Raw genomic sequence first — 63,310 nt, 5'->3', positions numbered from 1 at the left:
CCCCAGGAGGTTGCCGTGAAGATCAAATGAGACAAGACAAAAAGTGTAAAAGTGGTAGAACTGGGCCCAGCCGATAGTGAGCCCTCAAAAAATGGTAGCTATTCATAGACTTTTCACATAAATGGAGATGTCACACTACTACACAGAGATCTACCTTGTTCTTTTAAACACCTTCAGCGTATTCTTACGTGCACTCATTCATTTGCCAAACACGTGTCTAGTGGGCAGCTTCTATATGCAGGCAGTGACACACAGCACATTAAGTCCTTGCCCTCAGTTCTACCAGGAAAGACAATTAACAAGTACACAAATAAATAAGCAAGATAATTTCACCTGGTGATAATTGCTGTAAAGGAAGGAATAAGGTGGGGCACGGTGAAGGGGAGATATGGGAGAGGGAGAGAAAAGAGTTTAGATTCAGTGTTCTGCCCCATGAGGAGAAGGCATCACACTGCCACTAGAAGGAAGAGAAGGCACCAGGCGAGGGCTAAGGTAGTGAGGCTGGACCAAGTCCGGTGGGAGCTGACTAGAGCTAGAGAATGAGGGCAGAGAGCATTTTTGAGATGATGTTGGAAAGACAGGCCAGGACCTGCAAGAGAGAGCCTAGCAGGCCACAGTTAGGATGATATCCCAAGAGAAATGGGAAACCACTGGAAGGCTGTTTCTTTGTTTAATGGTTTATTTTGAAATAACTTCAAACTTACAGGAAAGTTGCAAAATAATGTAAAACCCATACAGAGAACTCCCACATACTCCCCACCCAGACACCCAGAGCCACCAACTTTTAACATTTGGCCATGTTTGCGGTATCATTCTATTAATTTATCTATCCATCCATCCATCTACCTACCATCTATTTGTTTATCTATCTTTTTATTTTCTAAACTGTGAGAGCAGGTTGTACACATCATGTTCAGTGGAGGATTTTAAGCAGAGGAGAGCCCTGCTCTGACATGCTTTTTACTAACTACTCTGGCCACCATGTAGAAATGGATTGGAGGGGTACAATGGAGGAACGAAGGAAGTTCCAGAGGCTGCAGGATTCCGAGGGACGTGCCTCAGTGGCAGAGCCCACAGGATCAGCTGGAGGAAAGAAAGAACAAGTTACCACTGACAGATGTCATCATCATAATATAATTAGCCAATTACCTATTGATGGAGATTTGGGCTGTTTCTATTTTATCCCTACTTTGCAACAATTTCACAAGAAGCCTCATTGCACACAAATTACTAGACATGGGTGGGTTGGTTTGGAGGCATGATTATTTTTTACCATGTCCCAGTGCCAACTTGCTTTCCATTACACTCCTGCCTAACATGCACAGGAGATCCATTCTCCACTTTGAGCTTTCTGCATCTGCTCTGCTCCTAGGAACACTTTCCCCACCCTTCCGTGCCCATCCACCCCTGGCAGACAACTCATGAGTCTCAAATGCATTTGTATTGCTTGTCGCAATCTAGAATTATAAGTTATCAAGAAGAAAACCTCAGAACCAAGTATAAGTGACTAAAATGACCACCCAGGGGCCCCATTTACCAGCATGAGCTAAAGAGGGGCTTCTGGCACCTTGAAGAGGGCCAATTTACCCCAATCTTCCAACGGCAGAGAAAACAAGGGGCAATGAATGAAAACAGGCCCTGCAGTTCCAGATGCTGAAGGGCCCACTCCCTGAACACCAAAAAAGGTGGGAGTCTTCTGCCTTCCACCCCTCTGGAGCCCCAGCCGCCTCCCCATCTCTCACCTCATCTGTGTTCCCAGGTTGTGGAGAATGTCCTGGCCTGCCTCCCGGCTTCCATTCCATGCCCACGCTGCTGCCAGAGCTTTCCTTCTATAAGTGGCCTTTCTAAAAGAAAGTTTTTCCTTCTCATCAGCAGCGTCTGCAACAGTGTTTAAACATTCTTTTATTATTTTCCTATCACTTAAGGCCTTTTTTTGTTTCTTTTAGTTTTATTTGGGGGCAGGGGGTTGCTAAGATTTCAAAGACGAATAACTAGTGCACATGCAGAGTCTGATTTTAATGTTGGCATTTGAAGATGCTTTTGAAGATGGTTCTCTTTGTCTTTCTGTGACCGACCCGGTGGGCATCCTAATTGAAAGAGGATGTTGCAACACACTGCCTTGCAATAATATTTTATCCTTTAGGACAAGTGACATTTTTTCTTCCATAGCAAAATAGATGAATAACGAAGTCTTTGACGCAAATAGTAACTGTTATTAATTAACCGCTTATGAGGCACCAGGTGCCAAGGTGGGTTCACCGTCTCGTTTTGTCCTTTCAGCAGACTGTGTCAGGGAGGTCTGAATTTTGTACACATTTCACAGATGAGGAACCTGGGGATCCAGATGTTCTACCAGTACCTGCCTAAGGTTCCAGAGCCAGTTGCAGACAGAGTTGAGTTGCAAACCCAGTACTCCCACGAATCTTTACTTTGTAACGATGGGTTTCATCCGCCACTTTTCTTTCCCTTGGCAACATCATAGCTGGGGTTAGGGGCTTTGCAATGTGTCAAACTAGCAAAGCTAGGACTGCATTTTACCGGAGTTCTTTACCCTGGACTGAAGATTCCAAAGGCACAAGTGAAGAAGACCCCATAGATTGGTACTCAGAAGGTAGGTGCCAGGTGCCAGGCAGCATGGCCACCTGTGCACATCGGGGCAGCACCCAGACCACAGCTCCTCCAGCTCCACCAGATTCTCCTTCAGCTTCTCTGAGCCCTGGGCCAGGTGTGGGCCAGCTCCGCGGGGAAGGGCGCCCATTCTCCTGCAGGTCACCGCAGCATTGACGTTGCGGGTGGTGAGAGATAGCCATGGGTTCCAGTTTGTCCTGGCTCTTGTTCCCAGGCAGCTCTCCCTTCTGACCACTAGTCAGGCTGATCCATAAAGACTCTGCTCAATGTCAACGCAGATGCAACAGCCTGCACAGACTGCTCCGCTGGACTCCACGCAGGAGTTCAACCCCCCATGAAGAATTCCTTCTTCTCTATTGCTCATGAAAGATCAGCTACTCTGCCGGAACCCTGACGGATACACAGGCATTTGCATTTTATTTGGAAAGTGGCCTGTTCCCCTACACCAGGGATTGCCAGATTTAGCAAATAAAAACACAGGATGAACAATGTTTCAGTATGAGTATATCCCATGCAATATTCAGGACATACTTATACTAAAAAGTTATTCATTGTTTATCTGAAATTCAGATTTAACTTGATGTGGCTGTCCTTATTTTATAGGACAACCCTATCTCAGTTCCCATGGGCCTCTCATCCTAGAAGTATCTGAGCATAACTTTAGACTTTAAAGATGAACAATTTTAAAACTAGCAGTGAAGTGGTTGAGAGTGAGGGATTTGACATATCAGATTTGCCTGACTTAGATTCTAGCTCTGCTGCTTACTAGTTGGGTGACCTTGAGCAAGTTTCCCCTGTGCCTCAGCTTCTGATCTGTAAAATGGGCATAAGAAGAGTACCTGCCTCATAAGTCTACTGAGAGGATAAAATAAGTTTGAACCAACTGAAGTGTTTACAACAGCACGTCAACAAGCATATTAACATTAGGTCATTATCATAATACACACAGGCCAGAGTGGGCTCTGGGGCTCCGTGGGAGGAGGGGCAGCCAGCCCCAGGGCTGCAGAAAAACCCTGCTGTGCTCGATGCGTTCGGAGACCATATATCAGCCTCCACCCCGGTGTCTCCTAAGGATGTGTCAAGTGTAATTTTTATTATACTTGGTTATGCTTTCCAAGCTGACTCCACTGAGTAGCACCCTCAGAGGAATCTAACTGTCAGAGAGTCCCAGGATTAAAAATCTCCATTTCACCATTTCTAGTTGCATGACCTTGAGCAAGTCACTTCAGCCTTCCTCCCTTCATGTGAGGTGTTAATAGCTGAGCTAACGCAAGGCACCTGGTAGACACTCGGCACCTGGCTGAATGAATGATTTTACTATCATTCAGCTGTTATCACACTGGGTTCTTGTGTTCAGTTTACATGTCGTTCTCCTCCACAGCCTGGGACCCGCAAGGACAAGGATTATCTCAAGTTGTCCCAGGTTCCCAAAGCCAAGACCGGACCCAGAACCAAGAAGGCATCCAGATATGTGGAAGGAAAGGAGAGAGAGAGAGGGAGGAGGAGGGAGGGAGAAGGAAGGGAGGTGGGAGGGAGGGAAGGGGCAGAGTGGGGGGCGCTGGGAGGGGAAGGGTGGTGGGGAGTGAGGGGGAGGGACGGGGGAGGTGGGGGTGGAGGAGGAAAGTGTTGGGAGGGAAGAGGAGTGTGGCTCAGTCAATCCTTTTCTCCTCTGGCCCCATTTTTATCTGCCAAGAAGGGTCTGGTCAGAGGAATGGATCAAGAACATCCATTTATTCTCATATCTCTTTCCGGAATCACAACTTAGGTTTGAAGCTGTCTAATTTATTATTATGTGCAGTGCAGGGTAATTATACACTGTGGTATAATTTGTTATAACTTGGGCTAAGGCCTATAACTGTATAATTTATTATTATATAGTACAGTGCTGAATAATATGAAGAGTATATAATTTATTTCAGGCTTACGAGCCTAACCTGTAATCCAAATGCAGCACGCGGGCAATGTGGATGAGTTCATGTTTCTACGGAAATCTCGACTTAGAGATTTCTTCATTTCTAACTTCTTTCCTTGGGCTTCTCAGAACACTACCTGGCCAGGTATCCCCAGGTTACTGTACTGGGGTACAAGATTTGAGCCAGGCTGCAATCTCAGGCTGAGCAGGGCAGGGAATTAAGATGTCAAGGGAAAGGAGGTCCCTACACAGCCGTCTGTCCAGTTAGCACCTTCGTCACAGGGAGGCCACAGCCTGCCCAGCGGGTGCCAGCGGCAGATGCTACACCACGAGCAGAACCTGTTTCCTGGGTCCCCAGCAGGATGCCCTGGCTTGCAGCATCTCCATTCATTTGTTCAATAATTATTCTCTCTGTTCTGTTCCCAGCACTAGGAATACGACATCGAACCAGAAAATGTCCCTGCCCGCCCTGGAGCTTGCATTCGGGGAGTCGAGAGTTTGCTTCTCTCTGGTTTCTTGTTACTCACAGTGTGGTCCCCGGACCAACAGTGTCAGCACCAGCTGGGAGCTGGTTAGAGACGCAGGATCTCAGCCACCCTGACCTGTGAATCCGAATCTGCATTTAACAAGACTCCCTGGTGATTCTCACACTCAAGAAGCCCTGCTTGGGTTTCTATAGGTTTTAGGAAAATGATTTTCTTCTGTACCCCTCACCCCACCCAATATATATACCCATTCACTGATCTTTAAAGCAGAGTTCCTTCTCCTTGGGAACTTTTTTTTTTTAAAGAATAAGTATTGGTTTGGGCTTTTTTTTTTCCAGGTGACAAAAGTTTATAAGTTTATTGTGTAACTTTTGGGGCATACAAAAACCACAAAGAAGAAATAAAAGTCACCCAGAATCCAACCATCTAGAAACAACACTGTTAATATTTTAGTAACTAATCCATGTGCATTTTTGGTACATATATACATTTTTTTTTAAACAAAACTTTAAGAAAAGGTAGAATTCTACAGAGCAGCAGTTCTTAAAATTGAGCTGCAATCCAACAAGGGGACTTGTTAACATGCAGATTGTGGGGCCCCAACCCTAGAGTTTCGCTAAGTAGCTCTGGGATGGGGCCCAGGAGCTAGCATTTCTAACAATGTGATGATGCTGAGCTGCTGGTTTGGGGACCCCACTCTGGGGACCACTGATGTGGAGGTTGAAGGTCTGGACTCTGGGAGCAAGCAGGTTGGAATCCTGGCTTTGCCCCCTGCCATCTGCCTGTGAGAAAGGCAGCTGGACTCTCCGTGCTCCAGCTCCTTCATCTGCAAGGACAGCCCCTGCCTCGTCAGTCTGTTGTAAGGATTACATGGCTGATGGATGTGTAAAACAGAGGAAGCATTCATTAAGATTAGTGTGTGTATAGACTTATAATCGAGGTTTCTTAACAACTATTCATAAACATTTTTCCTGTTGTTGTTCAGGATATTTGTTTTTAAAGGCTGCAGGGTTGTCCTGCAGACTCATGAATTTATCCAGTTCCCAGTTTTGATGAATATAAACGGTGCTTCCGTGAGCCGTCTCGTGGATAAGTCACAGCGCACCTCTCGGATTATTTCCTTAGGATACACTGTTCTAGACGTGAAATCACTGAGCTGATGACAGGAACATATTTAAAGCTTTTGATAAATTTTGCTAGATTGCCTTGCAGAAAATGAATACTGATTTATCAGATCAGCAGCAGCAAATGATGGCATCTTTCCTTACATTCGAGTCAGTGTCTCATGGTATTTTAATTTTTTTTAGTGACACCAGTATTTTGTTTGTTAATTTGAATTTTTTTGATGACCGCTGAAGTCGAAAGTCTACCCCACATCCTGCAATCGGTATCTTAGGACTTAAATTTTAAATAAATCCCACGAAGCTCCTGTTCACATGATGTCGACAGCCCTTTTCCCCTCTGGTGAACCGGCTCTGTCTTGGCATCACTCCCCCGTGGCAGCAGAGACGTCATCCAGCAGGTACCAGCTGCCTGATTTAAATCCCTCCTGTGCTGCTGGTAACATACCTCCCACTTAACAGATGGGTGTGGATTAGGGAAGGCGTGAAACACTAAGAGGGAAAACAGAAGGAGCGAAGTCGCTTGTTCAACAAAAATTCCCTCGTCGTCTGCCAAGAGCCAAGCCCTCTGCTAAACTCCAGGATGCAAAGATGAGCAAGAGAGGGCCCCGGGCCTTGACGTGTTCAAAGTCCAGTCAATGCACACAAGACAAGGTGAAATGTGAAGGTGCAGACGAAGAAAAGGGGTAGGAGTTTGTGAAAGAGATGGCTCTGGCTTTGAAGTCAGAGGTGACCCATGTTCAAACCCTGTCTCTTCCAACCGTTAACTTTGGGGAGGTTAACTCATCTCTCTGAATCTTAATTTCTGCACCTGTAAAATGGAAAGACTATCTATTTTGAACTTAAACTAGTTAAAATAACAGTAAAAAAAACGTCTGGAAACAGGTAGAGTATGAGTCTCAAAATGGCAGCCCAAGAGTTGTTTTTGAAAAACTCTTTAAAGAGGAATTAGGACAGCTTGGATCAATAGTTCTCCATTCTAGCTACCCAATGGAAGCAACTTGAGATATATTGATTCCTTAAGAAGACAGCTGGGTTCATTCACTGACTTCTGCTTCTGGCCAAGATGGAGAAACAGCGAAAAGATTTATCTTCTCACCAGAAACAAAACAAAAAAAAAAGGGCAAAATATGTGAATGAATAAACAATGTTCAAGACACTAGACATCTGGCAACAAAGCACAGTGATCTCTGAAAGACGGAAAACAAAAGCGGGGAGACCTACCATTGCCCCCATTTACTCTCTGGAGAGTTTCTGTGCCATGGCACAAGAGGGGATCCAGGGGGAGCCCAGGGGGCTCCCCGAGCTGAGCAGATGCAGCTGGGAGGCCAGGGTGGGTCGAGTTCACAGTGCAGAGAATCAGTGCCTAGAGGTGCACGGGGGGAGCTCGGAGATCTGCAGAGGGGCCTCTCAGTCCTTCATCCGAGGGCGGACGAGCACACGCAGGTGTGGAGAATACCTGAGGCCAGGAGAGAACCATCTGAAAGGATTAGAGGGAACAATCCCAGGAGCCCCTACAGGGCTGGGACTAGTTCCTGTTCCCAGGAGCCGAGCAGTCCCATAACTCACCAGGCAGAGGACTCACGAGCTTTTGCCTCAGTAGTGGGGCAGAATTAGCGCTAAACTAAACATGCTCTGGTCCCATCCAATAAAGCTCAAAGGCAAAGATTAAACTGATTCTAAGTAACATTATCACATCCTAGAAAAAAGCTCAAAACTATTTATAGACATACCAAAAAGAAAGCAAAAAACAATCCAGCATCCAATGAGGTAAAATTCACAATGTCTGAAATCCAATAAAAAATTACCAGGCATGCAAAGCGTCAGGAAACTTCAACCCATTACTGTGGAAAACAATCAGTTATTGGAAACTGACCCAGACATAATACAGATGGTAGAATGGATAACAGAGACATTAAAATTGCTGTTATGGCTGTATTTCATATATTCAAGAAGTTTAAGGAAAGATTGAGCATCTTAAATTGTGGCTTGAAAGATATTAAAAAGATCCAAAGCAAACTTCTAGCAGCAAACACTGCAATGTGTAAAATGAAAAATATACTGGATGGGATTAACAGCAGATCAGACATCACAGAAGAAAAGATCAGTAAATGTAAAGATACAACAATGGAAATGATCCAAAATGAAACACAGATAGAAAAAAAAGATGGAAAAATAATGAACAGTTTATCAGTAAGCTGTGGGACAACTTCAAGCAGATGATGGATAGACAGACAGATATATAGATTACAGATCTACATCTGGATCTATATATATGTGTATGTATAATTGGAGTCTCTGAAGGGGAAATAATGGCTGAAAACTGTCCAAATTGAATGAAAACTATAAACCCACAGACCCAAGAAGCTCAAAGAACCCAAGCACGAGAAACATTAAGAAAAATTACACCAACATCCATCATAATCAAATTGCTCAAAACTAGAGACAAAGAAAAAAATATTAAAAGCAGCCAGAGGAGAAAAGTCATGTTACATATAGAGCAAAAATATTTAAGGATGTTATCCTAGTTCTCAAAATAAACAATGCAAATGAGAAGACAGTGGAATAACATCTTTAAACTGCTGAATGAAAAGAAAATATCCACTTAAAATTCTACATCCAGCAAAAAATATCTTTTAAAAAATGAAGGCAAAACAAAGATGTTTACAGATGTACAAAAGCTGAAAGAATACACCACCAGCAGACCTGCACTTTAAGAATTATTAAAGGAAGTCCTTCTGGCAGAAAGAAAATGATACCGGATAGAATATGAATCTACTCAAAGGAAGGAAGACAACAGAAATGGTAACTACTTGGGTAAATGTAAAAGTCTTTCTTATTTTTTAGATTTCTTTAAAATATATTTGACATTTAAAGCAAAAATAATAACAATGTTCTGTCGTGTTTATAATATATGTAGCAATAAAATGTACAAAAACAAAAGCACAGAGGTTGGGGGGAAGAAATAGAACTAAAATGTCATAGGGTTCTCCTGTTTTACGTACAGGCATTTGAAGGTAGATTGTGATACCTACTAATGTCAACCCTGTTTTATGGCTGAGGGATAAACTGAGGCCCAAGACAAGAGAAGGAACTTGGCAAGGTCAGTGGCCTGACAGTGCCAGCAGCTGTGCTCTAGCAGCTCACTCTGCTGCCTCTTGGACGTGTGGCCCCTTCCCTGTGGGGTCAACACAGAAGCAGGACCAATTGTGCTGGGGGTTGACAATGGAGAGGACTTCCCAGCATTTGCTACAGGAATGTCAGTGCAGAGCAGGGGCAAATTAGCCTCGGGAAGCGGTTGCCAGCACCTCTGGATCTTCACCCACCACCACCTTCTTCTCCAGGGCCTTGGCTCTGATTCCAGAATTCTGCTGACAACCAGCCCAGCAGCTGGGTAACCTCTGGGTGGCCTGGTTTTGTTCCTTCAGATGAGCATTAAGGAAGGTGTCTCTCTGTGAAGACGAACCCTTGGAAACCAGCTTCTTATACCAAGCAACCATATGGTCTTTGCATCCCCTGGTGAGGAGATGTAGACTTTTATCCAAAGTCCATAGAGCTCCTTCCATGGAGGATAAATAGCGAGGCTGGACACACGATTTCAGAGGATCAAGGAAGAGCTACCAGTCTAATCTAGACCCAGGTGTTCATAGAGATATTTCATTCATTCATGGGTCCATAGAGTATTTATTGAGCACCTTCTGTGTGCCAGGCAATGTTCTAGGCACTGAGAATACAGTGAGGTCTGCAAAGAGGCCTCTGCCTCCCAAGGACTCACAGTCTAGGGTAAGGAGACAGACAGAAGATAAGTTCTTGCAATTAGGTGTGAAGACCACTGGAATAGCTGTCTCCCAACTACGGAGGCACCCTGCCACATTTTGAGGGATGAGCAGGAGTCTGCTGGGGAGAAAAGGCCGGGCAAGACATTGTGGGCAGGGGCTGGTAGGTGCAAAGAGGCAGAGGTGGGGAAGAGTGGGAGTGTTGGGGAGCTTCCTGGGGCGTGGCATTCATGGAGGGTACATGTGAGGAGGTGGAGACAGGCAAGCCTGGAGAAATAGAACATTCCAGCCAGTAAAGGACTTTGAATGCCAGGCCAGGGGTTTTGGACCTGACTCCTGGCCTGGAACAAGGAACTGGTGAAAGGTTTCATGCAGGGGGAGGACATGAGGATACTGGAGCTTCAGAGAGGCCACTCCAGAAGCAGAGGAGTGACCAGATGGGGACTGAGGGAATCCTCTAGAAGCAGGGGTTGGTAGAGAGTGCTGACAAGAGGTAATGAGGGTGTGGATTAAATGTCAGTTGGGTTGACAAGGAGGTAGAATGGGCAGGGCCCGAAGACCTGGCAGACATGGGCAAGGAAGCAGAAGCTGGAAAGGGCTGTGTCGAAGGTGATCTAGAAGAGATTTCCGTGGAGCTGCCACCACTCAGCGCATCACCAGAGACAGACAGGAAGGTTAGGTGACTTCACTGCTGGCTCTCACAGTGACCAAGAAGGTGGGCTCTGTCATATAGACACTGGGTGAGTCAGTTTCCAGAAATCCTTGCCGGACTGTTCTCTCAGAGCCAATGAGGGATTGGGATAGAAAGAGCCCCAAACCTGGCCATCCTTACAAAACCAAGAGTCTTAGGAGACAATAACCCAGGGGAGAAATGAGTGTGATCCCAGCAGCCAGACCCACCCTTCACCACCTCCTTGTCCTCCCCACGGTTGTTGCTCTTTTCCAGATCTCCAGTTACCTTGTGCTTGCTCTGCCTCCAAGCAGAGGTACATGCCATTCTCTCTGCCTGAAATCCCCACTGCCTCCATCCTGCTCCACTTGGTTAACTCCTCCTTTAGAACGTGACCTCTACCTCCTCCAGGATTTCCCCAACCCCCAGGTGACTCAGGACCTCTCCTCTGTGCTCCGCCAGCCCCTTGCCATAGTCCTAATGTGGTAGCTTTTTCTCTCATCATCCATTGGTGTCTTGGAGGTTGGAATTGGGTTTTATCCATATCCTAATTTTCAGGGTCAGCATGAGGCCTGAAAGGATGGATGGTGGATGGAAGGGTGGAGGGATAAATGGATGTGCAGATGGAGGGAGGGATGGATTGATGGAGGAAAGGATGGAGAGGAGAAATCAATGAATGGATGGATAGGAGAATGGATGATGCCAGGATGGTGTAGGTATGTATGGATGGAGGGCTGGCTGGCTGGCTAAGGGATGATTGGAGAGATACGTGGAGGAATGGAGGGATGGATGTAGAGATGTACAGATGGTGAGTGTATGGATTTGTGAAGGGACAAATAAAAGAGACTATGATTGATGTAGAAAAAGAATATGCAGATGAATAAGGTGGTAAATAACATAGGTAAGTGAATGATTGTAAGAATGGATGAGCAAGTGAATTGATGGATGAGTAGGTGAATAAGTAAATGAGAAAATAAGTGATTGAATGAATGAATGGATAAATAAATAAATAAACTCTTTGCATTAATAAAATAAAGAACAAATTGTGAATGCATAGGTGTAAGGAAGGATGGATAGATGAATGTGAGGATTGGTGGAGGAATGGATGGATAAGTGGATGAATGAATAAGTGAACAAGAGCAGTAAGTGAGTGAATGCCATGGGTAATCTATGCTACCCAAACAACATTTGAAACCTTAATCTCTTGTGTACACTATTATATTCCCAGTGCTTAGAACTGTGTCTGGTACTTGGTAGGTACTCAATAAACATTTGTTGAATAAATGAGTCTATGAATGAGTGTTGGTAGACCAATTGACCCAGTGCAGTGGCAAGCACTAGGGCTTTTTTTTTAAATTCAGTTTTATTGAGATATAGTCACATACCATGCAATCATCCATGGTGTACAATCAACTGTTCACAGAACCATCTTATACTTGTGCATTCATCATCCCAATCTATTTTTGAACATTTTCCATACGTCAGAAAGAATCAGAATCAGAATAAAAAATAAAAATAAAAAAAGAACATCCAAATCACCCCCCCCATCCCACTCTATTTTTCATTTGGGTTTTGTCCCCATTTTTCTACTCATCCATCTATACACTGGATAAAGGGAGTGCAATCCACAAGGTTTTCACAATCACTTTGTCACCCCTTGTAAGCTATATTGTTATACAATCATCTTCAAGAGTCAAGGCTACTGGGTTGGAGTTTGGTAGATTCAGGTATTTACTTTTAGCTATTCCAATATATTAAAACCTAAAAAGTGTTATCTATAAATAACATAAGAATGTCCACCATAGTGACCTCTAGACTCCATTTGAAATCTCTCAGCCACTGAAGCTTTATTTCGTTTCATGTTGCATCCCCCTTTTTAGTCAAGAAGATGTTCTCAATCCCATGATGCCGGGTCCAGATTCATTCCCGGGAGTCATATCCTGCGCTGCCAGGGAGAATTATGTCCCTGGGAGTCAGCTCCCAGGTAGGGAGGAGGGCAGTGAGATCACCTGCCAAGGTGGCTTAGTTAGAGAGAGAGAGAGGGCCACATCTGAGCAACAAAGAGGCACTCGGGGAGACTCTTAGACACAATTAGAAGCAAGTTTAGCCTCTCCTTTGCAGCAACAAGCTTCATAGGGGCCAGCCCCAAGACAGAGGGCTCAGCACATCAAGCCATCAGTTCCCAATGTTTGTGAGAACATCAGCAACAATCCAGGTGAGGAAGTCCAACACCTCTGCATTCTCCCCCAGCTCTTCAGGGGGGCCACGAATATATATTTTTATTCTCCACCCAAATTACTTTAGGATCAAACACTAGGGCTTTAATATCAGGAGATTTGGGTTCTAATCCCAGCCCTTTCTTTTCAGTTATGTCACTTTGAGCTCATCCCTTTTCTTCTCTGAGCTTCTGTTTCCCCATCTGTAAAATGGGCATAATTATTCTTATTTCTCTAAGTTATTATAAAGATCCAATAATAAGAACCACACAGCAATAATAGGTGCTCAACAAATGCCAGCTCCCTGCAGCCCCTCTCCCCCAACTCTTTTTGTATTACTTGAAATCCCTTATGAATTTTTTTTAATGTTACAAAGCTCCTTATGTCTCCCCTCTCTCAGAAACACACACTTTCTCATTCACACATTTAAGCAGCTGGATTTAACCCATTGCAACTCCTGGGATTCTGGTACCCAGGAAATGCTCCTGCACTCAGGCATCTCAATCTTGTTTGAGAGCCCTCAGCATTTATAGTTCATTATTGTTGCTTTATTATTATCATCATCATTATTATTTAGAATTTCCCCAGAGCTTCAGGCAGGACTAGAAGGACAAATTATCTACTTTAATTTGGGCCTGTTTTTATTTTATTTTCAATAAATTTGTATTTATTTTCAATAAATATATTGATTGGGAAGAGAAAAAAATTGCTTTGTTCTGGAGTCAGACTTAATTTTCTGAAAGCCACCTTCCCAGGCTCTCTCTCCATTGGCACAGATGAGAGCTATGGCAAACCTTATTTCCTTTTCTCTACAGCAAGGAAATTGCTTAATCATTTGCAGCCAAAGAGAAAAGACAGTCCAGGAGTCAGCCTCTTTTAAAAGGAAGCACCGTTGTTAATGCTAACAACTGCATGTTTATATTAAATAGGCACCTGAGCTCCTTCCTTAATCCCTTCATTTTCTTTTTGTCTCCTGTAAGTGGAACCACAAGACCACCGAGATAGTGGGGGAAACCTCCCACCACATGTATTGCTCTGTCTCGCCACGAGGGGGCGCGCCCAGATCAGACACAGGTGGCTGCAGGCAACTCCCTCGCCGCTGCCACCTGCGTGGATGCAGCCTGTTTCAGATCTGCCCGAGAGTGCTGGGCCAGGGACCTCCTGCCACCTTAAGGTCTCTGGGTATCCCAGATGCAGCACTGAAGGCTGGAGCAAGCCCTCTGCAAAGGGGCAGGGCATTCCTTGAGACTTCCCTGGATCACTGTAAAACAGGGTGGCCCCCTAGGGAGGCCCTACTATGTGCCAGGGCTTTCCACAGCTCATGCCATTCACTCCACAAGCACCGAGGGCCTGAGGTGGTGAAGGGCCCTGGGCTCGCCTCTGGGATATGTCTGCACATGAGACTTGGTGGCCTCCTGGTACAACCTGTCCAGTAAGGGGAGCGGCTGCCAGCACCTCTGGGGAGGAAGCTGAGGGCTGAGGGGGAAAGCTTGGCTCTCAGATGAGTTTTGTTGGCAGCCAGCACAGTGATCTACAACGTTTTGCTAAGCAAGAAAGTGCTCTCTGCCAGGGACTAGCTTCAACCTGATCCCAAGTGAGCTCTGGATTGTGAATTGCTGCACCATGAGGTGAGGAGCTGGTCTCTTCTATGCCCAGATATGGAGTGGGGAGGGGGGAATTTTCAGAAGGGGGCAGTGATGAGTCTTTAACAACCAACATTCAAAGCAATGGGAGAGGAGAAGAGGGGATCTGGGCATGGCTCCCGCAGCTCCAACTTCAGAAGTCAGCCATGAACTCCCAGGGGGTAAATCTCCCTGACAATGTGGGATATGGCTCCCAGGGATGGGCCTGGACCCAGCAAGAAAGCCTTCTTGACCAAAAGTGGGAAGGGAAATTAAACAAAGTAAAGTTTCGGTGGCTGAGAGATTTCAAATGGAGTCGAGAGGTCACTCTGGAGGGCATTCTTATGCTCTATATAGATATTCCTTTTTAGTTTTTACTGCATTGGACTCGCTAGAAGGAAATACCTGAAACTGTGGAAATGCAACCCAGTAGCCTTGATTCTTGAAGACAATTGTATAACTATATAGCTTATATAGTGTGACTGTGTGATTGTGAAAACCTTGTGGCTCACACTCCCTTTATCTAGTATATGGACAGATGAGTAGAAAAATGGGGACAAAAATTAAATGAATAATAAGTGGGATAAATTAAATGAATAATGGGGGGTGGGCGATGGGATGTTTTGGGTGTTCTCTTTTGCTTTTATTTTTATTTTTGGACTTACATGAAATTGTTCAAAAATTGCACAACTATATGATGGAACTGTGAACAATTGCTTGAACAACGGAATTTTTTTTTAAAAAGTCAGCCTTGAGTTTTATCAGATTATTATTAGGTCCAGGATCTGCAGAGACGCCTCCCGGAGGGGCCCTCTAGAGCTTCCCTTTAGCAACCAACATTCAAAGCAATGGGGGAGGAGAAGACTTTACTTTGTTTCATTTCTCTTCCCACTTTTGGTCAAGAAGGCTTTCTTGCTGGGTCCAGGCTCATCCCTGGGAGTCATATCCCACATTGTCAGGGAGATTTACCCCCTGGGAGTTCATGGCTGACTTTTGAAGTTGGAGCTGCAGGAGCCATGCCCAGCGCTCAGCCCGGACCTCACTCCTCTCTCCAAAGGAAAGCCTTCAATGAAGAGCACTTCATACCCTCGGGAGGTGGGGTGTCCTCCTGGGGCTCCCGAAGCCTGTGAGGACGCTCCGAGCACACACCTTGCCCGACCTGTGAGCAGCTCATTCTGATGCCTCTTCTCCACACACCCCCCAACCCCCACCCCACAGTGAGCCATGTCCAGCCAATTCCATCCCCTTCACGCTCCCACGAGGGCTACCAGCCACTGTGTGGCCAGGGGAACAAGCAGAGACTTTAGGGCCACCCAGGGACCCCAGCTTAGCTCCTGAGGGAGTTTGGGAATGGCCGTGTGAAGGAAACTTTGTATACAGAAAAGTCTCCTTGCAAGTGTTTGTTATTTAACTAATATTCAGTGTATTACAGTAGCAATTAAAAAAGAAAAATCTAGTGATTCTGAAGCCTGTAAGTTCAATTTACAAAACGTATTATTCCATTTCTATGCAGTCACTTTCAAGGGGCTTTTGATTAACGGTCAATCTATTCCTACTCAATCCATTTGCAAACTTGGTTAATTAAATTATCTTCAACATTTTACACAGGACTTACTAATTTAATGCATTCAATTTCCTTTTTTTAAACACTTCCATTGCCTGACCTGATGAGCAAAATTTTCAAAGCACCTAAACCATTTTGGAAAATCTAATTTAAAAACTTTCACATATAGTGAATTCCAAGATCTCGTATACATTTTGACATCATAAATTTAGTAGATTTTCATATGCCTTAACCAAAGAATCACAAGTCTAAAATCAATTGCAAATCTTAAATAGGAGTCACAAGGCTAATTTGTTCATACTCTAAAATAGAAAAAAGTACTCTCTTCAACATTTATGAATAGTTTAGATACACAATAATGCAGGCTTAATTTCTAAACCTTTGCAAGGCAAAAAGGAATTTACCCAGTAAGGGAAAAGTTCTCCATCCCAAGGAAAATGGGGTGATCTCCTTTAGCACATTGTGCAATCTCGGAGACAGAAATTCCATATTGTGGTAGAAGCTACTGGGCCCCCAAAATCCATGCTTCCAAATGCACCTGGAATAAAGACTCTATTTCCCAGCCTCATTTGCTGCTAAGTGTGACCATATGGCCAAGCTCTTGCCAGAGAGAGAGAGAAGCAGAAATGTTTCGTGGCAATTTCCAGAAGCCTTTCTTAAACGACAACTGGTGTGTGTGTCCCCCCTTGGATCTGGAGGACCAAGGCCCTCGTCTGGGGAAGGTGAGCTCGAGGGATGCTGGGATTGCGACGACGTCAGAGAGCAGGACTCCAATTTTAGCCTGCGATGGAGTGTTTGGGAAGATCCCTCTGGCCCCATGTGCCTCTTGGCAACAGGACTAGCTGCTTTTCCCAAGACAGGCAGCCTCTCTCCGTCTCCCTGAACCTGGCCTGCTCCTGACTTGCTTGGATCCTCCGAAGCTGAGCCCTAAGAGGCCGTGCAGTTTACGCGTTGTCCTCTTGGAAAGCCGGCCCGAGACCCCCACGTGCAGAAGCCCCAGTGGAAGATGAAGGTCCCAGCTAGCAGCAGCTCCAGACACGCGTGCGGGGCCGCAGGGGACCTTCCAGCAATCCTTGTTCTCAGTCACTAACTCTGAGGGCGTTTTGTTGATAGAGCAAAGGCTGAATAAAATACAGCCCTGGGCCACTCACCTCTGACTTTTTCATGACAAAGAAAGAAACTCTGATCTTGTTTAAGCCACTGTTGGTTTGGGTCTCAGGCCAACCGAATCCTGACACACCCAAGGACCGGAGATTTTTACGGGGATGTGATACCTCAGTGTCCAGGGTGGATCTCTTGCTGCTGATGGACATGCTGAGCTCATTTTTAAAATTTGTTGCCATGACAACAAGGGATTCCATTTCCTCTGAAGAGGTTGGTCTCTTGGGCAATTAGACTCTGGTCAAACCATTACTAATTCTCCAGTCTGATCTGAGACTACAGCCCTTCCCCCACCCTCCCTGCCTTGCTCACCCTCTGCCCAGGAGGGTGAAGCCGGCTTCCTCTGTTAATCTCCTTACAGCCTAATTGAATTCTGAAGCCTCTTGCCCTTGAGGTCTGCCCGGGCCACAACTCAGATGGATGTTTAGATGCTTCCTCTTGGATTCCGCATCTCTCTCCAGGGTCCTTTCTGAGCTCTGTACTGCAACATCCCTGGCTCCAAGTTAAAGGGGAACGTGAGACTTCTCCTCTGAGCCTCCGTTTTTTCACCTGCTGGGTGGGGACTGTATACAAACCTCCCTGGGCTGTAGGGAGGGTCCCTGATAACGTCTGCAAGGACTTCGTGGTTCTCAAACTATTTCCCTCCCTGCTTAAAGGTCCCAGATGACTCCCCAGAGCATGAAGGAAAAAACCCTCAGGTGTTCTCTGTGACCACAAGGTCCACCTGGCTCTCCACCTCCTCCACCCCTACCAGCCTCACTGGCCCTGGGCTGCTCCTGAGCCCCCAGGATGCCACCCGCCCAGGCCCTTTGGCCCCCACTGTTGCTGTTCCGGCTGCCAGGATGCCCTCCTCTGCCCACAGCCCTTCCATGATTGGCTCCTCCCCGTCCTTCAGTCTTACTTTAACTGTCACCTCCCCAGATTCGCCTTTCCTGACCATGTCTTAAGAGCCAGACCACCCCATCCCACCGCCACCCATGCAAAGGTAGTAAAAAATAATTTTAAATAATAATTAATTTATAACTAATAAAAATGAAAGCTCTTATGGCATTTACGTTGTATAAAGTTAAAGTTCGCTTTTGTTTATCGCTGTCTCTCCCCTAGGGAACAGGAAGCTGGCTGTGCAGTCCCGTTGGTGTATGAATGAGTGACTAAATGAATCCCTGAGCGGCACAAGGCATGGCTCAGGACATGCCCATCACAGGGTCGCTGGGTATTGCCACGCCTTGCTCAGCTTTAAAACCCTTCTGGGGGGTTCCAAACTCATGCCCACTGTGCACAGAGCTGCCACGATCTGAAGCCACCCCAGTCCTGGAGGCATTTAATTCCCTCGGGTAATGCTGGACCCAGCTCTGCCACCTGGAACCCAGGGGGAGAAAGTTTTCAGTGCTCTTTGAAACCTTCCAATTCTAATAAAGAGGAAAGCCTGATGTTAGAGGGCTGTTAACACACCTTTAAGGATTGTAAAATAGCACCAGGTATGTCCCTTGAATTCATGATTATGCCACTTCTATTTAGGGATTACAGTACTGGCTTTCCATTTACGGGAGTCCCATAAAGTTTTCTTCTTAAATCAACTCATTCCCAGAAGTTTTTGAAATGTGAGTTGAATTAAAGAAAAGCTTAAGCAAAGGATAGTGTGGGTGGTGGGCAGCAGGTGGCACGCGGATATCTGAAATTTGAGAAACACAACAACGGGAATCCTGAGAATTCTTTTAGCAGTGGCTGGTTGTGATTAAATGATTCGTTTATGCTGATTGGCTGCAAAATATTCACCGCAGAGTTATTTACAACAGCAACAACAGACAACAACAGTTACAATTACCACGTAAGCAACTCAAGCATTTATTCCCCGGGAAGGGCGGCCACAGCAGTTTTCATCCAAACCAGGACCCTTTTAAAAGTGAAGGGGCAGTCAACAGCTACTCCAGGGCAGAGACACAACCTCGAGACAATCCTGGGTAAACTGGGATGTTCAGTCCCCCAATCCATCAGGAAATGCTTAAATAAATTACGATATATCCAATTCATGAACTATGATGGCACCATGAAGAGAGCATAAAAATGCTTATTATGTATGATGTTCAGTGAGAAGCAGAGAAACAAAATGGGCAGGTAATGTATGAAAATGTTCATCATGGTTGCCTCTGTGAGGTGGGGTCAAGAGTGATCTTCATCTTCTCGGTTGGAGGTTTATATTTATAAATATTTTTGCCCCATCTTTTTCCAGAAAACTCCAATTTGACACCCCTAATCCAGTCATTCCTTTGCTTGAAATCCTCTCTTGCTTCTCTCGTCTTTGAAATAATGCGGCCTGCAGGTCGTGCTTGCTCAGGCTCCCCTCCTCCTCCACTGCCCTGCCCCAAAACCCCCAGATTCTCTTACACAGAACTGCCCCTTCCACCTCTGCACCCTGCCCTGTGCTGGTGCTTCTGCCCTGTGCTCACCCACACTCTCTTTTGGCCAAACGACCGCCCTAATTAAGCTCTCAGCTACCCTCACTTCCTCAGGGAAGCCTCAGCACCCCAGCAGGCCAGACCCCTGTCACCTGCACCTGCAGTTCCCGGGGATTGCACGTGTATCTCAATTTAGACTTTTTAGTGATTTGCTCTATGAGTCTTCCCCTCTGCAGTGTAAACTCCTCAAGGGCAAGGGTTCTGCAGCCTTTGATTCCTACAGTGCCTGGATCCAGGGCAGGGGCTCATGAACATTTATCTCAACCCCTACTACTCCTGAATTTCTCAGGTGCCTTTTTGATGCCCTTCTGGGTATTTTAGATGTTCCTAAATGGGCAAGAGTCACTGTTTACAAGCTGTAGAAAATCAATAAGGAAATCGACTAGCAATATACCCTGGTGCCTTAAAATACAATTGAATTTGCAAAAATTTGATGTATACACTTTGCAATTATGCAAAACAAGTCCCAATTCAGGGACTTTTCTCCTCTTAAAACTCAAAGCTCCCCCAGATTACATTCTAGAAGGCTGAGATGGAGGGGGTGGGGCAGGGCAGGACCCAGAGCCAGCTCCTGCAGACTTTCCTTCAGTGCCCCTCCATCCTCCCCTCTGTCTGTCCATGGTCTTCTCAGCCGTCGCCTCCTACTAAGGAGAAAACAGTGGTTTGGGACCTTGAGCCTCCAGAAGAAAACCACTCATGTCCTCCCTGGTGCCCTCCGCCTCTGCTGCTCACTTTGGAGGCTGCTGTTGGCTGGCAGGACTGCAGGACATTCCCGCAAGCTCTGGGTAGCCTGGTCACTGTGCCACAGCCAGCGTGATCCCTTTAAATATGCATCCATGTCCGACAGTGTCCTCCTGCCCCCAGCTCACCCAGAGTCCAATCCAAGCCAAAGTCCTCTCCATGGCCCAAAAGTTGGGTGACAATATTATAAATTGTCCCTCTGAGAGTAAAAGAGAGCTCTATCAATCACCCATCCAGCCATGTAATGGGCACCGTGTCTGCACACTGAAATACATAAGACCCTGCCCGGCTTGGTCCCTGTCTGCTCCCATGGCCTCATGTCCTCTCTGTCCCCTCACTTGTCCCCTTGGCTTCCTGACTCTTCTTTAACAAACAACCATGAACCATCCCCTGGGCCTTTGCACCTGCTAGCCCCCCACCCCCACATCTACCTGTGAAGCTCCTCCTCCAAACACCCCCAAGGCTCACCCCCCACTTCCTGCAGGCACTGGTCAAACATCCCCCCTCAGAGAGGCCTACTGTGGCCTCCCTAGCAGCCCTGCCCGCCACCACTCACATCCTCTGATCCTTCTATTCTCCTCCATAGCGATCGTCACCACCCAAGTGTTAGAGATCCACTTGCTCATCTGTAGCTGATTGGTCTCCCTGCTAGAAAGTGACCCCAAGAAGATGGGACTCGGCTTCATCATCACTGAAACCCCGTCCCCAGACCCATGTGAGCTACACAAGACATGCTTAGCAATGTTCCTCAAATTATAGGTTGGTTCCTCAAATTATAGGTTAGGGAAGCATTGACACAGACCACGCAACAACTTTGAGCCAGACGCTGCTTCTGTGCCTCTCGTCTGACCTCCCTCTACCCACCAGGGAAGGGGTCACCACCCCCATTTTAACACGAGGAAGCTGAGGTTCCATTTCCTTGTCCACCATTCATTGACTGAGCACCTGACAAGAGCAGGTATTGCATGTCTGCTCTTGAAAGGACCAAAGGCCTTGTAAGGGTGTCCACAACATTTTCTAGAAGGGAAAACTGGGTCCTAGGGAGGTCTGAGGGCATGTCCCACCTCCCACAGCCGGTTAGCAGAGTTGGGACCACACTCAGGTCTCCAGGTATCTGGACTCTCAGCCCAGTGCTCCTTCTCCAAGCCCAGACACTGCAAGGATCTTACCAGTAACAGGAAAACGCTCCCTGATCTCCCAAACGCCAGGACACATCCTTTGTGAGCGAAGCTCGTGAGCTAATGAGGTGTTTAGGAATGAGACAGGTATGCATTTTCAGATGGCAAACTTCATGTCAAGGGTGATAAAGGATGATGGGGAGCCATAAGGACAAAGAATAATGGGGCTTATGTTAGACAGAGATAAGACGAATAGGGCCGGAGTGCAGCTAATGTACAAATTTCACATTAGGGATTTAATTATACATCTTCGTTATAAATCTTCACAGTTATTGGGAGGTGACATGGACCCAGTGTGTGAATCAAGAATGCGGAGATGACATCCATTATGGAGCTACTGTTCCTGACACCGTCGTGGGGACTTTTGTTGTCTTCTCTTTGGGGCCTTTAATTAGTAGACAAGCCCCATGGCCAGGCTCGTTTGTGTAAAGGGCTTGGAGTTTGGGAGGGTGAGGGAGGGGCTGTCTGCATCCCAGGGATCATTATGATTGCCATGGTCATCACAAGACTTTCCTGGCCGGTGCGGGTGTACGGTGTTGCCATGGAAACCACGTGCTTATTAGTAGCATCCTTTTAAGGTTACCATGATGTTGGCATCCCTTAACCAGCACCTGCCCTGCTGGCTGTACAATGGCCTTTGTGATATGGGCAAACAATTGGTACTCTGCGAGGAGGCCTGCAAATTTGGATTCCAATGCTTACTCTTGCTTGCTGTCCGTCCCCATACATAGCTCATAAATATTATCTCCCTGCGTTCTCTGGGTGCCGGAAATGTTCTGTATTGTGATTTAGGTGCGGAGGTCACACAGGTATTTTCGTATATAAACATTCACTGAGTGTCACGCTTAAGGTAAGTACCCTTTACTGCACATAGGTTTCACCTCAGGAAAAAATAAATTAAATGTCTCTCTTTTCTTACCACTAACAGAATATGGTCTCTTCAACAGCTGCACACCTCACTCAGGTGCCATTGAGAATACCTTACTCAGAGGCACCACCCTCTGAAAGGGTGCAGAGCCTGTGCCATCCCTACGCTTTTTGAGTGTTGGGTGCATCGCAGGCTGTATGGTATGGAACCCTCACCTCCATCCTGGGAAGTCAGGGATTTTCTCGCCACTTGCTGGATGTGGGAACGAGGCTCAGCAAAGTGCAGTGGCTTGCCTGGAGACACCCAGGGACTGGGGCTCTGAGCCCAGGTTTCCATAGCCTGTAGGTAGCCCACGCCATGCCCCTCCGTGACTACGTGAAACAGGTTAGGAAAAAGGGAACCCGGTGTGTGTGAGAGGGGGAAGGCGTATGTGGGGACTCGGTGCTTTTTTTGTGAGTTTTGGTAAACCTACAACTATTCTAATTTAAAAAGAAAGAAAGAGAGAGAGAGAGAGAGAGAGAGAGAGAGAGAGAGAGAGAGAGACAGGGGGAGGGAGGGAAAAAAGGAGTGGGAGAGGCCTCCAGGACAGCAGCGTCCTGGAATCCATAGCATAGGGGATTTTTTCTTTTTTTAAAAAAAGGAATGTTTCTCATTAAAAAAAAATAATAATAATAAAGAAAGAAAAGAAAAGAAAAGAAAAGAAAAGAAAAGAAAAGAAAAGAAAAGAAAAGAAAAGATTTAGACAGACATCACACAATCATGGCCAGGGCAATGTGTCTCAACTCAGGCATGTTATTGTCTGTCCTGCCCGGTGCTTTTTTATTTTTATTTTTATTTTTTTTGGTCAATTGTTTGCCTATGTTGAAAACTTGAGAGATTTTACCTGTAAATCCAGATTCCAGGGTGTCTTGAAAGTCCAAAGAACTGGCTGCATTACTTCCCACGTACGCACTCTGTTTGGACTAAGGCCCCACCTTTACTTGGGACAGGGCTGGAGGGACCATCTACCGTTCTGTGGTCTGGCATTCATTCGCTTTTCTACTGGGAAACTTGCCTCAGTTTTCCCCTTGAGAACTACCCCTTTCCTACTCCCAGTCCAGGCATTTGAGGTGGGCTTGAACCCTCCCCAGCTCCAGTGTATCAACGTGGTTCAGACCAATCAGAGTGTCACATGGCCCTGTCCACGACTGGCGTTGACCGGGATTGAACATCTGACCCAGTAGGAGCCAGTGAGATGCTGACGCTCTGATCGGGATTGCAGAGAACGCCACGTGCTGGACTCGCACCTGCTGGGTCCTAGGCCTGGAGCACCTTAAAAGCACCTGGAGCCTGAGAATGGATCCAACAGAAGGAGAAAAGAGCCTAGTGTTGGAGAGATAGTGGGCCCTAGTGCCCTTACTGAGCTCCTTGATCAGGCTTTACCTGAAGCTAGATTTTTCAGTTACATGAGTCAACAAATTATTTGTTTTTTTTTTCTTTCTTTCTTTCTTTCTTTTTTTAAACTCATGTGAAATAATCAAGAGTCATTTAGTTGCAAGTGACAGGAATTTTTCCCTAGAGAAGCTCCCAGGCTAGCAAATAGCAGGATCAAGACTCAGTGAATAAAAGAGACAGATAACCTAAATTTCAACCTAACATAAAGAGGGAAGTTTCCAATACTGAATTGTTAAGGCATAGGAATGCATTGTGAAATCTGAGTAACTGAAGGTGTTCAGGCAGCTTTACAATTATTGCCAATGTGCCCGTGTTGGCACAAGGTAGGCAACTGGAGGAGACGAACCCAAACCTTAGTGACCCCATTCCTGGATATCAAGAATGGAATTCCCTGGAAAAGGGTTTCCTGAATTCCCTGGGGAGATTCCTCCCCTCCTCCCTGTTATCTGTTATCACTCACTACACCTCAATACTTCCTTCCCCCACAATTACAACTATTTTTAATTTTAGAGTTTATTTTGTTTATGTTTCTGTTTGTTTATGTCTCCTCCACTAGATTGTAAGCACAGGGATCTTGTCCACTTTATTTGCCTTCAGCACCTAGTAAAGGCCTACCACAAGTGACACCCTAGATATATACTTTGTTGCATGAGAATGAATGAGACCCTCCCTGACCCTGAGTTTTCTATGACATCCCTCAGAAAGCCAGTGTCCCAATGGAGCCCATAAGATCTGTAGCCACTGGGTCTCTTCCACACTACCCCTATGTAAAACACTTCGTTTCTGCCATTTAATGAAGGATGTCACGTTAGCAAAGGACGTTATGCCACCCAGTCTTGAGAGAGCTCCCCACCCTCAGTGCACCCGCCTGCTCTTGGAGCACCAGCGTCTCACTCTGCTGCCCTGGTCACCCCGCACGGGAGGAGCCTGGGACTTGGGTGAACTCTGACTTCCTCTGCAGCACCGCTGCCTGCTCTCCCCGCTGTGCAGGTGACACTGGAGCTTCACCGCCCTCCCCTAAGGCAACATAGGAAAGGAAACCCTCACTCACCGAGCAGCTGCTCCATACCAGACGCTCTGCGTAGATGCTCTCATCTAATCCTCACAACCACCCGGTGAGGTCAGCACCATTAGTTTTTATTTTAGGGGGGGGGGGGTTCTAAGTCTCAGAGAGGTCAAATGACCTACCCAAGGTCACACAGATCCACTTTTCAAACTTAAGGCAGTGGGGCTTTAAAGTTTTTGCTCCTTCTGTTATCCCACACATAGTTTCATAACACGAATAAGAAATATGTATATATTCGTTCCCTGGCGCTCTTTTCTGCAAATAGTCTTCTTGGGATAGAGGCTCTTACACACATGCACACACACACACCAAGTCGTCAGCATCTTTCATTTATTGTACTGGAGAAGGGAATGACACAGGCCTATTCAGGACTAAGCAAATTCCAAGTAAATTTTTAAAAAGCACACAAATTAACCCCAAAGCAATGTATACATTTCAAAACATCATGAGAGACTTGGAGGCTACAAATGAAGAGATGGGTTCAGTAGCATTTTATGCAAACTATCCAAACTCAAGCTTTCCTCTCCTCTCCAGCCCAGCCTCCTAGACCTGCAAACCAAACCACAGCGCCTGGGGATGAGCCAGCAAGCAAGGGGCGGGGACAGAGAAGGAGACATCTGTCATTGAAGCCAAGGCGTCGGGAGATTTCCCGCCTCTGATTCCGGGTTATTTGAATCAAGGGAGCTCATTTGGCCTTAAGCACTTAATCATTTCACTCTTCTTTCTCATTTTATTTTGAGACATTAAGAGGAAAGAATTATCATGGGGGTTAAAGAGAGCCTTTTTCTCTGACTCGCTGCTGCTTCCGGATTCCGTAAGTCAATGCCCGATGCATATGTCGGACCAGATGGCCTGGGCTCTCGGCGGCCGATTCAGCTGCTCAAGAATATGGCTGCACTTAACCTCATCCCCTTGACTCGGCTTCAGTTCATCCTGGGGTGGGAGTGTGATACTGATCAGTTTAATTAGTTTAATGAGGGCTGAGGGAACTGGTCCACATTTTGAGATTGTTGCACAGAACAAATTGGTTTGCCTGGCTCCCTCCTTGATCATTTCAGCATAAGGAGGACAGCTCTCAATTAACCATTTAGGAAAGGGCTTTTCACTTCTTAATCTTCCGAGAGGAGTTGGGCACTGTTTGGGATTCCAAAATGGATAGGAATTGGGGAACTCGGGGCTTCAAGTTTCCAAACAATGAGAATTCAAAGTACACTGACTGCCTGCTCGAGAAAAGGGCAGTGTTTGAGCGTTTGATCTAAAGCATGATCTCTAAAGTGGGGTGCACAAGGAGATCCTGGGAGGTTTGGGAATAAAATATTAGGATATTTATTTGTGCATATCTATCTTATTTTAAATTTCTACTGTTTGTATGCTTTATGATTCCTGTATCTAATATATAAATGAATATATCTACATTGGGAGGACTGCTACTTTTTTTTCGGGGGGGGCGGGGGATGTATGTGATCAGTGAAGTTTGGAGATCATAGATTTAGAGGTACCAAGGACAAGTCTTCTCTGGAATCCTGGAACTGGGGAGTCACATGAACTGTGGGTGACATCAAAAGCTGCAGGTGGCGGTAGTTTTAGAGGTCTAGGGGTCTGAGCTAAGCATCCTTCTTTATCACTGGCTCCAGACAAATACTGCACGCCCAGGCAGAAGGGAGGTAGGCTGGGTGTGGATATTTTGTAGACAATGCTGGACTGAGCATGGGGTACATACAGGAGATAAATGAATGCACTCCAATCTGGAAAGGTGCCAGGGTCAGTCCCTGACTCCACTCCATGATGGGAAAGGTGTTCACGCATCAAAAAGCTCCCCAGAGTAGGCACTGGGGTCTTCCTGAGACCGAGTCACCACCTTGAACTGGCGCCGGAGGAAACCGCCATAGCGCTTCTGATTGCTCCACTTGAGCTTGGGGCGGATGCGCCGCAAGAAGCCCCCATAGCGTTTGTACAGGTCCTCGTGGGATGCCCCCTCCCCCTCCCCATCCCCTGCCCCCGTCACCTCTGAGCTCCTCTTGGGGTGCTTGCGCAAGAAGCCCCCATAGCGTTTGACCTGCTCCTTGGGGTTCTCCTCATTTGGACCGAGGGCTCCAGCCTCCAAGGCACCATCGTTGGTCTGGGCATCCTCCGTCAGCTCGGTCTCCGCTCCCTCCCCAAACCTGCCTGGGAGACCCCTGAGCTTCTCCTCCAGGCTCTTCCTCAGAGCATTTTCCCTTGTTGGGGTGCTGGGGAGGAGGAGTTTGTTTTTCTCCCACTTCTCGAGGAAGGGCCCAGAACTCTTGGCCAGCTTGCTGTACAGATCTTCCAAAACCGCCTTGCTCTCCAAGTCTCCCTTGCCATTGAGCCCAAGGGCGAAAAGGGTCAGGAAGTCCTGGCATCTCTCCCACTCCTCAGAGGGCAGCAGGGCGGCCTGGCATTCCAGGGAGCAAATCTGCAAAAGACCCAACAAAACCTTGTGGTAATGTCACCCCAGCAAACGATCAAAGCACACATGTCCTCTTGCCCCAGAGAGCCTCCTCTCCAAAGTCTGAGAATATAAAAGTCAGCTGCTATTGCAAACCACCCAGCTACCCACTTCGCTGCTCCCAGTAGAGCCCACATGGAAGATGAGGATAGAGGCATGGAGTGAACCATTTCCCAACGGCACAGGGCTACATGTGGCAATGCCAGGATGGGAAGTTAGATTGTCCCGTAGTGTTCTGCTGGACTCACACATCATCCCCTTACTTCTGACTCCCAGAGAGAGGAGGTGGATCTCCCAATCTTTCCCAGGTGTGAAGATGCTGCAAACATTTTTTGAAGACAGAAGCATTGCGAGATGGTGGAAAGAACATGTATGGGGACCTTTGAGGGTTCATCCAATCTGGGAAGGTAATCTTATCCACTTCCTAAGAGTGCTGGGAGGATGAAATCATTATGGTGGGGACGGTGACGACACAACAACAGCTTGCAATGGGCCAGGATCATGGATGCATTTATCCTCCCAACAACCTACAAGGCTGCTACTGTTATCAGTCCCATTTTACAGATGTGGAAACTAAGGCACAGTGAGGTTAAGTAGCTTGCCCAAGGTCAGCAGAGCTTGTAAGGGACCATATTAGAACTTGAGCCTGGGTGTCTAATGTCATGGGTCCCCATGCTTAACCACTGTGCCGTCCTGTGAGCAACATCTGACATGTGCATTGTGTACTAAATATTTTCCACCATCATCTCATGGGATCACCCCCATTTTGCAGATGAGGAAACTGAGGCTCAGAGAGGAGGGGTCCGTGGTCATGGAACTAGAAAGTGGCAAAACCAAAGCCTGTAGTCTGTCCACCACACTCTTGGGACTCTTGGGACTCTACTCTCTGCTGTCACGGGAGAGGCATGTCAGGTAGCTTGACTCAAAGCAAAGCCAAAGCATGTTGGGGAGCTTGACTCAAAGCAAAGCCAACAAGGCCAGGAAAGGAGCCAAGTCTTAAGATTCTTTCAGCCAGCACTTCGCATTTGGAGGGGGCAGGGGAGTGCGTGGATTTGGAGCCCAGTGACGAGAAGCCCTGAAAAGTTAGTCTAAGGCCACGGATTCCCGAAGTCTGCACCACCTAATGAATGACCCTCCCTGTTGCCAGACGTCAAGCTCCCTGGAAACCAGAGTCTCTGCCCTGGACCTTAGTGGACAGGCAGTGGTGAGGCCTGGGGTGGGGTTGGCAGCTGGAAAACAGCAACCCCTGCCCCCCAGGCTGTCCACAGGGCAGAACGTGCCCAGCATTGATGGGATGAGTCTTCCAAAGAGGTACCCAGCTTCCCAGGCCGCCGGGCTCTGTGCACAGGTGCTCCCTCGCTTGCACAGGCCGGTTCCTGCCGGCCGCAGGACTTGGACCTCGAGGAACCTACCAGGGGGGTGATGGGTTTGGGCAGATCCTGGGTCTTCACCGCACACAAGGAACACTGGGACAGGCAGTCGGCTGTGGCGCAGGGCAGCACGAGGAGGCAAGCAGCCAGCAGCAGCCCCTGCCACGCCATTCTGTCTCGGCTGTTCCTGCGGGGAGGGAGAGAGAAGATCATGAGACCCGGGACCCCTACCCTGTGGGGTGCGGCCCGAGCCTACAGAAGCCATTCAATAGCTCGTGCCAGCAGCACCGCAAGGCACACCTTGGTGTTCCCATCCTGCAGTCGAGGAAAGAGGCCTGGAGAGAGGAAGTGGTTGCCCAAAGCCAGGGGTCAAGGAAGGGATTAATGGGTGCTGAACGCCCACTATGGCGAGAGGCAGTCCTACGTGTTCACGCTCAATCTGCACAAAAGCTCCCATTTGAAAGGTCGGTTTTGTTATTTGCATTTGACAGATGGGCAAGTGGAGGCTGAGGGCGGGAGGGGTGGCGCATGTGACTGCTCACACAGCTAGCCAGTGGACAAGCCAGGACTTGACAGGGTCTGTCAGACCTCAAAACCCGCTTTGCCCACCAGCCAAGCCAGAGGACACTTTGATTGTATCCTTTTCTGAGTTTGTGAGGCCTCCATTGCCTTCCTTTGTCCCTGTTCCCCTGGCTGTCACCCATCCGGTCCTCTCTCCTTTATCAGGTCTCTGGGATTTGCCTTTTCCTCCCCAGCTCTTCTACCCACCCTGGCCTCCACCCTCGCCTCCTCTCCATGCTGTGCTCCCTGCCCCAGTTCCTCCTCTTATCCCTCCTGCCCACCCTGGAATGCCCTTCTCAGCACATCAGGCCTGTGAACTGACCCTTTGGGCTGCCCAAGATGTCAGGGACACCCTCAATCCCTCCCAGACCCCGTCTTTCCAGCGCTGGGCTCCAAACACATCCAGCTATTGCACTTCCTCTAATGAATGTATCAGGCCCCGCCCCACCTCTGACCCTTTGCACATGATATTCCCTCTGCCTGGAAAACCCTTCCTCTCCTCTTCTGTTAGTCTAATATAATCACTTCAGTCTCTGATTAGATGCCTCCTCCTCCAGGCAGCCAACCCTGATCTCCTAGACTGAGTAGGATGCTCCTCCTTTGTGTTCTCCCAACAACATGTGCTGCCTCCATCAAACTATCCCACTCCTTGATAATTAGCTGTGAGTCCTCACACTTTGGTTCTATGAAGGCAGGAGTGGTGTCTTGCCTTCTTCCCTGAAGTACTAGCTCTGTGTCCCTCAAATAGGCAAAGCCTTCCCTACCTCAGGGCCCCAGAACTTTCTGTTCTCTCTGTCTGCAACACTCTGACCTCCAGTGTTACAGGGCAGGCTCCTTCTCGTAATTAAATGAATTACATGTCATATCACCTCAGAGGCATTTGCTGGCCCCTGTACCTAACAGAGCCCCCTTGGGTCTCTTTCTCTCTTCACTGTCTTATTTCCATCAGAGCTCGCACCCCCTCATCCTATCTTATTTATTGGATGTTTGTTTACTGCTGTGTTGGTTGGTTATCTTCCCTGCTACAAGGATTAGCTCCTTAAGGGCAGAGACCATTTTATTCCCTGCTGTCTCCCAGCACCTAAAACACTGGCCAGCACATAATGGGGGCCTAATAAAAACTCAGCGAATGGATAACTGCTTCATAAAAAGTTTGTTGAAAGTTGTCTCTCTCATAATCAACCCTTTAAAAAGCAAATAACAAAGCTCAAGGCTGTTCAACACAGGAGCACAATGCCATTCTCCCCCCCTGGAAATGTGGACCCCCCTGGGCTGGGCAGGGGGCTCCATGTCCTTCCCAGCCTGGTCTTTGTTGCCTGGCACCCCTGTTGCTGGTTCTGGGGGGGACAGGCCCTTCCCTCTGTCGGACGGCTCTGTTTGCTCAAGTGTTCAGGGCGGTGAGGAGATCCCCACCCCCTCCAGGAGCCTCAGAGCCCCTCGCTGAAGCCTACAGCTGGGTCCCCCTCCTGAGAACACATGGCAGGGTCTCCCACCTGATCATGCTTAACAATGAGCCCAGCCATCATTTATTGAGCACCTACTGTGTACCAGGCCCTGCACTAAGCCTTTATGTCCACCACCTCATTCATTCCTCACCAGTGTGCGGTGAACACTTCGGCTCCAGTGAATTGTCCGTGTCCTACGACGAGTGGTGAGGCTGGGCGGCAAGGCCGGTTCTGTCTGACTCCCTACACTTGTGCCCTTATTCACCACAATTTCTAGAACAACTTCAATTCACCAACAGCAGAACTTGCCGTGATGCCCAGAGGGCATTCAACCTATCCACCCACTGAGAGAGGGCATCAGTATCCCCACTTTATAGATGGGAAAACCAATGTTCAGAGAGGCTCAGCAAATCTCCCGAGGTCACACAGCGATTAACGGTGAGCGCTCAGGTCTGGCCACCTCCCTTGAGGCTGGGCAAGGTCTGCTCCCCTGAGCAGGGAAGCACAGAGCGGAGAACTTAGCAGAGGACCCCTGTCTCTCTCCTGCCTTCCAGTTTCTCTCACGCTCTATCAGCTGCTGAGTGGATTTGGGTTCCAGGTGAGTGAGCTGTGCTGACTGCGTGCAGATACAAAGCAGGTGGCTCAGGCTTTCTCAGGCAGGAGCACATTTATCAGTGCTGGCTGGGGGGGCCTGTTACAAGATTAGCCCTGATTTAACACACTGGGGAGGGGGCACCCACACCACTTCCTACCCCTAGCTCCAGCTGGAGGCTTCCTGCACAGCTTGGGTGCTCTGGTAGGAGGCCCTCCTCAGCCAGCCAATTTGGGATCTCTTTGTCTGAGGCAAAAATAGTTATGACATCCTTTCCTTTCCTCCGTCAACATTATGCTTAAAATAATAGTAATTCTAGCTGATCTGATGGTTATTAAGTATTCATGATGTTCTAAGCAATTCTCGTGGATTAACTCATCTATCCTCACAGCAAATCTGTGGGGTGGGTACTATTCTCCTGCCCAGTTTACAGATAAAGAAACTGAGGCACGGCAAGTTCCAAAAGCTAGTAAGTGGCAGAGCTGGGATTTGTACCCGGGCAGTTTGACTCCAGAGCCCACCTTCTTAGCCACTGTTTATTGCCCAGGCCCCTCCCATCCACTCCCACCCCCAGCTTCTACCTTCTCCTCCAGGGGACCATACAGGCCTCCTCCTGGCTCCCGAGCTGCCTGTAGTCTTCCCCTCCTAGACAGCCTCCACCCCACAGCCAGAGTCAATGCAAGTCTGACCACACCCCTGCCCCGGCTTCAAGTCTTCAGGGGCCCTCCCATGCTTTTGAGAGGAAGTCCAGGCTCCTGGGCTGAGCCCTGCTAGTGGCTTACTGTAAAGAGTCCTCATAACAAATCATAAAGCTGGGCCCAATTTTTTCCCCATTCTACAGTTGAGAAAATGGAGGCATGGACAGATGATGTAATTTGTCTGCCAAGCTTTGGCCTGTGGGATTCCCCCTGCCTGGAACACCTTTCTCACCCCACCCATCCATTCCCATCTCCTTTCAAGGTGGCTTAATCTTAATTATTCTTCAAAACTCAGCTTCAGTTGCCTCTTTCTGGAAGTCTGTCTGGATTAGTTCCCTCCTCTGAGCTCCCACAGATACCTGTGCTGACTCCATCACATAATTGTCTCTTACTTTTCTGATTCCCCCATCAGAGTGTAGAAATGAAAATCCCTGAGGTGAGAGTGTGTGTAGTAGGTTTGAGGAATGGCAAAGCCAGGGTGGTGAAGGGGTATGAGGGAGAGAGACTGGGGTTAAAAAAAAAAAAAGGCAGAGAGGTGGGCAGAGGCCAGATGATATTGACCCTCTAGGCCAGGGTAAAAAGTTTGCATTTCGTTCTAAACGTGATGAGGAAATAAGAAAGGTGGAATGAATGAATGAATGAATGAATGGTATCCCCAGCACCTAAGACAGGGCTGGAAGCAGAACAAGAACTCCACACAAGCATGTTGAGGGAATAAACAAGCGAATACTTGAATGTGGTCCAACTCCTCCACCTCTTGGAGGCCCTGTGTGAATTCTTCTTCATCACACCTTCCTCCTCCCAGAGAAGCCTCCGGGGCCACCAGTTGTCCAAACCAACACCTGCCAAGGAAATGTGAGTGAACCGAGGAGAGGGATGGGGAGGAAAGAGGAGTGAGGGAAGGCTGGGGGGAAGGCTGGGGGGAAGGAGGGGTGAGAGATGTGAGGGAGGGGAAGGCAGACAGAGAGAGAGAACACAGTGGGAAGAGAAGCGGGGAGAGGGAGAGTGGAACGTGAAAACCAAAGAGAGGCAGAGCAGGGAGAACAGAGAGAGGCTAGAAACAGAGGTGGAGAGAGACAGGGAGAGAAAGAAGGAGGGAGGGAGAGAGACTCAAACAGAGACCGAGAGGGAGGCACTGAGGCAGAGAGAAGGAGGGAGGGAGACAGACGAAGAGGGCATTGAGCAGACGTGAGAGGGGGAGTGGGGGGAGACGGAAGGAAGGCAGCAGAGAGGTCACTTCCGGAACACTGGGGCCTTTATTCCGAAGCTTTCATTTTCCTTCCTGATTTGCTCAAGGCAAGGCTCAGCGAGCCGTGGTTACCTTGACACTGGGAGGGCTGCTGCCACTGAGTCACTGGTCTCCCAGCCAAGCACCACCCTCCTCCCTGCAGCCCTGGGCCCCCAAAGGAGCCAGGCTCCCCCATCCCGCCTGGGCTAGGATGGGGCAGAGACTGAGCAAAAGGGCTGCCCAGGGAGGCTCTTCTCGCTGAAGGACGGGATGGAGGGACGGGTGGGGCAGTCGGGTGGGGGCTGGGGCCTCCGGCTCCCCCTTCCCAGCCTGGAGCTCTCTCCCTGCAATTAGCAAACATCCAGAAGTGGCAAACTAGCCACCTGCCTCTGAGCTCAGCAAACGGGCATGGGGAGTTTTGACCTGCACGGGGATTTTTAAAAGTCTTGTCTACATTTCAAAATTGGGACATTTTTGCATTTCAAAAATATACATCAATTTCCAATTTGTCTTGAAATGTCAATTTCCCCTGGAGACACGGAGCCTCACTTCAATACGGCAGCAATCATGGACAGAACACGCTGTCCAGGTCACCTCTGACCCCATGAAGTGGCTTACTCAGGTCCGTCCCTGCTGGGCACGTGATGGACATTTGAGTCTCGCCCCTGAATTGCTTACTCTCCTGCCCCGGAAAAGCAGTGTGGGGGACGGGGAAACAGTTGGTGAGGAAGGAGAGAGGAGACCTCAAATTCCTTCCTGACCCAGAAGCAGGATCATCACATGATTGGGAAAGTGGGCTCAAACCTCCACCCCAGCACTTACCACCACTTTGGGAAAATTACTTAACCTCACTGTGCCTCAGTTTTCTCAGTCATAAAATGGGGCTAATAGTAGTGCTTCAAAGGGTTGGTGTGGGACTTAAATAAAATATCATGTATGGAGCACCTTACATGGAGCCTGGCACACAGTAGGTGCTTTAAATTGGTTAGTATGAGGCTCCATTCTAATGTCACTTGGGCTACAGGAGATGGGAAAAGAGGGAGAAAAGAAGAGATAATGAAGGGCACACAGTGGGAACTAAAAAAAGACGTTAAGTGAATGAACTGGCATGCGGGCCTACTGTGTGCCAGACTGGGCTGCGTGCTACTCAGCCAAGATTCCATCAATCCAATAAGCTGCTGCTTGTCAAGAGCCTACTGTGTGCCAGACTGTGTGGGATCACTTCACACAGGTTATTTCTAATCCTCTCAACAACCCTGCAGCTGGGTGTTTTTATACCCGTTGCCCAGAGGACAAGACTAAGGGTGGGAAAGGTGGCATTCCTTTGCCCACGTTCGCTTGACTTGTCGATGGGAGAGTTAACTTGTGACCAGCTCTCTCTGGGTTAAAAGGGCACTCCACCAGACGCACACCAACCCTGAGATTTTCCTAAACAATACTGTTTCCTTCCTTTAATAAGATAAACAAATTACGGAGCAATGTCAGATGGGTCACAGGGGAGCATTTTTGACTTTCTGAAGGGGATGTGCTGAGGAATAGAGCTGGGAAGCCATGCATCAGGGACACCCCTGCCCGCTTGGCATCTTGGATTTGGGATGAGCCGAGGAGGAGAGGAACTGGACGTGCTGCAGTGTGAAGAGCGGGAAGCAGGGGCTGCTGGGTGTGAGTGAGGGCGGCCCTGGGTTGCGTCCCCCAGTGGAGGGCTTGAGTGGCCACGGTGAAGGCAGGGCCGGCCAGGGGGCCTTGCTAACAGCCCTCGCAAAGGAAGACCCTTGGCCCTTGGCAGTTCTGGTGGCATTTTCCCAGTCACCACCTCCTGGGATTTTGTACCCACCCAGTGGGAGAGGAGGGGTGAGCCTCCTTTAACAGCAAAGGAAACAGAGCTCCAGGAGGTAGGACGTTTTGTCCAGGCACAGGCGGGCCAGCGAGTGGAAGAAGCAGCACATGACGTGCCCCCTATGGAGGGCCCAGCGCCCCTTCCAGGACCCCTGGCTGCCTCCCCAGTGCTCCTAGCAGGCACAGAAGGGCCTGGGGAAACTCACCTGGTGATTTTCCTTATTCCTGGCCTGGGGGGCAGGGAGGAGACATGGGCTCTGGAGTCAGACAGACCCCACAACCCTCTTTCATTCTGTGACCAAGGATGAGTCATTCCCTCTCCAAGCCTCGGTCTCCTCTGTAAGGGGAGCTGGCGTCACCTCCCTGCCATGGCCTGGTGGGGGTGACCTGAGACTGCACATAGTAGGCCCTTTTCACTGGGGCACGGGGGGTGGGTTCAGAGGTCCTTGAGAGGGAGAGTTTGTTTGCCCTTCTCCCTCCTCGATGCTATTTCTATATTGAAGTCAGCGGAGGGCTTGGAGAAGCCACAAGCATTTTTATTTAAAAAGCCAACATGGAATAATAATGGCTTGATTTAACATCGCAATTATCTCTGGGAGCACTTTATAGCATATGATTATCCCTATTTGATAGAAGAGGAAATGGGAAAAGGTAGAAATGAAGTCGCTGTTTAAGGTCACCCCTGAGTCAGGCGGGAAACGGAGCCCGAGCTGGGGCCTCCCCCGCCCGGGCCATGACTCTGACTGAGGAGGGGGGTTGTTTCAATGACCCTACAATGATGATAATCGTAAGAGCCAACAAAACCTGCACCACTGCCCCCCACGCCCAGATGCCTCCCAGGAGCCATTTGCGTTAGGTGGGCTGGGGATCCCGAGAGCTGGGAGATCAGAGAGAGAGGCCCCCGAGGTCACAGTGCAGGCCTAGCATGGTGGGGATTCTCCCAGGCCATGGCGTCCCCCTTTTAAGGCACAGTTATGGGGTCAAGCTCTTTGCCATGCATTTTGCCTCAGTTATTTCATGTTCACCCTCAAGAGAATCCAGTGGGCTGGGTACTATAAGCCCCATTTTCTAGATGGAGAAAACTGAGGCCCCGGGAGGCCAAATGACTGGGCCAGTGCCAAGAGGCAAGGACAGCAGAATCAGGCTTAAAGCTCAGTTGGCAGACCCCCTCCGCTTATGTCCCTGTGGTGTAGGTACACATTAACTGTCCATCAGGTTGTCGCCAGATAACTCACATTCCTGCAGATGAAACCATTTCAGGAGCTTTTATCCCAATTGAAATATATAAACTTCACCTGCATGGGTGTCCAATGGGCTGGCAAAGGAGACCCCAAAAACCAGAGAAACAGCATCCTTGTTAGGCCTTTAAGGTCAATGACAAAGGATGGACTATTGGGGTGGGTGGTGGGGGTGTTCCAGGTTCTGAATGGAAACTGAACGCACCATTCGTCCAGCGAGAATCAGAACACAGAGCATGCGACAAGGGCCCCATGCCAAGGGCAGCTGCTGTCTGGGGCCATTCCCAGAGAGAGTGGAAAGACGGTTTGATGGAAACATCAGCTACACTTTTTAAAGAATGTTTTTCAAGAGCAGACACACCTGTTTTACTACTGGGTGCAGTTAGGGAAGAGCAGAAAGGCAAAAGGAGGATGGACCCAAGAAAGGCAGAGATGGAGAGAAGGGGAAAGAGAGAGAGAGGGAGAGAGAGAGAGGGAGGCCAAAAGGAGTGCCAGAGACGAGACACACACAGAGAAAGAGATAGACACCTGGGAAAACAGAGAGACCATTTAGGAGGAGAAGGTCGAGCTGAGAAAGCATTAGGGAGAGGAAGAAGGGAGAAGGGAATGAGGGGGAAGGAGCCGGGGAGGGGGGGTTACAAAATAAAGGCAAGAGAGAAGCAGGAAAGAGTGACTCACAAATGCCATTCTCTCCTCCTGCAACTCCCTGATCCTGTCCTTTGTCCCTGGTGGCCAGTAGACAGAGACCCAGCCCCATAATAACTGCTCAGTAAGCCCTCAAGTTAAACTGAATTGTCCCGCAGCAGGTCAAGGGGCCAAATGGCAGTTCAAGCCACCGGGTGAACAAATCGCCCCTGGTGAGCATGTCTGCAACGGACCGATCTGGCTGGTGCACTGGGCTCAGGGCAGAGCCTCCCAGACCACGCCGTGTGCCCTGAGGACGGGGGCCGAGGACCCTCCGGCCGGGAGCATTGATCTGGATCCAGGCTGGGAGAGATTTATGAGGTCAAGCTGCAAAGGACATCTCTCCATTCCGAAGGCTGATCCTGGGCTTACCCGGGTGTCGCCTGACAACGTTTACTGCCACCGCCAGGGCCAACTCCCAGTGAAATCGTAGCTCTTTGTCAGAACTCAGTGGGATTGACCAACATTCATCAGCTGAGAAGGGTGAAAACGGTGAAGCAAATCAGCTGGTTCACCACATTTTCTGACACTCTTTAAAATCAAATCACCAACTATTGATCCCTCTTAGAATGATGGAAGAGACCTAATAAAGCACAATTGTACCAGAATGACCCAAAGAGGTGAGGAGCAGGAGGGAGAGTTGGGGAGGTTCAATCAAAAAGAGACTTCATGATCCCCAGGTGGTCAATGAAGAAATAAAGTCTCCCATTGGGAGGGGAGAAGAGTGTCAGCAGCGCAATCAGAAATAGTAGATGTGTGGTCATATTTCCTGGGCAGAGGGTGCAGCATGAGGTGGCATGATCCAGTGCTACTTTGGAACAGTGAAAACTTGAGCAGTCACACTAGCATTTACTGAGTACCTACTAAATGCCAGGCATACTCCAGTATCCCATTGGAACCTCACGGTAACCTCAGGGGAAGAATATTATTATCCTTATTTTACACATGAGGAAATTAAGGCTCAGAGAAGGGCAGGCCCTGTCCCAAAGCCACACAGCAAATGAATGATGGGATCTGAGAATTGAACTCAGCGCTGTGTAGGGTGTTGTGAGACACACATTTAGATGATAAATGGAAAATCCCTGGCTCCTGGCAGTTACCTCCAGAAGCCCTAAACCTCTTCTATGTGTTTTAAGGTGATTGCAAATTTCTCCAACAGTCCCAGAGTTGGTCCTTTCACCTGCTCAGTGAGCACATGCTGGGTTCCTCAGGAATCATGCCACGTCCCACTGCCGGCTGCCGGCAGAGACGCAGGGTTTGCCTGCCACTCATCACACCTCTCGCTCATCTGCAGCAAAGCAGTGGGCTTGAGATCTTGTCAGCAAACGCAAACCTCCCCCCGCAGCAGAACTCAACCCGCTTGGGCTGCTGCAACAGCTCCCCCCACGCAGATCTCAGGGCTTGGAGCTAAATGACCCGCAAAAATAGAACAAAAGCCTAGATGGGGCGAGAATGGGGAGAGAAGGTGAGGCAGTGGAGAGAGCCCTGGCAGCAGTGGGGAGAACCAAGAGAAAAGAATGACATTCTGAAACATCTCTGCAACGGATCCTGACAGAAATGCCCATCAAATTAGAAAGACAAGCTTTGTGTATTTTACCAACCATAGAAAGAAAGATGATAATAAAGACTTGGGATCTGTGGGAGGGGAAGTGAGATCAGATCCAATAACCTGAAGAGCTCGTTTCCCTCGGGAAGCATGGAGGCTTAATTAAGTAATGTTTGTAAATCTTGGAGGGATTCTTGATAAAAGATATAGGAGAAAAGTAAAAGGTCGCAGAATTTATGAGTCAGTCCTGGCATCGCAAGCAGGCTTTTTTCTGAAGCTCACCAGTTTTTTACTCAAGTCAAACTTCGGGATTCTATAATACTTTCTCTGGAAGTGGACGTCTTTACCAGGGAGCAAATGGCTTTCCCATCTGAGCGCCCTCCCTGCCTAGCTCAGAATCCACTGGCTGTAATTTACATAAAAGCAACAAGTCCTTTCAGAGTAAAATTGACAGGAAAAATCCTGCTCTGGCTGTGTCCCCTGACATGTTGTCACTCTCTTCTTTATTCTCTCCCAACAAAACAACCCCAAACTTCATTCTCTGTGAAATTATGTCAGAGGAAGCCACTCAAACCAGCACCCTGTCAGCAATTAAACATGACCCAAGGAGAATGAAGAGGCTGAACTTGGCCGCCCACTGATGTACATGGTGCACGGTAAATGCCAGAGGCCTGAGTCTCATTAATGTCCCCGTGTCCTTGTTCTCTAAGTCCAGCAAGAACGACTGACCTTTAAAATCACCCTGATTAGCTAAAGCAGTCACTTCTCCCACCCAAGGTATCCACAGTCCTCGGCCCCTGGAGACGGCCTGGGAACCGCCGTGCAGCAGACTGCCGGGGAAGACGACTTGGGAGCATCCCTGTGGGAGCTGCCCACCTGTTTCAGCCAGGACTGTACAGAGAGGGAGCTTCGGAAGGACATCCCGGCTCTCCCTGATCCGCCGTTTGTAAACTAGCCTCAGCACTGCAACTACCTTTGCCAGATAATCAAACACAAATTTGAAGCCCCCAGCCTAAATTCCTGTCGTTTCTGGATCCAGAGGACTAGGAATAAACAAATAAAAGTGAGAGAAAGAATCCCAGTGCCCCGTCTGGATATTACCTGGGCTCCTCTTTGTCCCTGGGCAGCTTCTGTTCGAGCTGGTTGGAGGGAGGTGGCAGGCGCTGGCCCAAGGCTCGGGGAGGCTCCCTGACCACGACGCGGATGGAGGTGCCAAGGAGGCAGCTGTGAACGCTACCAGAGCCCCTCAGAATGGCAGTTCTGGTGCCTCGCCCCCCCTTTTATGGACTGGAGCCTCCCCCTGTCGCGCAGCCCTTGCTGAGCACAGGCTGCTCGGAGCCAATGGGAAAGTAGCTCAGAGCAGTCAGAGGCCCAGACCCCCAGGCCTTCCAACTCCAACTCCCTGGGCCCTACACAATAGCCTTCTTTTCGTGACAGAGACAGAGATGTGGAAGAGGAAGGCAGCCATGCCAGGGGAGGGGGGGTGGGGGGGAGCAGATTCTGGGTGTAGTGCCGTTTATCACTTGAAATCCAGCCACTTTAGGTTTCGATGCACTTCCAGGAGAGTGTCACGGAAACAAGGAGAGAGGAGGTAGAGAAAGACAGAACCAAAAAGAGTGAGAGAAAGAGACACAGAAAGAGAGAGGGAATGAGAGAGAGAAAGAGAAAGTCAGACAGATACAGAGACAGATGGAGACAGAGAGTCAGAGAAGCAGAGAGTGAGCCAGAAAGAGTCAGGAGGCTGAGAACCAGGGAAAGACACTGTCAGAGAGCTGGGGAGCGACACACACAAAGCAGGTAGGAGAGAGTCAGGAAAACAAAGGGACACAGAGAGTGAGAGATGGAGATCCCTGGAAAGACAGGTAGAAACAGAGAGTCAGAGGAAGAGACACAAGGAAGATAGAAACCAGCAGAGTAAGAACACATGCGGCTGGAGAGACAAACAGACACTCAGACAGACAGAGAGCCTGGGGGAGTCTCGTGATCCTGGAGGAGAGAGAAAGAGAAGGAGGGAGCGGCAGAGGCAGCCGGCGGAGGCGTGCGTTGCCTTGTGTCGTGTGCTCTGTGTGGCTGGTGCATGCGTGTGCCGGAATGTTTTGGTGTGTACATTTGCCTGCAGCCGACAGCCGATGTGGGGCTATGCTTGCGCTGGTGCCAGGCATGCTAGCCCTGGCAGAGGCACAGCCCTTCCCCGGCTGCCAGGAGCTACCAGTTTACTTTTCTCTGGCTGCAACACAAAAGGCATATCATGGCAAATAGCACTCAGGGAGCAAATCCCCCTCAAAATATGGGCTGTGATGTGCCTTCGCAGGCACCCCGGGTGGGGAGCACACTCCCCACCTGCCTTGTGCCACAGCAGCTTGCACGCTGCACCCTCAGTGCCTACAACTCCCTACCAGAACACGGGAGCTCTCTGCGTTGCAAGAGAACGTGCTTCTCTCCTCGGTCCAAGCAGACAGGCAGTTTGTGGTGAGAGCCAGGAGCAGTCCAGGAGCCTGGCAGGGGCCGCCCATTTCGTGGGCACCTGCACCGCACCAGGCAGCTTGCCAAAGTTGTCAGTTTAGTCCTTACGATCCAGCTAGATCATCAATATTATCCCTGCCTTGCAGATGAGGAAACGGAGCCTTGAGAGCTGAGAAACTTGGCCAAAGTCACACAAGCTAAGCTCCAAACAAACCGAGGTTCATCTGACCCCAAAGTCCCTACCGACTCACTCCTCCACCCCTCCTCAGACGTGAAGCCTGATTCTGCCCACTTAGGAGCTTTCACCTCCGGGACTCAATTTCTCCACCTGTACAATGTAGGGGAGGCCGTACCTAATAATATCTAAGATGTGGATTTGAGTCCCAGCTCTGCCACTTGCCAGGAGAGAGACTCAGACAGGTTACTGACTTCAGCCTAGGTTTGCTCATCTGGAAAATGGGGGTAATGGCACCCCCTCATTGGGCTCTCATGAGGGTGAAACAAGAGGAAGTGGGTCACAGCACTTTACACAGCTGGCACTGGGTGAGTGCTCCATCACCTCCTGTCCTCGTGATCTAATCTCGGCTTTCCAGCTCTGATGCACTCCAGTTCTCTGGGGGCACAGCCCTCTCCCTGCACCTGGCTCGTTACACCCCCACATAATGAGGAAAACTAGAAGGAGCCATGTGCAGGGTGTCTATTATGTTTCAGACACTTCCACGATGTTCCACTGTATCCTCACAGCAAGCAAATTGGTGGCTTGGCTATCACAATCCATCCTCAAACCACTAAGCCACGCAGGGAAGGAGTAGAATTTGAACCCAGATCCTCAGGCTCCAAAACCGCAGCTCCCCCACCCGCCTCTAGTCTTCAGATGAGGTCTCCCTGCACCCTCCTGAAGAGGATCTTCTGGACCCTCAGCCTTGCTTCTCCCCTGTTCCCTTCCCTGAGGTGGCAAACAGCTTCCGGGTGCCCTTGTGGCCTGAGCCTCGGACAGACAGCGCCCTGGCACCCGACAGCCATGCCCAAGTCCAGCAGGTGCTTGGCCACCTCTCAGGCAGACTTCCTACCTGGCACCTCAGAGGACTCGGGTGGAGTCCGTTCACTGACACCCCGGAATCTGGGAACCCAGAACATTCTATCTGAGGGTGGAGCTTCCTCTTTGCTTCGAAGGCCAAAACCTCTTCTACTCTCCCTACGTGCTCCGTATTTTTCACCTCCTCCTGCCAGCCTCCACCCCTCTTGGCTCCTGGTAATGACTCCGGAATAGACAAAGGCTCTGCAAGGTGGGGTGCATGCCTAGAGGTCAGCAGCACTAGGAGAACACAGGAGGAAGGGACCCTTCTATTATTCATCATAAAGAGACAATGAGGTTAGAGACACTGGTGGATAATTCTGTTTTAAACCACAAATGTTTAACATCCTCTACCCTCTGAGTCTGTTGTCAGCATCAAGAGCAAATGGTCCATCTGGTTGCTTTTCCTCTCCTTCTGCAGCATCCTTTACACACATACTCGGGAAAGGGCCAGGAGCCACTTTAACACCAGAGAACCTCGTTGCAAAGCCTCCCACCCACCCACCTCCCGGGGCTCAGCGACGCTCAGGTCACCTTGTAGGCCCCCTGGGCTTGTGGAACGGGAAACCAGGGGTTTGGAGCGGGCTTGCTTGGGCTTGAATCCTGATGCCCCTACTTCCTCACCGTGTGACAACTGATGGATACCTTCCCCACCCACCCCACCCCACCCCCGAGCTCCTGAGTCATCTCCTAAGATAGAAGGACGACACTAGCTTTATGCCATGATCAGAGCTAATTCCTGAGCTCCATCCTGCTCCCTCCTGAATGTCCTCATGATGAGTCTCTAACTGGGATCTTGAAATGGGCAGAAAGCAGAGAATAAAGATAAGGAAAATTGTGAAACCACCAACCCTCAAATCACCTTGTTAGGTAAGAAAAACTTGGTGGAAGACAGAAAAGTAAATAAATAAAGCCAGCATTTCTTGAGGATTCCCTGCCTTCCAGCCCCTGTTCCAGGCCCTTTACATTTTTATTAACATACTGGGTTCTCCCCACGACCCAGAATCAGATGCTATTATGACCCAGCTTTACAGATAAGAAAATGGAAGCTGGGAGAAACTGAGTCACTTGCACAAATCGCACAGCAAGAAAATGGCAGAGCACGGACCAGGCAGGTTGACTCCAGGCCTGTGCCCCAAACTGAGTTTTGTGGCTTCTCAGCTGCTCTCCCTCCTGTTCTGTCCCATTCACAGAGCTCTGTGTACCCTCTGTATCCACCTGTTGCCCTGGAGAGGTAGGGGCAGGTGGCCTGGATCACTTAGGAGGGTGCCAGTGGAATGTGGTGCCCGTTCTCCAATCAGCTTCAAGTCTCCTGGGTCGCTTTTCATGCTGCAATGTGAAGGGCCTGGAAGTCAGAGGACCCTCACCTCAAGCAGGTGCTGCTGGGGGCGTGGCCATGCCGCAGTCCTGCTGCCAGAGCTGTAGGCTGCTGCTGCTCGTGCTCGTGTTTGGCTGCTCGGGAACAGAGCCAGGTGGTCAGAAGCTGTGCTGAAGGGGTAGCAGAGCTCAATCCCTCTCAATCTCTCTCGTAATCTCTTCCCCTCTCCCACCCCACCCTCCACCCCCTTATTGAAAGGCCACCATGTGCCCAGCTCTGCGCATGGCCCTGGGGGTGAGTCAGGCTGCAAACGCTTTTGCCCTGTTTGTGTTCACAAAGAATTCCTGGCTGACCCCAGGAATTCTTAGTTTCCATCCTCCCACCCTCAACACACCCCATATTTTATCTGAGCTGTGACTATCCAAAGATGCTTCTCACCTCTTCATCCTCCAGCCTGAGAACCTCCTCCCAAAGAAATCCTCCGGTTAAACTCCTGACAAGCAGAATGTTAAAGTTGGTGGCTCATGGCATCTGGGTGGGAGGTATGTTGGAATTCTCTGTGTCAGTTTTATATTATTTTTGCAGCTGTCCTGTAAGTTTATGGGGAAAAAAGTTTATGGCAGAACAAGCAACTTGCAGTGGCATCCTGAGCAGTGGGCTGGAAGGAGGTCCAGAATACTGTGGGAACACAGAAGAGGGGCTCCCCACCCAGCCTGATGGGGTGAGGGGTGGGGAAGTGGAGTCAGGGAAGGTTTCCTGGAGAAAGTGAGAGCTAAGCTGAGAACTGATGCCCAAGTAGGTGTTGTCTGGGCAGAGGGACAAGGAAAGGGCAGAGGGAACAGCTTAGACAAAGGCCCAGAGGCAAGAAGCGTTGAGAAGAGTGATGGAGCCGTGCTCCCTGCTCCGTCTCTCTCACCCCCACGTCTGGTTCATCAGTGTGGCTTTGCTGTTTCCGGTGCTCTTGCCTTGTTCCATCCCCCACCACTTCTCTCCTAGGCACCTGCACCAGCCCCGCTGGCTCCTATCCTCCACCTTTGCCCCTACCTGCTGTTGGCTCATACTTCCCTGCTTAAAACACCGCAGTGGTTCTCTGTTCTACTTGGGGGAAAAATTCACGCTGCTTACCTGTGTCTTTAAAATCTCACTCTTTTCACCCAATGATCAGTGTCACACCTGAGGATGCAGGGAATGGAGGCAGAAGGGCATTGGCATTCTCAGAGAGAGAGAGACTCTACCTTGGTAAGACTGCATTTTTCTCACCAGGTGAAGAGCTTTGAGCTGGAAAAAAAACTGCTCCTGCTGAAGCATCAACCCTGGCGGCAAGGCTGAGCTAAACTTCTATGCTTCTGGGGCCTGCTGCTCCCCATAAGCCAAGTCTGACACAGTACTGACTTGTTTCCAGCATAAGTTCATAAAGATGTTTCATTTCCTAGTGAGCAAGCTGCCCATTTTCCTAGGAGAGAAGAGCTCTCTGGTAGGAACGAGAAGGTGGGGAAGCAGTTTTATTCTTCCCCCAGCCAATAGATGCAGACAGATGCCAGTGGCTGATGAACTGGAAATGGAGAGAACTTCTCATTCCAATGGGCAAAACTTCCCCTCTCTCATTCTACTTTGCCTCATCTGGCAGCAGAATTTTATTGCTCCTGACTAATAGTTCTTGTACATCTACTTTGTGCCCATCACTCTGTCTGCTAAGTCCTCTACGTGTATTAGCTCCTATGTATCATCTTATCTAATCCTCATAACAGGCCCTCAAGGTAGATGCTATTTTTGCCTTCATTTGTCAGAGGAAGGAAAACTGAACTTGGAGAGGTTATGCCTCACCTAAGGTCACACAGCTCATAAATGAAATAGCTGACCCCTAAAGTTCACCTAGCTCTAACCCCATGTTCACAGAAGCAAGCTGATACTTGAGAACAGCAGATACATGAAAGATATTAATCATTACAGGTACCCATGCCAGGCACGGGGTATATGGGACCTTTAGTAACCTCTCAGTATCCCTGTGAGTTGGGCACAGTGAGTCCATTATAAATATGAAGAAACTGAGGCCTGGAGAGATGAAATAACTTCCCAAGTAGCAAAGCTGTTAAGTGGAAAAGCCAGAACTTGCCTCAAGGTCTGTGTAATTCCAAAGTCTGAGCCCCTTTTTGCAATATCATGTCATCCCATGGCACCCCTCTCTCCTTCCCGGCCACCTGACATCCTGAGATGGGGTATGGTCGGTGGCCTCAAGTCCTGAAGAAGAATCCAGCCAGCATCTGGTGAGAAAGGACATCTGTTTATTGACCACCTACTATGTGCTGGGTCATGGAGTATGGGCTTTACTTTCAGGGCCACATGGCAGAGCACACTCTTGACCTCTGCCACCAGTTGAACAAGAGGTCAATGGCAGGAGTGGACCCCTGCTCAAACCTCACCAAACAATGTTATGAAATGTTTTTACTCAAATGAAAAAGAGAAAAGCCTAAAATCTCAACTCACCCAAATCAAATCGCAGCCACCATGTGTCAAGCCCCAGGTGCCAGATACCTCTCCTAAACCTCCTCATCTAATTCTCACCACCACCCTATGGAATAGGTACCATTAAGTCACTTTGCAGATGAGGAAACCGAGCTTAGAGCAGTGAAGCCGCTTGGCTGGGCCATGCAGCCAGTGAGTGGTAGAGCTGGGATATAAACCCCAGTCTGCCTGCCTCAGAAGCCAAGGCTCTTTTCACTCTCGAAGCTGCCTCTCCAAAGCCGCCAGCTCTTGAATTCCTTAGGAGAAGCCCGAGCTTCAGCGGGAGGACAGATTCACTGAGGGATCCTTAATGTTTAATCTGAGAGCTGCTCCTCATCCTGTGAGCCCTCAACAATAGCTTTTAACAAGAAGTGAGCTTCTTTTTGCCAAAGGGGAAGATTAAATTGCTTTTTTTCTCAGTCTGTGAATCTTACAGTTTATTCTAAATCCTATTGACCTGACAAGTTGCTGCCTTTTCTATAGTCATTTCACAAAACACTCCCAGAATACCTACTATAGGTCCAGTTCTCTGCTAAACACTCAGACGTGTGGCTGGAAAGACCCAGACCATGCCCTCTGGGGCTCACAGTCTGGTAGGGATGATGAAAAGAAAACAGTTTATTTTAGTACCTTGTGGATAGGTCTGAGATAGAAGGGTACAGAGGGGCTGTAGAATCACAGAGGAGAGGCACTCAAACCAGCCTGACTGATATGGGAAATCATCCTAGAATTGGAGACAGAGGCTGGGTTTTGAAGGATGAGTAGGAGTTTTCCAAGGTGATTTGTCAGGGTTAGGAGCATAAGAAAGAAACCATCTTAGGCTTTTTAACACACACACACACACACACACGTGTGTGTGTATATATATATATGTAGATATATATACACACACACAATATACACACACACATATATGTATATATGTATGATTTAACATAGGGAATTAGGGACTTACAAAAGTGTTGGGGTGGAGGGATAATTCCCAGACACTGCAAGATTGACCAGTCATACAATCAGAAAGTTGGGCAGACAGAAGTCTACTCCTGCAACTAGTGAGTTCGAGAACTTTCTACCATATTATGATCCAGGGATCTGGAAGCTGGGATCAGGAAGCCACCATGTTGCCATCACAACTGCCTCTCGACACCTCTAGAGGTAGCCGCTGGACTCTGAGATGCTGCTAGAGAAAACCCCCTTCGTGCTGAAGGAAACAGCACGGCAGCAGAAAAACCACCATCTTCCAAATCTAGCTAATGGATGGAACTTAATTTGCATCCAGAACTGTACCTGCAAAGGAGTCTGGGAAAAAAAGTTTTCAACTCCCTAGTCTCTGCAGTACAGGAAGGCCCTCTAGAAAGAATTGGGAGAAGGAGGTGGGAATGGATGCTGAGGGCCAAGCAGGATGTCTACTGCATAGGGAAAGGAAAGGGAGGAGTGTCCTAGGCTGAGGTCACTTGCTTTGATTTCCCTTTCTGCCCCCACACAGAACCCTTTTTCCTGGTAAACACTCCTCGGGCACTGTGTGGCCCACCCACAAAACCCCTGCGCCATGACCCACCCATCCAGAGCAAGAACCAATCAGACCAGTGAATCCAAATCCCCATTTTAGTGATGAAGAAATCAAGGTTCAGAGAGAAGATGGCCACACAGCTGCTTTGTGGCCAAGCTGGTCCTAGAACATAGTTCTCTCAGTTCCCAGTTCCAGTCTCTTCCCATTTTATGACACCTCTTCTGCCTGCCATCCTGAGCCCCTCTTCTTCACTTTCTGGGGTTTACTCGACTTGGGTTGGGTCCTGGCTGGAGCTGGGGTGGTGGGGAGGGGGTTGGTGCCATTAAAGCTACTCAGTGTGTTAGAAAAAGTCCTGCTTTCAGGCTTAGAGAGACCTGAGTTCTTCTGGCTCCACTTCTCCTGTGTGACCTTGGGCAAGTTACTTTCCCCCTCTGAGCCCCATTTGCCTCTTCTGTTAAATGGACATAATGGTAGCACAGATTTGAGGTGAAAATGGCAGACAATGAATATAAAAGGGCACACTCTAGGTACACTCTAAATGGCAGCCAGTATGATTAATTCTACAATACTGTTCATTTATAAGCCGCTATTATTACTCATCATAGCTAATCTTCCCCCAATTCAAGACGAAGAATTGTATACTGTTTTATACGCAGTTTAACCTGCTATTCTTTGCTTTTCCCACATCATTAGCAGCATCAAAAGGCCTTCCCCATAACCCTGTCTATCATCTCAGCCTACTTACATTTGTCATTTTCTAACTAAACATCTAGGGTTTCTTCCGTCACAGAAGCCCTTAGTAACATACACCTAGAGATACACAAGTGCCCACAGACCCATACATGGATTCACTCTAAACACACACTGAAACAGAGAGAGAGAGATGTGAAAAGATGCACACAAACATAATCAAATACTTCATCATTGTTCACAGACTCACACACAAACTCCCAGAAACACAACCATGCTCAAACACATGCCCAAACACCCCCCCCCCCACACACACACACGTCAACCACGGCAGTGCACATGCAAACACACCCTTGGGCATGCACACGTCACACCCATCCGGTGCTGTGACACATTCAGGAATATTAAGAGTTTCAGGGAACGGAAGAAGCCACAGAGCCATGTGCCTGACTTTCTTTTAAATAACTGGGCCAGTGACAACTCAGGACTCCTGGTTGAAGGGCTAGGGCCTAAAGCCAAGTCACCACCCTGGGCCCCATCTCAATGATTAATGTGCCATTCTAGCTTCTCCCTCTCTGAGTCATCCTTGCAGGTCCCTAACATAATGGCAATTAAGGAGGGAGCTTTCCGAACACCCCAAATCCCGACAGAAAGGTTCAACTTCCTTGGTGAAGCATTTATGTGCTGGCGGAAGGTGCACAGAGAGACATGGGTTCCACATTTGAGAAAGTAAGTGGGAGGGAAAATCAGACAACTACGCAGTGCACAACTTCATTTAAAAAAAATCCCCACAGGGCTCCTTGGCAGCATTAAAATTGCTCTGGGCTTCTATGGAGGTGTCACAGAACAGGCTCTCTCTCCTCCTGCTTTATCATTGAGAGAGGCAGTGTGGCTTAGGGGGTTGACCCTGGGCATGACACTGGTCCATCATTCCCGGACGGTGTATCACTGGACAAGTTGCTTACCTCTCTGAGTAAGGACACTTTATCAACAGTGTACAGTGATTAAGAGCAAATATTCCAGAGCTATGCTGCCTGGCTTGCCCCTGACTAGCTGTGTGATTTTTGGCAAGTTGCTTTACCTCTCTGGGTCTCAGTTTTCTTGTCTGTGAAATGGGAATAATAATGGCACTTACCTCACAGGTTGTTGTAAGAATGAAATGAATATATGTAAAATGCTTAGAACAAAGTCTACCACCTCCTCAGTGCTTGATAAATGTTAGCTATTATTATTCTCAGTACTGCTACCTCCCAGCACTGTTGGGGAGATTAAGAGAGATTGAGAATGAGATTAAGAATGAGGCTTAGAAGGAGCTGAGATGTCAGGTGCAACCATCACTGAGGTTGGCTCTACATATGCAGAGGATAAATCATTTTTTAAAAAAAAAGTGTCAAATAAATGAACTGCATGCTTCAGATCCAAGAAAATATTAAGACTGCAAATGGCTTTGGGGTCAGATAGATTTAGGACTGAGTCCTATTTCACCTCTCAAGCAGTCTGAACTTGGACAATTCACTTAACCTTCCAAGCTTCAGTTTCTCATTTATCAAATGAGTAAATGCTGCTCCACCAATACCTCAGAGATGTTAGGGATCCTATAACACTAAAGTCAGAGTATATACAATTTGTTTGCAACCTAAGGACTCTTTTTCTTCTTTGGCAGTATTTTGTTCAGGTATTTCAGAGCATCATTCTCTGATGGTGGGATATTGCTCACCCACCTCAGGGAGTTCATGTGAAGACTAAATGAAATTCTCAACAAAGATGCCTGGAATATGAATTCCCTTCCCTGTGTTGTCTGGCAGGAAGTAGCCCACGCTGCTTTAGTCTGGGGACCGGGTCTCCGTGATAGGGCTTCTAGATGTCCTGTTTCTTAAGTTGTAACCTACTCTAGGCCACTGTCATCGCCCTCTCTCAGGATGCCGTATTAGAGAGCAGGTAGGAATCAGAGGCGATGTGGCTCTGCATCAGAGGTTTGCTACCTAGAACTTACTTGCCTTTAGATATTCTGGTTTCACCCAACAATTCATTTCCTCTTTTCCTCATTTTGTAGACCTCAGCTTTGCACTAGACAAGTCTTTGGGCACACAGTAAGTACTAAAAAAATGTTTACTGAATAAATAATACATTGCTATCTACCACTGGCCTCTTGACCCCCATCTGTTAGATCTTTAGACACAGTGAGCTCTACAAAGACAGAAGCTCTGACCTAATTATCCTTACATCCTTGGTGGCATCCAATGATGTGGCATATCCATGGTAAGTACAGCAGTAACTATAATTTTTTAAGTGTTTCTTCTATTAACAGGCCCTTGCTTTGTCTTCCTCAAGACCTCATGTTTCTGTGTATTCATCCAGTCCTTTCGAATGTCCCCTTTGATAAATCTGCTCTGCTTGCACTGGTCTCCTTGTTGTTCCTTGGACATACCCCCACCCCCCCAATCTAGGACTTTTTCACTTGCTGTTCCCTCTAATTAGAAAACTGCCTTCCCCAATTTTTTTACATGACTCACTCTCTTCCTTCTCATCTACACTCAAATGCCACTCCTCAGAGAGGCCTTCACAATCACCCTATCTAAAGAGCATTCCCTGTCATTGTCCATCTCTCTGTCTGGAATTACACTACATATTCATTTGTTTACTTGTTTATTGTTTGTCTCTCCCATTAGAAAGCAAGTTCTAGGAAGCCAGAGGCCTCGTCTTTCTTGTACTTGACTATATCTGGAGCTCCTGTAACAGTGCCAGTCCAGACTAGGTACTCAATAAATATTTACAGAATGAATTAGTGGACATATTACCTCATTAAATACTGATGTAAATGAATCCCATGCCAGTTAGAAAGTTCAACCGGCCATAGCCTGTTAATTCCAAATTCCACCTCTCTCTGGTTTTCTCATAGCCAGTCCTACCTTAGAGCTGTCCACATTCTTGGGTGACAGACATGAATCAGCTGGTAAGGCATCTGTGACTACTGCCTTTTCCTTGTCCATGAAAAAGCTTTATAATAGGTTCCATCACTTTTGCAGAACACTTTCAAACAGGGCTTTAGAGGGTTATGGGCTCCCAGTACCTCCTCCATTGTAGAGATTATGACCCTGTGTTATTAAGAAGAACACCTATCTACCCAGGGTTTCCAGCTAGCAAGAAATGCCAAGTGGGAAGAGCTGAAAAAAGAAATATCAGCTTTGGATTCCAAGGGATGGCAAAATGAAGATGTCACTAATAGCCAGCGGAGAGTTGGCTCATGCTTCCCCCTCTCTGCACACTTCCCCTGGGTTCCATTTTCTGCCTCAGCACCTGCGCTGCCTCATGCCGAGTACCAGGAGTTTGATTTCAGCACCATGGACAACGATCTGCTGGCAGCTGGGAAGGCAGAGAGAGCCAAGAGCATGGGGCATTGGTGCAGCCAAGCAAATATTTACCGAGCACATTCTGGGAGCCAGACACACTGGAGACTACAAAGATTTACGTGGTCTTGAACTTCACATAACTTAACCTCTTCAAGTTATCAACATTCCTAGACTGATAGAGCTGGGGCAAGGCCCCCAGCCTCCAGATACTTGGAAAGTGAGGGAGAAACAAAGAGAAAATGTTTCCCGTTTCAACAACGGTTGAATTTCTGCCGTGTTAGCATATGTCATCTAATTTTCTCACTAGACTGCCACTCTTGTCTTCTCAAACAGAACAGGCTCTGCAACTATCATGTTCATCGTTACAATCCAAGTACCCAGCACAGTGCCTGGCACACAGTACTCAATAGTTGTTGAATGGATACATGGATGAATGAATCCTTACAAAACCCTATAGGCTGGTCTTTCTATTCCTATTCTGCAGATGAGAAAACAGGCTAACAGAACTGCTTTCTCATGACAGCTATTAAATGGCAGAGCTTGGATTCGATTTCAGTACCTCCTGATTTCATGCTGTGTTGCCAGTCAGAGCCCCTTACTCTGTACTGAGCACCCTCAAAACCTAGAAAAAGGGCTAGCCTGGAAGAGTTTGGTTATATCCCTAATCTTAGCATCCATTCACCATTCAACCTTGGGTAAACTGCATTTCCTTTTGGGATTCAGTTATCCCATGTATAAATAAGGAAAGGACATTTGGATGACTAAGTGCTCCCCTCCTTCCTCGCCTGGCTTGTAAGGGGCCCCAAATGCTGGATCATGCATCTATTGGAGTTGGACAAAGGTACCGGCACGGGGCGCTATCCAATGGCTTGAAAACATCTTCCCCTGCCTCTGCAGGGTGTCAAATGAGAAGTATATTGATATCCCAACAGATCTGCACTCCTTTTTTATCTTTCTGTTATAACTAGGATGTGTGTGGTAGCAGTGCAGGCTCTCTTCTTTTCAGAGTGCAACAAATGAACTTCAACTCCTCTGGAGAAGTGAGTAAAGAGGAAGCCCCAGGACACAGAGACAGTGGAGTGAGGCTGTGGTGACTTATCACCTAGGAACCCACTGGTTGAGGAACTTGGGACAAAGCCCTGAGCAAAGATAACTGTTTAAATGACTGCAGTAGTGGAAAAATCAGTTGGGCTGATTGATGTCCTGGGTGTCTAGTTAGTGGGTGGCTTCCAGCCATGGCTCTGCCTCAGCTCCCAGAATTACTCCAATAAGTGATCTGCTCATCCCTAACTCTTCCTGGGGGCAGAGAAAGGGTGGGGCTGAATCAGCTCTCTTGCAAGCCTGATTGGGATTTAATGGGGGCCTGTGGGTATTTGTGCAACAGGGGCAGTGTGGGGAGAGGAAGAGCAGATCTGTCAGGCTTGGCAGAAGTGCCTGGCTCCTGCCTGTGGGTGTGGAGGAGAAAATAAAATCAGAAAAGAACTGATTACAGAGCGAATGTCTCTCAATTATTTGAAAAGAATGTGAATCAAATGTTTCATAAAGGCTGCTTCTCTAGCCAAATCCTTAACACTGAAATCTACACTGAAATCAAGGAAGGTCCCCAGACTGAAGATGAGCAATGGGGGTTCAGATTTTGTCAAGAAGCCCAACTCAGTAGGAAGCATCTAATATAATTGGAAGAGAGGAAGCTCTGCAATTAGCCAGACATTGGTTCAGATCTTGGTTCTGCCACAGACTACCTGCGGGACCTGGATCAAGTTGCTTCATCTTTCTGAAGCTCAGTTTCCTCATCTGCAAAATGGAATACTAACAATGGCCACTCTTCCAGCTGCCTATTCCCACATAACAAATCACATTAACACTTTTGTGGCATAACCCTCCCCACCAAAAAAATTTTTTTTGTTATGCTCACGGATTCTGTAGGTCAGGAAATCAGATAGGACGTAACAGGTACAACTTGTCTCTACTGCACCATGGCTGGGACCTCAGCTGGGAAAACTCAAATGGCTAGGGGTCAGAATCACCTGGAGGCTTCATCCCTCACACAGTCCTGGGATGGGATGACAGGAGGCTGAATTCAGCTGGAATGGTGACTGAGAGACCCTACCGAGTGCTCCAGGCCAGCATGCAGCAACTCAGAATAGTCAGTCATGGTGGTGCAGGACTCCAAGAGCTAGTGATCCAGGGAACAGGGCTGACGCTGCATGGCCTATTGTAACCTAGCCTTGGAAGTCACATAGTCTTACTTCCTTTTTCCTCTATTGGACAAAGCCATCACAAGCCCACCCAGTTTAAGAGGTAGGGACACGGATATTACCTCTAAATGGGAGGGCTATCAATTTGCAGCCAAGTTTTAAAGCCACCACACCTACTGTTATGGATTGAATCATGTTTTCCACAAAGACAGGTTTAAGTTCTAACTCCTGGTCCTGTGGATGCAAACCTATTTGTAAATGGGACCTTTGGAGATGTCATTAGTTAAAATGGGGCCAAACGGAATCAGGATGGGCCTTATAAACAGGCAATTGGGGTACAACAGGGGACAGATGGAGAGGGAGCTGCCATGTGCCAGAGGCAGAAATTGAGTTATGGATTGCTAGTCCGTCATCACCTATAGACTTCAGAGAAAGCACGGCCCTGCTGACACCTTGATTTTGAACTGTGAGGCAAATTCCTGTTGGTTAAGCCCACTAGTCTGGTGTTTGCTATAGCAGAGCTGGCAAACTAAGACACCTACCATGCATGGCTGTTATAACAATTAAATACCTGTCAGGTTCTTGAAACCAGCTACTCCTCTTTCCTCAGAAGAGCAGGTAGTTCATTGTGAGAACTTTTCATTATCCTTACATAAAATCCATAACTGCTTACCATCCTTCAAGGTCTCAACCTGGTTTCTCCTCCAACTTCATTCTGCGTTCTCTACTCTCAAATGCCTTGTCATTTCCTTTCCTTCAGCAACTAAAAGGCATCATTTTTCACCTGCCCAGCCCCTTTGCTCTGCTATTTCTTCTGCCCAGGATACTCAATTCATTGCCTGGCAAAAATCATATATACTTTAGATCACTGCTCTTAAGGGATCTTCTCTGATCCTCGAGATCTACATCAGGTCCTCTCTTTTATGTTTTTAGAGCACTCAATATTTTCCTTCACATCACAAATCACAATCTTATTTAATTCATTGTATAATTATTTAATTAACACCCATCCTCTACTCCATCTATAACCTGACCATCACCATGTTATCTAACAGACAGAGACCTTGTCTGTCTTGTGCCCTCCAGCACTTAGCACAGGGCCTGGCAAAAAGTAGGTGCTCAACAAGTATCTGCTGAATAAATGAGTGAATGCATGAGTTGGTCACAAAGCCTTAACATCTGGGCTTGAATCACATTTATCACGCTAATCGGCTAATCAGTTCTGATTGACATTGACGTCATCATAGGGCTTACTGGTATTCAGGAGAGAAGTTTCAAGCTCTTTGGTATTGACAATGAGAGTTCCTGGGATAGACTTTTGAGAGGTAGTCTCTTGAAGAGGCTTTAATGGTCCCCATCTCAGCTGTTATACTCAGCACCTCCTGGGACACCAGAGGAGAATTTAGGAGATGTCCAGTTGGATTATGTAAGGTGCAGTAAGAATGTTTCACCATTAACTCCATCTCAACTCAACTTCTTATCAGCAAAGTGGTGCCAATCACACCATGGGCAAACAAAGAATTATAAACCATAGAACTATATACAAGTAACACTATGTGCTAGGCAGGTAATAAGAATACAGTGAAAAAGAGGGCAGGCATGATCCCTGTCCTCACAGACCTTAGAGTTGAACAGAGGAGACAGACTTCAAAACAGATAACTAGAGCATATAGAAGTTTTGTAATAACAGGAATCCCAGGGGCCTGTGAGAGAACAGGGGTGGCACCAGCCCCACCTGTGGTAGAGGGGAGTTAGGGAAGGCTTTCTTGAGGATATGGTATCCAAAGACCTGAACTACCCACAGATATTATCCAAGGGAAGAAGGTGATGATGGAAAAGAATTCCAAAAATGGGGGACAGCATGTAGTGAAAAGTACTGAAGGAGAAAATCATCATGGTTTCTTCAAGGAACAGAATAAGTATAAGCAAGGGAGGTACAGATCAGGCTAAAGAAGCGGGAAGAGGTTTCAAGATTAAGGACAAACTCTAGGCCATGTTAGGGAGCTTGTACTTTATCCCGAGGGCTATGGAAAGTCGCTGAAGAGTTTTGGGCATTGGGATGATAAGGTTGCAGAGAACAGATTACATGGGAAGACACTGGAAGCCAGACACCAGTTGGCAGGGTGATCACTGGCTGGGCAGGAGATCATGGTGACCTGTACTTGGGTGTGATAATGGAGTAAAGAGAAGTTGACAAGTTCCAGGGATACCTAGGAGAAACAATGGTGATTGGAAAGATATGGGAAGTGGAGGAGAGAAGATTCTGTTCAAGGTTCAGTTCAGATTCTGCTGCTTCAGAATCCTGAGGATTCTGGTTTGAGCACCTGAGTGGAAGAAGAGTCAGAGATTCAAGAAGAAAAGCAGGTTTTGGTGGAAGAAGGTAATTAATTCAGTTTTCGAATACTGAGTTTGAGTTGTCTATGAATATACACATGGAAGTCTTATGTTGGCCATGGAATATCTTTGATCCTGGAATTCCCTAAGGATTTGCTTTTGTTTAAGAGGTGGATAGACTCATGAAGCTCAGATTCCATCTTGGCCATGGGCTTCCTTAAAATTCATAATCTGACTTACTGTTCTGAGTTCTCCTCACCCAACCAGCTTTCCTAGAGGTCAATTCAGGATGCAGACAAGCTCCTGGCATGTGTCTGCTCTGAGGTGGATAGTGTGTAGGGTAATAGAAAGAATATAAGGCAAAAGGGAAAAAACTGAAGGTTCTCATTTAGACCAAGAAAGTACTGAGTTCTCTGTTAGTAGATATATTTAAGCACATGCTGCAGAGAGTAGTTATATAAGAGACTCAAGTATTGGATAGGGAATCAGATTAGGTAACATTGAAGGATCCTTAGAGCCCTCATCTTTTTTTACTGTAATCTTGTATCTACCACTACACAAACTAAGTATCTTATTGCCTCAGTGTCCTCATCTACAGAAGAGGGTATAGAGTAATGCTTTCAAAGGAGCCTTGTGACTTGGTAACTACAACTGTTTTGTCAACCGCCTCTTTATCAATGGATGGAAAGGATTCTTCTCAGTTCTTATCCTGATGATTTCCCATAAGCATTTTACACCATTAATTATTCTCTATTTCTTGACTCACCTTCTTCCTAGGAATTCCAAGACAAAGAATTCTAATTCTGTCTCTGAGCACTCCTCTCATGCTCCTTTGTGGGATCCTCTTCCTTTACCTACCCCTTAAATGGGGCTCCCTATCCTCTTCTATCTCTTGACACACTCTTATTCTGCAATCTCATTCAGCACTAGGGTGTCTATACCCACTAGATGTTTCTGTATCAGTCAGAACTCTCACTTGAAAAGCATAGAAAACTTGATAAAACATAGTTTGGGAAACTTGGAGTTTATTGGTTCATGTGATTAAAAAATCCAAGAACATAGCATAGATTGACTGGGGGCTCAGACAATGTCCCCTAGACCTGCTCCTTCTCAGCATTCCTCAGCTCTGCTTCCTCTCCTGCTGACCATATCCTCAGATGGCTCTTTCCTCAAGGAATCAAAATGGCAACAGCTTCCTCAGACCTTACTTCCTATCAAATGAACTCCAACAAAAACAAAGTGTATCACCCTAAGATGAAGGAACAGAAGTCCTGGATCACGTTATCATTGACCAAACCCAGTTACAAGTCTAACCATGAGCCAATCCCTGTGGCCAGAGGGAATGGGATCTGATAACTGCTTTAGTTCACTCAAGGCCCACTTCTAGAGTTGAGAGTCGGTTAGTCCCTCTCATGTGGCTAAGAGTTGGGAATGGGTTACCAGAAGCAAACAAATGTTGAGTGGCAAAAACAACAGATGCCAATCACAGCTGATGACTTCCAAACTATCCGCAAGCCCAAAACCCTTCCATTGACTTCAGACCCATGAAGCAAATTCCCTTCTGGACATCTCCACTTGGAATGTTCCTCAAGGATCTCAAACTCTACATGTCCCAAACTAAACTCATCTCCCCTAGATCTGCACCTTCCTCTGAATTCCCTCTGGTAGTTGGCGACATCACATCACATCCACTTACCTAGTCCAAAAACTTCAGTGTCATCCTTGACTACCCTCTCTTCTCCAACCCTACATTGAATCAATCACCACATCCTCTTAATTCTATATCATCTGTATCTCTCTAAGCCACCCACTTTTCTCTACAAACCTGCCACTTTTATAGGAGAGGCCACCATCATCTCTCACCCTGATTCCTGATTCCCTGTTACCCTAATAACCAGTCTTACTGCCTCCAGTCTGGCATCCCCTAATTCATGAAAATGTGATCAGGTTTCAGGTCCAGGAAGGATGGAGTAAGCAGCCTTCACACTACCTCACCCACTGAATGCAACTAAAACCTACGTGGAATGCATGGGGCAACTACCTTATGACACTCAAAAGTAAATGGCATTTTCTTACAAGTAAATGACACTTAAAATGTTACCCCCTGAGATCCTGTCCAATGGCACTGGCCAGTGGTCAGTCAACATCCAGGACTGGCTCTTTGAATGCTTTTTTGTCCTGCTGCTCATTACCAATGTGGCAGCCAATGGCGAGCATCAGTCTTCACTGATGACTGCCACTGCATCATCGTGGGCTCCACTGCCTACCTCCCGGACAAGCCTCACCCTCCTTTCTATGAGATCTATGGGAACAGTGAGTCCGTGACTCCCAAGCTACTGTCCCTCTAGCGGACTATTCCCTCCATGTCACTGAACTTCACACTGGTTGCTTATGTGAAACTCGTACTTTCAAATGTGACAAAGTGGTCCTGTCATACAACCAAGGGCTGTATTTGTACAAGAACATCCTGGCCATCTTGTCAGTGCAGCAGCAGACAATCCACATCTCCCAAGTGACTCCCGAAGGCACTTTCATTGATGTGCAGACTATTGGCTGCTTTTGCTAAGAGGATGACCTGCTCACTGTGTCAGATGTTTTTCCGGAGGTACAGCGGGACACTCAGACAGGCATGGCCAATCCCTTTAGGGATCCTTTCATTAATTTCCTGAAACGTCGGCTGCTGGTATACTTGTGGCGTCGGGCAGAACAGGATGGTAGCACAATGGCCAAGAGGTGTTTCTTCCAGTATTTTGACCAACTGCATCAGCTACACGTGTGGAAAATGAAGCTTCTGGATGAAAACCATCTGTTTATCAGTGTAGTGACACTGAGGGTCACAGACCCATCACAGGCTTCCTTTTTTTTGTGGTATACAATATGCTGACAACAGAAGTGATTGTTGTGTTTGAGAATACGTCAGATGAGCTTTTGGAACTCTTTGAGAATGTTTGTGACCTCTTCCATAATGCTACCCTGCACAGTGAAGTCCAGTTTCCCTGCTCACCTTCCAGCAGATCCAACGCCGGTTCAAAGACACTATTATAAATGCCAAGTATGGAGGGCACATGGAGGCAGTATGCCGGCTGCTGGGCCAGCTTCCCATCAGTGCCCAGTCTTACAGCGGCAGCCCCTACCTTGATTTGTCTCTCTTCAGCTATGATGACAAGTGGGTATCAGTCATGGAGCGGACCAAGACTTGTGGAGATCACCCTATCAGGTTCTACACCTGGGATTCTGGTCTACTGACGTTTGAGATCCAGGCAGGCCTACTGGGCTGCCCCATCAGCCACCCAGTACAATGCCTTGTTGCCTTCACCTTTCACCCTTTTGAGGCTTTTACCATTTCCGTGCAGAGGACTAATGCTGAGTATGTTGTTGTGCCAGTTTGAATATACTGTGTCCCCCAAACGCCATTATCTTTGATGTAATCTTGTGTGGGCAGATGTTATCAGTGTTGATTAGATTGTAATTCTTTGAGTGTTTCTTTGGAATGCACCCTACCCAGCTGTGAGTGATGACTCTGATTGGATAATTCCCATGGAGGTGTTGCTCCGCCCATTCGGGGTGGGTCTAAGTTGATCAGTGGAGCCATATAAATGAGCTGACATAACAGAAGGAACTCAGTGCAGCTGAGAGTGGACTTTTGAAGAGGAGCTACAGCCAAGAGGGACACTTTGAAGAAAGCACAGGAGCTGCAGATGAGAGACATTTTGAAGCAGACTCTTGCTCCAGAGAAGCTAAGAGAGGACAGATACCCCAAGTGCAACTAAGAGTAACATTTTTGAGGAACTGCAGCCTAGAGAGGAACATCCTGGGAGAAAGCCATTTTGAAACCAGAACTTTGAAGCAGATGCCAGCCACGTGCCTTCCAGCTAACAGAGGTTTTCCGGACATCATTGGCCATCCTCCAGTGAAGGTACCCGATTGCTGATGTGTTACCTTGGAGACTGTATGGCCTTAAGACTGTAACTGTGTAACCAAATAAACCCCCTTTTATAAAAGCCAATCCATTTCTGGTGTTTTGCATTCCGGCAGCATTAGCAAACTAGAACAGTTGTCAACGTCCATATGTGACACTGCTGCACGTAGATGCCTCACCAAAGCCAGCTTCTCTGGTCTTCCAAGACTTCCAGGACTTCCAAGATTTCTTATTTCAGTAGGCTCCATAGCAAAGCCTCTGACTACCAGCTGTGATCCCTTGGTTCCCAACAGATATACCTTGAATGCGAGAACCAAAGGAGAGGAGCAAGGTGGCTCAACCTAACCGAATTCTCTTATTGTCTATAATCCAACTGCTGATTGATTTAAAGTCCTCTTGCCTTTTCTCTGTAGGAATGCCAAGCATTAATTAAGTCCAGTTAATTTTTGTTTTATTTTGCATTTTATTGCTGTGAAGATAATAGCATTACACCTGTAGCCCCATCATGACACTGCTTTGGCAGTGTTCTGCAGCCTGAAACAGGTAAGTCTTTTTTCCTCATGAGAGTAGGACTCTCTTAATAAGAATATAATAAATAAATAAAGCCTTGACATTTTCTTAAAAAAAATGTTACCCCCCAAAAGTAAATGACTCTTAAAAGTAAATGGTAGGCTGCTTAGGGAAGTATGCCAGTTTGGATGCATTATGTCCCTCAAAATGCCATGTTCTTTGATGCAGTCTTGTGGGAACAGACATATTAGTGTTGATTAGGTTGGAATCCTCTGAGTGTTTCCATGGAGATGTGACTCAATCAACTGTAGGCAAGACCTTTGATTGGATAATTTCCATGGAGGTGTTACCCCACCCATTCAGGGTGAGTCTTAATTGAGTCACTGGAGTCCTATAAAAAAGTTCACAGACAGAAGGAGGTGCTACAGACAAGGGAGACATTTTGAAGAATGCACAGGAGCTGAGAGAGGAGCTGGAACACAACCTGGTATCAGCAGACGCCAGCCACATGCCTTCCCAGCTAACAGAGGTTTTCTGGATGCCATTGGCCTCTCTTTGGTGAAGGTATACTTGTGTTGATGCCTTAATTTGGACATTTTCATGGCCTTCAGACTGCAACTTTGTAACCAAATCAACCCCTTTTATAAGAGCCAATCCATTTCTGGTGTTTTGCATAACGACAGCATTAGCAAACTGGAACAGAAAGGAACTCAGAACTCTAAGAGCTCCAGGGGAAGCACTCTCTTTCTGGTCTGGGAAGTGGAAAACAGAACTTCTACAGGACAGAGAGAATGGGTAAAATTCCCTGGTTTTGTTTTTTATTTGATTGATTGATGGATTGCTGATTGATTTTTCTTCCTCCCCCACTCCAGCCCCTAAGCAAGCCCTACCTGGCTGCGATGGCTAGGTGGTAGCTGGATGGTGACAGCAGCAACAGCTCGTAGAATTCTGAAGGAAGTTATTCCTTCTCTCTGACCAGAGGCACTGTAGTCCTAACAACATAAGGGGAATCTGCATTAGTTTTCCTCTCTATTTTTTCCTGCCATTTAGCCCCAGAGGCTAGGCTGACCCAGGGGGAATGGAGTGGGGAGACTGAAGTCCTTACTTTCTAACCAAAGGATAGAAAGGGAGGCCCCTGGGAGTCTGAAAGTGTCAGGGAGATGGAAATAAGGAGGCAGCTGAAGAAAGGGTTCTAATAAAGTAGACTATGTACTACTGAACTTATCCAAAAAATTATCCAATATAGATCTGACTCCAAACAACATGACAAAGACTTGGAGAACGGAACTAGGGATAGACCACTAGCAAGACACTGGACTGGCCAAATGGGGCCAATCTGACTAGCACTGCAAATGCCTGAAAACTAATCTGACATGGGAGCCAAAGCCTATAGAATGTGGGTCAGAACTTGCAGTCTGAAACTAACTGGGTCAATTGCCTGATAAAACAAACAAACAAAAAATCAACATCCTATATAGGATTTAAATGGTTTGAGGCTCTGATACCATATCATGATATTCAAAATGGCCAGGATACAATCCCAAAGTACTCCACATAAGAAGAGCCAAGAGAAATGTCAACAACTTGCAAGGGAAAAGACAATTAAAGAGACCAAAGCTAAGAGGATCTAGATATTGGAATTATTACACAAAGTCTTTAAAGTAGGTATTAAAACTATGCCCCAAGAAGTAAGGGAAAATTCTATTGAAAGACAGGAAGTCTCTGCAGAGAAGTAGAAGCTATAAGAAAGAACCAAAGAGAAATTTTAGCAATGAAAAAGATAATAACCAAAATTAAAGATGCACTTGATGGGCTCAATAGCACAGAGATAATAGAAGAAAGTCAGTGAACCTGAAAACGAAACACCAGAAATCATCCCTGAACAAATAAGAAAGAAAAGATTGAAAAAATTTAGAGCCTCAGTTATCTGTGGGACAAATAAACAGTTCTACCTTTAAGTTATTGGCATCCCAGAAAGAGAGAGAAAAGTGTGTGGAGCAGAGAGAAAATACTTGAAGAAATAATGGCTATAAACATCCCATATTTTGTATAAGACATAAATTTACAGACTCAAGGAAATCAGTGAACCCTAAACAGCATAAATTGAAAGAAGCCCATGCCCAGACTCATTATAATTAAAACTACTGAAAATAAAAGACAAATAAAAAATCTTGAAAGCACCCTGATAAAAATAATGCATGACTTACGGAAGAGTAATTATTCAAATAACTGTAGATTTCTCCTGAGAAATCATAGAGGCCAGGTAGCAGCGGAACATTTTTAAAGTGATAAAGGGAAAGAGTTGTCAACCCAGAATTCTGTGCCCAGCAAAAATGTCTCTCAGGAAAAAAAGCAAAATCAAGACATTCTCAGATGAAGGAAAACTAAGCTTCTGTCACCTGAAGACCTGTTCTATGGCAAATGTTGGAAGTTCTTCAGAAGGAGGGGAAATGATACCAGAAGGAGACTTAGAACATCAGGAATGAAGGAAGAGTAACAGGAAAGGTACATATCTGGATAAATTGATGACTTTTCTCCTCTTAAGTTTCTTTAAAATATAAATGGCAGTTGAAAGCAAACATCATAACATTGTCTAGTAGGGTTTTCAACGCATGTAGATGTAATACAAATGGCAAATAATAAGTATAAAGTGGGGAGGGTAAGGGAACTATCCATTGGTAAAGTTTTACGTAAGACTGGAAGTGGTAAAATACTGATTCTAGTAAACTGCAAAAAGTGAAGTATATTGTAATCCCTAGGGTAACCACAAAAAACATATGTGAGATAGAGAAAATAATAAAAATCAATAGAAAACTTAAAATAGATTACTAAAAAATATTCAAAATGAAGGCAGGAAAGGGGAAACAGAGCAATAATT

General features: G+C 47.4%; 1 protein-coding gene and 1 pseudogene across 1 annotated transcript; one reads left to right on the top strand and one right to left on the bottom strand.

The window, feature by feature from the left end:
* Window positions 1-25,211: 25,211 nt before the first annotated feature.
* PDYN (prodynorphin) lies at window positions 25,212-39,910 on the bottom strand. Its single transcript, XM_037811706.1, has 3 exons — window positions 39,665-39,910; window positions 28,778-28,922; window positions 25,212-27,332 (listed from the first exon to the last, which is right to left on the bottom strand). The coding sequence occupies exons 2-3, from the start codon at window positions 28,904-28,906 to the stop codon at window positions 26,697-26,699; spliced, it is 765 nt and encodes a 254-aa protein (XP_037667634.1). The 5' UTR covers window positions 28,907-28,922; window positions 39,665-39,910; the 3' UTR covers window positions 25,212-26,696.
* On the top strand, window positions 32,836-59,400 carry LOC119515621 (annotated as a pseudogene).
* The last annotated feature ends 3,910 nt before the right edge of the window (window positions 59,401-63,310 follow it).

Source organism: Choloepus didactylus, chromosome 19 (genome assembly GCF_015220235.1).
Source record: "Choloepus didactylus isolate mChoDid1 chromosome 19, mChoDid1.pri, whole genome shotgun sequence".
Classification (NCBI taxonomy): Eukaryota; Metazoa; Chordata; class Mammalia; order Pilosa; family Megalonychidae; genus Choloepus; species Choloepus didactylus.
The sequence above is the reverse complement of the archived record's forward strand: the minus strand, read 5'-3'. Positions and strand labels throughout refer to the sequence as shown.

What these genes read in the sequence shown, in the direction of transcription:
- PDYN (XM_037811706.1), bottom strand. Translation starts at nt 28,906, where the DNA reads ATGGCGTGGCAGGGGCTGCTGCTGGCTGCTTGCCTCCTCGTGCTGCCC. An exon ending in CCAAACCCATCACCCCCCTG is followed by an intron (nt 27,333 to 28,777) that starts GTAGGTTCCTCG and finishes GGTCTTTTGCAG; the next exon opens with ATTTGCTCCCTGGAATGCCA.